Consider the following 65,725-nt stretch of genomic DNA (forward strand, 5'->3'; position numbering starts at 1 on the left):
GCCTGGGAAAATCAGTTGAAGATGGTCCAAGTGTTTGGGCGCTGCCACCCACGTGAGAGATCCAGATGAAGCTCCTGGCTTCTGGCTTCAGCAATGCCCAGCACTGACTATTGTGATCAGCTGGGGAGTGAACCAGCAGATGGAAGATCACAGTCTCTTGTTCTCTCATTCCATCTCTGTTAACTCTGACTTCCAAAATAAATAAAAACTTTTTAAAAATGAGTTACCTACTTGTAAACCATTAATTTCTTGGGTTGTTATCTCCATAAATTTTTCATAAAGCATCAACAAATTCAACATTCTTCCAACTACTCTTCACCATAAATTTGATACTGCTGTACTTTCTTTTTAGCAGAATTCATATTGCTGTGATAGGGGGCTCTTTTCAAACTAATATCTTATCCTTAGTATCTCAGACCAGATCCCATTCCAACATGTTCTCACAATTAGCTTAAGCTTATTTTGATTCAAAACAATTTCAAAATTCATGCATAGTTTTTTCACGAAAAGCATTTTCCATGGACTACTTGAAGAATCCTCACACACAATGAACTCTTGAGATTTACAATGAAACAAAAGAAAGGCAATAAATGCTTACTAACAATTTTATATTTATTCTACACAGAGATGACATTACTTTTCATGGGTGGGTTACACAGGTAGCTCCTATTGTATTTGTATTGAACAGTGTTGGTCTAGAAAGATAAAGCGATCACACTGATTACTCCTAGAGGGTGGGCATGCGGAGAAGGTCTCTTGGCAGGAACAGAGAATGGGGACTTGTAGCTTTACCTTAAACTCCACTGTATTTTTTCTAACAGCATTTCATTTTACATTTTAAAATCGAAAAGCGAGAACATAAATGAAGTATATCATTTAGTTAATCATACTATACCAATATTTTTTACTTCATTTCAACAAATATACTATGGTTATGTACGTCGTTAACACCATATGAGGTGGGGTGAACACGAGAATGCTCTACTATTGTTTAACTTTGCTGTGGATCTCCTGTTTGGGGAGTGAGCCAGTGGATGGAGGGATGGAGGATCTCTTTCTGTCTCTCTGTCTCTCCCTGTCTCTGTGACTGTCTTTCAAATAAATAAAGCTTTCTGAGGGAACAAAAAAGAATTTTTTCTAAAATCTTGTTGTAGTGAACATGAGGATAAATAAATGAAACAAGAAACCTATAATATTGGAACAAAAATATGTGAAATAATTTCACCTATATCTATACAGTTGTTATTCTTTACTTATATGTTTTTCTAAGAAGAAATAAATTCAGTGTGCATTTGAGTCTTAATGGCAAGTACAATTGTAGATAACAAAGTTAAGAAAAAAGATTAGATGGAGATATACGGCTCCCTCAAAACTGACAAAAAGAAATTAACAATGCATTGGCACATAAAGTATTTTTATTTTACTTACACTAAGTTTAAAGTAAAGTGAAAAGGTACAAGTACACAATATAGAAATTACAAGTGAAAACATCACAAAGCAGATTACAAGCATGGGATATAAAACTATAATGAAATATTTCTCAAAGGTGACCCATTCCCAACATCATTGTATTAAAATAATGTGTATATTTAGACAGATGTCCTCCACCACAATCGTACATGAGTGGTTTAAAAAGCCAGTTTTTAAAATCTCACTGCTCTCTTTGGCAAAAGAAAGTCACACCATAAGCAGAAGGAATTAGAATAAGAATTCAAAAAATAAATTCACCACTGTGAGTAAATGAGGGACTTGAAATGACCTTTATTACTGTGGTCAGTGTGGTTGAGAATGAGATTAAGAGGATCCAGAAGCCTGAAACTAACATATCTGACTCATACTGCTCCCTTGTCAGTTTCCCACCAAGCAAAGACCAAAATCTGAGCCTTCCTCAAGCTTGAGAATCTCCCAACTGAACAGCCAGCCATCCCTACCCTCTCCCCTCTTCCCAACTAAGTCCCAGAAAAGCACAAGAGAGAATTTCGAAAATGAATGCCCTAAGACCACCTCCACTTATTTCCAGAACAATCCAGATTTTTTTCCATAGAAATCTGGAGACAAAATTAATTTGTGTTCAGTTTAGTGTTTTAAATCAAGATATCACCTTTGGGAAAAGGAGGCATGAAGAACATTGGACATTCAAAACATATTTTGGGATGGGGAAATGCTTTATATCTTGCTTGGAGTGATTTACATAGGTGCACACATCTGTCAAACTCATATTGTACACTTAAAAAAATGAGTGTTTTTTATTGTATGTAAATGATGACTATTCTGATTAAAAATCAGTAAGATAGTTTCATAAATCCATCCTTTTATGACATTAAAAAAGGGAAAAACTAATTTTTTTCATATAAATTAAGGTTATATGAACCAATTAGAGAGAAACTAAATTGTTTGGAATTTCTGCCTTGAGAATTCCAAATCTATATGAAGCAATAGGCAGATAAAACATAGTAAGACTTCACTTTTCTCAGTCTAAAAAAAAAAAAAATCAGGTACCTTTCCTGTATCTCTGTTCAGAACCTGTGTGTTCTCTGTTGACAAGTCTGGAAGAAAAATCCCAAGGTACTTGGGAGAACAAATCACACATTCACTCCTACCACTGTTTTCGGTTAGGTTACTATTTGCTGTTTCCTGGACCCGTTGTAATAACTTTCCTTTGCTCGGTTTTGTTGTTGCTCATTTTGTTTTGCTTTCTATGCCATCTTCCCCATTCCAAATATTTGATGCAGAGCGGCCCCTACACTGAAAACCAGGGTTCCAGCTCTCATTTGCCACCATGCTCTGCTCTGGACTATGACCCATCCAGGTCTTCATTTCTTATCACGAGCAGGGTGAACAGGAAAACACCACTACAACTCTTCAATTTAATTTTTAATTATAAAAGAAAGTAAAGAATTTAAACTGAAGCAGAGGTATATTAAAGAAAAATATGAAAGTTGGTCTTAACCATTTGTCCCCACGGGGTAACCATGTTAACGTGTGCATACTCAGGGCCAGGGCTGTGCTACAGTGCTGAAAGCCACTGTGGCGGGGATTTTGCCTGCAGCATTGCTGCTACTTTTTCAGAGTCTAGAACAGTATCCAGTACAAAAGAGATGTCAATAAATGTCTGCTGAATGAATGAGTGTACATGAATCCTCCTTCTTGTCAGATCGACTAGAATGTCCATGGAACCAGGGATGTGTCTACTGGGTCCCCTTTGTAGTCCCAGCACCAAAGTGGCTGGCACATGGTAAGCACTTACTAAGTATTTGTTGAATTAGCAAAACAGCTCATTGGCAAAACTTCCTAATTATTTTTAACTACACCAGTGTATTGACATACCATAACACAATCAACTACTGCAACTACTGATGTAAAAAGTCTTAAAACACTACTGCAATGATCATCCTAAAGATTTTTGTAGGATAAGAATCTCCTCCTAGGGAAACCATGGATTTGATCACAATATATTCTGAAGTTCCTCTCAGTTGAACTGCATGACTTCAAAATACTTGAGATTAATTTCTCAGCCTGAATGGAAGCTGATGCCTATAATTAACTTTGGGAAATGATCTCCATTACTTATCCTGCTGTAAAAGCCAGTGTCTTACAAAACTATCCAGATGCAGCTCTGACACTGCCACTCACATAACAAGACAGCAAAAAACCTCCTGGAAACGAACAGGCTGCCTGCGTCCTCCATGACCAACATCTGCTGCAGGCAGCATCATGTGGGGTTGAGCAGTTTTCAGCCAGTGACAGATCCATATTCTTGATTCATTCTTTGTGGGCTGAGGAGGGCTCAGCAGGAACAAGGAAATGGACTCCCAAGGCCCCAAGCTGGGAGATGCTGAGAATCAAAGGCCACTTTGGCATGGATAAGAGCAGAGAGGGGAGCTTCAGTTTATCTGTGAGTTCTCCAAAGAAAGAAGTTACAAAGGCAGGCTATGTCTGAGCTCGCCAGTGAAGAAGTCTTCTCAGAAAGCTACCTTTTTGCTCATCTGATTTTTTTCACTCTGAAGATATTCAGTAAGTTTCCATATGTGTCAAAGCCATGCCAGGCCCTGGGGAGGCAACAACAAGCAGGACAGACTTGTCTGCACCGCGTCAGAATTCAAGTTCAGGGACCACTGTCTCCATCAGTGGTCCTGACACTAGCAATACAAATTGCTAGAGACCTTTGCCTTCCTTCCACCAGGAAACAGAATTTATGTTCCAGTCACTGCTGCTGCTTCTCTGAAAAATACAGCTCCAGTCTTCTCCACAAACGGAGAAGTTGGACAGAGATTGTTGCTCTTCAAGCACACAAAAAAGACTTAGCAACATACAACAAGCACACTTCCCTTTTCTCCAGGTACTCCCGCCGAGCAGTGTCCTTAAGTGAAGCAAAGGAGATCTGTGTGCTGGCACACACTGCTGCAGATGCAACACTCAAAAAGGCATAATTCAGAGGCAATCTTCAAGATCGTGTGGTCCTGTGCCAGTCAACTCTAAACTTTTTAAGGAGCACGAGTCTCTGTGAAAGTCAGTGGCTTCTTCCATCTTTCTGCACACACACACATACACACACACACACAAACACATGCATACATTCCAAAACATAATTTTACCTACATTTTCAGCAGCTTCATGGATAGCTTTTGTGCTTGAATTTCCTCGAACTCCAGGGATTTCGTATCAAGGATTCCTAATCCATGAAAAGCCCATTTGCCCTTTAACATCCATGATTAGCATTCCCGGGGTTGCATAGCTCTGTTGGCTACATACAGAGGTAATGGTTTGCCTGTGTAAGTCCAGTGCAGGTAACACAGTCCCATCTGCACATGAGCTAACGATCTTCAGAAAATGGGATTATTCTGCTCAGACAGATGGCACCTCCAAAATCAGTCAGCTGACGGATCTCATCTTTTTTCAAAAAAACAATGCCAAGATCAAAACTGGAGTGATTAAATGCGATGGAGGTGAAAGGTGACAACCCAGAAGCAGTCAACACTGAACCCCACTGGTGACATAGCAGTAATACTCCTCAGGATCCTCTACTTCATACACGTTCTCCTCAATGCTGTAGATGTTGTCTTCTGCACGCATGCCTTCTGCCACTGCATTTGCTAACCCTGATGGGGGGACGTTGGCCAAGGGGATGGGGCTGTGGAAGTAAATGCTGAGGCTGAGTTAAGTATTTCCCACGTAACACAGAATAGGATTAAGAGGAGAGGTTTTGAAGAGAGAGCAACCAAATGCAGTGCACAAACCATGATCAGTAACTGGCTAAGAGGGAAAGCCGTAAAATGGCTATAACATAACTTGAAAACAATTGAGGAAGTTTTATTTCCTTAGTCTTTAAAATGGCATATCCTTTTTCTTAGGAGTTGCAGGTGAAGTGTCCAAGTGTCTGCAACTTCCTTACAAATGGTTCAGAAAAAAAAATTATATACATAGAGAACTAGAAAATGCAAGTTGCTCCAAATGTCAAATGAGGACTTTAGGTAAAATGTTCTATTGTTCTTTGTTGTTATTTTAATTCTTTTTTTGGCTTGAGAAATTTCAAAAGGAAAAAGACAAAGAAATGGATGTCTCAATCGAATCACACTTGAGTTTTAATTCTCTCTCTCTCTCTCTCTTGTCGCTCCCCCTCTTCGTGGAGGAGCGACACAGGACCCTGCGCTGTTCTTTCTGTCTGCTCGGCCCTCCCCGGGTTTGCTGCTGGTTCTTCCCGGGTTGGCTACTATCCCTTCCACCTCCGTGGAAGGGCAGTTCCCCCTGGCCGCATTCCCCACTTCCGCAGGGGAGCGGCACACCGCCGGCCGGCTCTCTCGGGGGCTGCACGGGTTCCCTTAGATGTTCCCCATAGATGTTCCTGGTGCATGCCGTCTCTCTCCTCCTTTATAGTCCTCCTCCGCCAATCCTAACTCGGCTGCCCACACACCGAGTACGCTGCTCTCCAATCAGGAGCAAGTCCTACAGTTTATTGGTTGAATTGGAGGCAGCTGGGTAGAAGCTGTTTTCTCCTCTCCCAGCGCCATATTGTAGGAGAGCAGATGCATAGAATAAGTCTTAATTCCAGTAACTTAGTCTAGTCCGAGCTGCTCCCCACAGAGGAGAGCAGATGCATAGAATAAGTCTTAATTCCAGTAACTTAGTCTAGTCCGGATTGCTCCCCACACTCTCTCTTTTTTTTTTTTTTTTTAGAGCTTTAATTCTCTGTCATTGGCCAGTCATATGACTTTGGGCAAATCTGTTTTGTTTTCTTTTTTTCCTTCAGTCCATTGAGAAATATTTAGTGTGGTACACACTTTTGTGCATCTAGAGATACAGAAGTGAACAAAACACAAAAACTCCATAGACACAGCGTGTAAACATGTTAAGCTCTCAAACAGGATAGAGAGAGCCCTGCCTAATGGGACTGCTTGGCAAGTTGTTTTTCATTCAACCACCCACACTGATGAAGCACCTGCTAAGTACCAAGAACTGTAGTGGGGATAGTTATTCACATGGCACACCAGTTCTGACATGCTATGGACTCTACAATTTATAGTTAGAGATGAACCTCAGCCATGATTTCATGGATAATGAATGAATGTTTATAAATGTTATTGATGAATGTTATCATAGTTCCAAGTTTCAGTTCTAATAAAGAATACACAGATAATCTAAAAGCATTGATAAATAAATACTTTGAGTTGCCATTTATTTAGTTACAGGGAATGCAGAGACAGGGGGAGGGAGGGGAAGAGACAAGAGAGAGAGAGAGAGAGAGCAAGCAAGCACACTCCCCTGGTTCACTCCCCAAATGCCTGCACCGTCCTCAGGGCCAGGGGCCAAAGCCAGGATATCTCAGAATGCAACCCAGCACTCCCAAGTGGGTGGAAGTAACCCCAGAACTTGAGCCATCATTGGTATTTCCCAAGGTCTGCATTAGCAGGAAGCTGGAGCCAGGAACTAGAGGCAGATACTGAACCCACTTGAGTATCTTATCTGGCAGCTTAACTGTTCAGTTAAACACCACACCTCTGTTTGACTTTTACTTCAGATTACTTTGTCTTCGAATACTTGCATGAACCAAATTTCACAGATGCTGAAGTCCCTTATGTAAATGACATGGTATTTGCATATAATCTATACATATCCTCTCAAACACTTTTAATAATCTCTAGATTAGTGATCACACCTCTTGTAATCTGTATATTCTGTATATATAGATTGCTTAGGGAATAAAGACAAGAAAAGAAGTCTGTGTACTCTACAGACACAATTACTTTTGTTTCTCATGAGCAGTTTGTTGAATTCAAGGATGAAGAACCTACAGATAGAGATGGCTAACTGTATTCCATATTTTATTAGTCTAAAATTATCAGTGGTTTAGATAGAATTTGATGGACAGGATCTTTTTTCCCCCAAAGCTATTATATTTTATTTCTATACCAAATGTCACTAAAACTCTGAAATCTAGTCAAAGTTACATAAGCTATGCTCTTTGAGTCAGGAATAGAGAGTAAGACATTGGTGGTTCTCAGCACTGATTGTCTACTAGAATCACCCAGAGAGCTCTCATGAGCCATACTTACACTCAGGCCTCATGCCCAGAGATGCTGACTGAATAGTTCTAGGGTTGATCCTGCACAGGTACGCTTAAGTGCCCAGGTGATCCTAATAGGCAATCAGAGCTGCAAATAACCCAGGTTGAGCTGTAAAAACCCTGTGAACAGATTCTAGGCTTCTTGTTTACCCTCAAAGTACAGCCCAGCTCCTGGCTACTCAGACAGCTCAGACAGCTGAAAGTTCAGCTCATTGGGAAAAAGCCATTGCAGATTCATAAGCATTTCTTATTAATAGAGAGATAAATTTTATACTTTAACTTGGCTCAGGCCACTAGGGGTATGAAGAAGGAACTGGAGCAGCATGCTGAATTTTTCATTTTGTTATTAGAGCTAGGGCAAAATGCAAGTGTAAGCTTAGGTCCCAAAGCCCCAGAGCAGAACTTTCCAGAGCAAAGCCATATTAGAGTAGGGGCCTTCAAGACTTCCCATCCCCCTTCCCCATTCCATTATTCTTACCTTGAATTCTGTAACTTCTTTTTGCTATGAGAATGCCCTAAGTAAAACAGGGAAGAAAAGTCAATACAAATGCCTTCATGAAGTAAATGAGACAAGAAATAAGACAGACTCACTGGAGGCAAAAGTTGTTTAGGGAACTTGGCTCTCATCTTAGTCTGATTTAAAACAAACTCCCTCGTATGCCTTAGTTGACTATATGGTTGGTGCTTGAAAGTAACAAAGATGGATTTTTCTTATTTAACAACTATTATGGAACATATACATGTTTCTGAAGATTTCTAGGCACGAGGGACACAATGGCAAATTGTGAGCCCTAACTTCATGAAAGCCTTCAGTTGCATTTTACTGAAAGAGACAGAGGGAGGAGAGTGAGAGATAATGAGAATTTTAAAACAGTAAATAAGAAACTCAGATAACTTCTAATGGTGATATATTATGAAGGAAATTTACAAAACACTGAAACAGATCACAGAGACCACAGAGACGGTAGTCAGGCACAACTTCTCAGAGGAGATGGCTTTTGAGCTCAGTTGTGAGAGAAAAGAACTATTGGGAGAGCTCTCCCAATAGGGGCGATCAATAGTAAAGATCCTGATGAATGTCTGACACTGAAAACACTGCTAGAATAAGAGAAAGGCCCCAGAGAAGGTCTGAGGTGTGGACTGGATCAGGATGCTGTAGTACGTTTTTGGCCACAATCAAGAACTAGACAAGGATGTCCACCTCACCACTCTTAGTCACTACAGTACTGGACATCTTAGCCAGAGCAATTAGCCAAGAGAAACGAACATAGAATATCAAATTATCCTTGTTTGTACATAACATGATATTATGTACAGAAAAATCTGAAGATGCTATCAAAAGACTGTTAGTGTTACAGAAATCTGAGGTGGGAAAATTCTCTCCATTCAAACAGGCACCCGAGACAATCCATTTACACCCGTGGGCTCAACTGGAATCATTTCCTGAGAACTGAGCAACAATCCCCAGGTCCTTACAATATTTATAGGTTCATCAGCCTCATACCTTAGCTATTACAGCATTGGTGGGTTTAAATTGCAGATCATGTGACTTAGGACCACACTTCCAAAGGTCAGTGGGCCTGGTATGTTTGTAAAAGAGATACCAGGGCAGATTTATTGGACAGGTTTATGACTGGAGGTTACAGAAGCAGAACTTAGGACATCTTCCCTCCCTAGACAAGAGAACAGTGGGCAGTGCTTCACTAGTTCATTGTGAGCAGCCACTTTTCAAGGTCTGTGTTGGGAGGAGGGGTCCGCTTTTATTTCTTTTTGTCTCTGGTTGCAGCCATATTTTCTCTAAATGAGAATTCAAATAAACCAATTCAATAAAATGGCAGGATACATTATCAAAATACAAAAACTAGCAGCATTTTTATACGACAATAACAAATTGCTCAAAAAGAAATAAAGACAGCAATTCCATTCACAATTGCTACAAAAAATGCATAACAAAGCATTTAACTGAGCAGGTCAATGACCTCTATAATGAAAATTATAAAACACAACTAAAAGAAATTGAACAGGACAGGAAAAAAATGGAAAGACCATCCTTGTTTGTGGAATGAAAGGATTACTACTGCTAAAATGTCCATGGCGTAGATATTTGGCACAGTGGTCAGATTACACTTGGGATGCTACATCCTATGTCAGAGTGTCTAGATTTAAATCCTGGTTCCACTCCCAATTCCAACTTCTGACTAACGTACACCCTAGGAGGCAACGCATCATGGCTCAAGTGGTTGTGAAGTAGGCAGGCATACAGGCTAAAATTGATTAGGTTTGTGAGCTGGAAGACCACACCTTCACCATGCCCCTATGTCACCTAACATCCTACCTGATACCCTCACCACGCCCCCATGTGACATCAGGCTCTACCTGACCATACCTGAGCGCCCACCTGCCCACAAGACACTCCCCTGAAGAAAATGTATAAAAAGGCAAGGAGCATCCCAAAAGGCTCTGTCTCTGCCTTTCTGCTGGTGATAGGCAGTGGAAAGCAGGTCAAGGCACTGGCTGCACATGGCTTCTGGCCTGCTCTCTGCTTGGTATGGACATTACCCTAGTTCCCAGATTTACCCCTCTTCAAACTGAACTAAAGCCCTCACTTTCCTAGGCACCTTTGGCACTTAATAAAAGCCAAAAATGTCCATGCTGCCTCGTTTATCTGTGCCGGTATTTAGAATTCTCTAAATATTAGGCAAGAACCCTCTTGGGCTTATTAATATTGGGGATTTATTAATAAATCGTATGGCACCCCACATTCCAGTTGCATATGTGGCACCCCAGATCGCACTTCTGGGGAACTTTAAGGAGCCACATTTTGATGTAGACTTTAGGGGGTCATCTCCAATTTCAGCTGGGTCCTTTAAACCCATGTGGGTGACGCATATTGAGCTCCTGGCCCAGGTCTGGCTGCTGCAGACATGTGAGAAGCAAAGCAGGAGTTGGGAGATCTTTCTCTGACTGTCTATATCTCACCCTCTGTGTCTCTCTGCCTTTCAAATAAATACCTTTAAATGCCCATATTATAGAAGACAATGTACAGGTTCAATGTAGTTTCCATCAAACGACCAGTGGTACTTACAGTACCTGAAGTCAAAAAACACTGCAGAGTTATAGTAACCAAGAAGTTAAAAAACATTAAAACCCGACCTAAGAACAATGGAACAGAAAAGATATCCCAGAAATAAATCCACACATGTACAGTCAACTGATTTCTGACACAGGGACCAAAAACATATTTTGGAGAAAGGATAGACTCTTTAATAAACAGTGCTGGGGAAACTGGATATTCACAATAGAAGAATGAAACTAGATCCATCTCTCTCACCATATACACAGATCAACTCAAAATAGATCAAAAGACCTAAGAGTAAGACTTGAAACTATGAAACTATTCGAAGAAAACATGGAGAAAACATTTTAAAACATTGTTTTTTTTTTTAAGAATTATTTTATTTGAAAAGCAGAGTTACAGAGAGAAGGAGAGATAGAGAGATCTTCTACACACTGGTTCACTCCCAAAATGGACACAATGGCTGAAACTGGGCCAGACAGAAGCTAGGAGCTTCATCCAGGTCTCCCAAGTGGGTTCAGGGCCCAAGCACTTGGGCCATCCTCTGCTGCTTCTCCAAGCGTATTAGCGGGGAGCTAGAACAATTGTGGAGCAGCCAGACTTGAACAAGTTTCCAAACAGGATGTCAACACCACAGGCAGAAGTCCAATCCGCTACTCCACGGTGCCTGCCTCCTAAAACACTATTATAGACAGTATTTTTTTTTTTTGATAAGTTCCCAAAAACACAGGCAATAAAAGCAAAAAAAAAAAAAAAGACAAGGATTTTAGTAAACTAAGGAGCTTCTATTCAAAAAAGAAAACATTCAACAAACCGAATAAACAATCTATATAGTGGAATAGAATGTTTGAAAACTATTCATCTTATAAAGAATCCAGGTTATATAAGGTAGTAAAAAAAAAGAAAGAAAGAAAGAAAAAAAGAAGAAGCCTAAATAATCCAGTTTAAAATGAGCAAATTATCTGAATGATATATCTCACAAGAAGTGAAAGTGATCACCAAGCAAATGAAAACAAAACTCAGCAGGGAAGTACAAATCAAACCACAGTGAGGCATCGCTTCAGCCCAAATGGCCATTATCAAAAAGTGACAAGCACTGATGAGAATGCAGAGAATGTGTAAGAGAATCTTTATACACTGCTGGTGGAAATGTTAGCACAGCCACCACGGAAAAACATAGGGCTCCTTAAAAAACTAAAAATAAATGTACATTATGATCCAGCTACCCCACTCCTGGGTATATATCCAAAGGAAATGGAAGTCAGCATATTAAAGAGATAACTATACTCTTGTGCTTATTGTATCCACAACAGCCAAGATACAGAATCAATCTAGGTGCCCATCAAGAGATGGATAGGCAAAGACGATGTAGTACAGGCATAATATAGAATATTATTCAGCCACAGAAAACAATGAAATTTGGCCATTTTCAGCAACAATGATGGATCCAGAAGACATTATGTTAAGTGAAATAATTCATACACAGAGACAAATACTGCACGTTTCCTATCATATGTGGAAGTTAAAACTTGATCTCAATATAGAAGAAAGTAGACTAGTAATTATTAGAGGCTACGAAGGCTATAGGGAGGAAGGATAAAAAGTACCAAAATAGAACTGAATGGAGGAGTAAGTTCTCGAGTTCCACATCACAGAGGATCTCACAGTAACTTGTGTATATTTTATGGAAAAGTGGAAGAGAGCAGCTTGAAATGTCCTAACATAAAGACAAGTAAGGAGATAGAAATGCTAATTACTCTGATTTTACCAGTGTACATTATATACATGGAATATCACACCGGACTCTATAAATATTTACAATCATTACATGTTAATTAAAAAGAAAAAGAGGGCCGGCACTGTGGCATAGTGAGCTAAGCCTCCGCCTGCAGCACTGGAATCCCATATACGCACTGGTTCCTTTCCTATCCTGCTCTCTGCTATGGCCTGGGAAAGCAGTGGAAGATGGCCCAAGTGCTTGGACCGCTGCACCCATGTGGGAGCCCCAGAAGAAGCTCCTGGCTCCTGGCTTGGGATGAGCTCAGCTCTGGCCATTGTGGCAATCTGGTGAGTGCACCAGCAGATGGAAGACCTGTCTCTCCATAATTTTACCTATCAAATAAATAAATAAAATCTTTTAAAAAGAAAATTAAAAATAGAAGGAGACAGAAATTAAAGATGACATCTAAATCCATAGGAATATATATTATCTAGAAGGTTTCAAGAGAGGGCTAGGCCCAGCCCTGAGAAACACTGACATCTAAATATCAGGCAGAAGAAGAGGAAACAGAACAATAATTGAAAGGGAATGACCAACCAAGCAGGAGAACAGTGTTCCTAAAGCCAAGAAAGACTTTCTAGAATGAGTGGGACTCAACTTGGGAGAAAAATGAAAGAGTGGCTACCAGGAAGACAACAATGTCTGAGAATTAGCAAAAATGGAAGCCATGAGTGAACTTGAGTAAAACTATGTCCATGGTGCCAAAGGGATAGAAGCCAGATGACAGTGGTCAAAGAGCACAGGGGGCACAGAGGGGTGGGAAGTGGGCACAACCCATTCAAGAAGCATGGCTGAGGAGGACATGGACAGATGGAGCAGCTGCAGAGAAGGGTACAGACCAGGACATATTTTAGGTTAACCAAAGCCACATAACCAGAAAAGGAGGCATGGACGAGTCAGAAGAAAGGCATACAAAGAGTATCAAAGTCTCTAGGGAGACAACAGGCATGGCAAAGGCCTACGTGAGCTCATTAGTAGAGGGAGACACACACATTGGCAGTGAGGTATGGAAGGTCATCTCAGGGAGTGAACTAGAAAGAGACACAACTGCCAGGCATTATCGGGGGACATTCAGGTACTGAGACCATGACTTAAAAACCCATCAGCTTTTTGATAAGATTTTCCAGAGAAGGTTGCAGGGGAAAGGTTGCACACTGAACAGCACTTTCATGTTTGTTCTTTTGAATAGCTAGGTTTGGGGAGTAATACACTGTCATTCCTCAGTATCCATGGGGAACTAGTTCCAGAACTTCAAGAGGACACCAGAACTGGCAGGTAGCTAATGCCTTTTTAAAAAATGACCTAATAGGGCCGGCGCCGCGGCTCACTAGGCTAATCCTCCGCCTAGCGGCGCCGGCACACCGGGTTCTAGTCCCGGTCGGGGCACTGGATTCTGTCCCGGATGCCCCTCTTCCAGGCCAGCTCTCTGCTGTGGCCAGGGAGTGCAGTGGAGGATGGCCCAGGTGCTTGGGCCCTGCACCCCATGGGAGACCAGGAAAAGCACCTGGCTCCTGGCTCCTGCCATCGGATCAGCACGGTGCGCCGGCAGCAGCGCGCCGGCCGCAGCGGCCATTGGAGGGTGAACCAACGGCAAAGGAAGACCTTTCTCTCTGTCTCTCTCTCTCACTGTCCACTCTGCCTGTCAAAAAAATAAATAAATAAATAAATAAAATGACCTAATATTTGCATATAACCCATGTCCATTCTCCTGTACACTTGAAATCACCTCTAGGTTACTTAAAATACCTAATGCAATGTACATGCTCTGTAAATAACTGTCATACTATATCATTTAGGGAATAACAGCCAGTAATCAAAGTCTGCATATGTTAAGTACACATGCTAATTTTTTTCAATTATTTTCCATTTGAGATTAGATGAAACCATAAATGCAGAACTGTCAGGGTTGGCCAGCCACTTCTATGTGTACACAAAGTGTTAGATTTCTCCCACACCTCTTATCCATTATACAAACTAGGGTGGTCCCTTAGATGAAGAACTTCACAGATTTCAGAAAATTATTATTGCACCTTAACAGCCCTTAAACTGCATATTTGGGGCCAGTGCTGTGGTGTAGTGGGCTAAGCCTCCACCTATAGTTCCAGTATCCCATGTAGGCACCGGTTCGAGTTCCAGCTCCTGCACTTCCGATCCATGTCTCTGCTATGGCCTGGGAAGGCAGTAGAAGATGGCTCAAGTCTTTGGGCCCCTGCAACCACATGGGAGACCCCAAAGAAGCCCCTGGCTCCTGGCTTCAGATCAGCCTGGCTCTGGCCATTGCGACCATTTGGGGATTGAACCAGTGAACAGATCAAAGACTTTTCTCTGTCTGTAACACTACCTCTCAAAAAAAAAAAAACATTCATATGACCAATCCACAAACTCCACTAGCTTCTGTGGACAGAAAACATAGTGGTGAGAAACAGCATAGCCCTTGTTTCAAATCCTACACCCAATCAATCAACTGTGTAAAGTTGGGCAAGGCACTTCACTTTTCACATGTTGGTTCTCCATGGGAATAATTTCTGTACCTATCTCATGTGGTGAATGCAAGACTCAATGCATATATAGAATTTGGCAGGTTCAAGCCAAGATAAATCAAGCAGCCTAACTCATCCCACTTTTCCCTGGAATGCCCCACTTTCAGCACTGGGAGTCTCATATATTAGAAATCCATTGCAGTCCTAGGTAAATCGGGGATGGTGGGTACATCTACATTCACAGTCATTGCTTTGCTTTCTGCTTTTTATTAGCTAGAAAAGCTGGTATAAGACCTCAGCCTCGGCTGGCACCGCGGCTCACTAGGCTAATCCTCCACCTTGTGGCGCTGGCACACCGGGTTGTAGTCCCAGTCGGGGCGCCGGATTCTGTCCCAGTTGACCCTCTTCCAGGCCAGTTCTCTGCTGTGGCCCAGGAAGGCAGTGGAGGATGGCCCAAGTGCTTGGGCCCTGCACCCCATGGGAGACCAGGAGAAGCACCTGGCTCCTGCCATCGGATGAGTGCAGTGCGCCGGCCGCAGCGGGCTAGCCGCAGCAGCCATTGGAGGGTGAACCAACGGCAAAGGAAGACCTTTCTCTCTGTCTCTCTCTCTATCCACTCTGCCTGTCAAAATAAATAAATAAATAAATATTTAAAAAAAAAGACCTCAGCCTCTGCCCTGATAGAAAAGAGCATATGTCATGACTGTCAATGGGTGTAAGTGGAAATATTTTGCTCTTGGTTGTGGTGTTCTCAGTGTAATCACCCATCAAAATTCATACATTAAACACACTTTAAAAGTACGGTTTATCATCTGTAAACTACACTTTTAAAAGGTCTTTCCAATGTAAATAAGAGGCTTGGAACAAGCTGTCTGTGAAGAGTGCCATGATGGAGAAAAACAAATTCTGTAACCCTGGTCATGACCCAGTGTTCAAGGGGCTTGGGATCCCTCCGTAAAGAACTCTGCCTAAGAAACAATCACAGTCCCATGCCCAGAACTGAGCGGGTGCTATTACTGTTATTATTTCCAAACACACCTAGACATGGTCATGAGTGGAAAACAGTTTTCTTAACCAAATAAAAGAAAGTGGGATCTGGAAGCACACCCTGAATGTGAACTCCAGCTTTTGCACCTACTGATTCCGGAACCTTAGTGAAGCGGCTTACTGCCTCAAAGCCTTATTTTCCTCTGCTGTAAAACAGGCATAACAATACTGTCTCATGAGGATAAAATGTATGTAAAACATTCTTACACAATGCCTGACTGGCACATGGTAAGAAAGAAATAAAAACTGGCTATTATTACTCCTAGGGTTTAGAGGATGAACAGGTGTTCAGCCTGATCATCCTCCGATATCCCTATAAACTTGTATTTCTATCTAAGTTTGTATTGGTTCCCAATCAAGGGAGAGAGAAGGAACATCAAATGACTTACATTTAAGAATGCAAGCACCAACAACAAGAATGACAGCCACCCCAGCAGAGACTCCTACTCCAACGTAGACATGGATCCTGGTGGTTGCTGTGGAACCTTGGAATTCACTAGCCAGTGTGAATCCTTGCTGTTAAGACATAAACAGAACTTAAGTAGCAAACAGCCAGGAATTGGTTGTATACTCAGTCAATCTCATGATTTAGGAATTAAGCCACCATCATCACAGTATCACATAATTGCAGGGACCTTAAAACCATCCTTGATCTCTTCTCTTGTAGAGAGGCCTCAAAGTACCACCCTAAGAAAAGGGCTACTCTAATATTTGGAGTCAGCAGGGAAAAATGCGTGCCCTTCTGTGCACCAGACAGAGGTGGAGCATTTAGTCAATAGACTGCTCCTTCCCAAGCACAGGTGGGCGCTGGAGCACAGTCTTGTTCTTTCAGGAGGTCCTGGCGCTCCACAGAGAGTTTTGGAGTGTCCTATTCTCTAAACATCGAAATCTCCATTTTCACACAAAAGCAGTGACTTAAGACCTAACACTCTGAAGCCAGAAAGTCCTTGGCTGAACTTCCTATTCTATCAGCATGAGCCCAGGAACCTTGTAGAATTACTGATAGGATTAATGACAAAAAGTACAACATGCTTAGCACAGGGCATAGTACATGATGAAGTAAATGATAGTTACTATGGCTACTATTCAGTTTGATTTTTTTCCTTAAAAAAGATTTATTTTATTTATTTGAAAGACAGATTCACAGAAAGAGGTCGAGACAGAGAGGCCTTCCATCCTCTGGTTCACTCCCCAAAAGACCGCAACAGCCGAAGCTGAGCCAATCTGAAGCCAGAAGCCAGGAGCTTCATCTAGGTCTCCCACATGGGTGCAGGGGCCAAAGCACTTGGACCATCTTCCACTGTTTTTCCAGGCGCATCAGCAGGGATCTGAATCTGAAGTGGAGCAGCTAGAACTCCCATCAGTGCCCATATGGAATGCCGGCACTGCAGGCCTGGGCTTTAACCCGCTGTGCCACAGTGCTGGCCCCTCAGTTTGATATTCTGATAATTCAAAGTCACACACAAAATTTTATTTCTGAGGTGGGCGCTGTGGCATAGTGGGTAAAGCGCCATCTGCAGTGCTGGCATCCCATATGGGTGCCGGTTCGAGTCCCAGCTGCTCCACTTTCGATCCGGCTCTCTGCTATGGCCTAGGAAAGCAGTAGAAGATGGCCCAAGTCCTTGGGCCGCTACACCCATGTGAGAGACCCAGAGGAAGCTCCTGGCTCCTAGCTTTAGATCGGCACAGCTCCGGCCGTTGCGTCCATCTGGGGAATGAATCAACAGATGGAGGACTCTCTCTCTCTCTCTCTCTCTCTGCCTCTCTGCCTCTCTGTAACTCTGCCTTTCAAATTAATAAATAAACCTTTAAAAAATTCTATATCTAAAATTTTAGTTCATTTTCTCTCTTTGAAAACAATAATAGCAAACATCTATAGGACGAAGGCATTTAGCATAGCAGTTACGATGTCTGTGTGCTACACTAGAGTATTTGGGCCCAATTTCCGGCTACAGCTTCTCACTCCAGCTGCTTTGAACATAGACCCTGGAAAGCAATGGTGAAGGCTCAAGTATTCACGTCTCTGCTGCCCACGCGGGAGATCTGGGTGAGGTTCCCAGCCCCCAGCTTTTACCCAACTGAGGGCATCTGGGGGAATGGACGGCTGGATGGGAGTTTCCTCTCTCATTTGTCTTTCTCTGCTGCTCTATCTCCCAAATATTATTTTCAAAAAATTTTAAACCAAAAAAGTCAAGGTAGTTTAATCTTCCACTTATTCAAAACGCATTTGCACATTTATTCCACAGATATACTACCCCTGCAGTAGCAGAAGTCCTGTATGCAAGGTTTTGTGCATTAAGCACTGGGGGCACTCAGAGGCACTTAAAAAGCAGCCTTTGATCACAAAGAGAGGAGGGACAAGAAAAAGATACAGATCATGGGTTGTGAATACCCAAGCAGGTGAGAGAATCCAGTGAATACGGCTTCCTGGATAATTCTGCAAAGAATTTTTTAAGTCACCGATACAAGCTTGCTGTCTACTGATTTTCCTCTTATTCTGAGAGGGTAGGGGTCACTAAAATCATGATTAATTGATGTACTGTTTTCTTTACGGTTAAAGACATAAATTCTTGGCTTTTAACATCCCTGATTGGTGTTGAGCATATGAAAGTAAACAACTTTAAACAGTCTTTCTTACTGAATTGCAATGGAAGCAAAAAGAAGTGTATTTTACAGAGAAGCAGTCTTTGAATCCTCCACAATGGCACACAGTTTTGTGAAAGTGGAGAACAGGGACAAAGTTCTACTGCTTCCTGTTTCTGGCTTTCCAGCACTCACTGTGGAACAAGAACTTTCCACACATAACCTTGCTCCATCCTTGCGATGGGCCCATGCAGTTAGGACTGTCAGCATCCACCTTTACAGCCCAGCAACCTGAGGCTAAGGGAGGTTCAGACTCTGCCCCTAGCAGACGGCAAGCATGAAGACAGTCTAAAACCAGATTTTTTTTTTAATTGAGCATTATATTGGCTCACAGGCAAAAGAGTTACTTACTATTTGATTTCTATCATGGACAGTCAACAGTGTCTGTGTCTCTGCAACAAGAGAGAGAGAGCAGCAGTAAATAATAGCTAAGAATATTTTCTTATATCTGAAAAATTTTGAAGATGTCTATAACTCATTTAGAACTCATTTTACTCCATACTGTCTGTAATACATGGGAGACCAACAAAATTGACTTGACTTTAGTCTGATCACATTTTTTCACTTAGATAATGATCCCTGTTCCATGTTTGATGAAATGGAGACTTTCGTCAGGAAGTCCTATGTTGAAGATGTAAACTGCTTTGCCCACGGGACCAGTGTGAGTTCTACAAAAACCCAATGATGTAGATAATACTCAGGCATTAATTCAACTTAGACTTTGAAGACAACAGAAAATTATTTTCTTGAAAATTTTTACCAGTTACTTATCAGAAGAGAGTATTCAGTTGCCTGCAAATGGAAATAATATCTAATAACTCTAACTGTAATTTACCAGGAGTCAAGCATTATGCTAAACATTTTAATGAAGTATCTCATTTAGCATTCAAAACAACTACCCTGCAGTATCCTTACTCCGTTTATATAGATGAACTGGAAAGTTGGGAAGTGACTTACCCAAGGTCACACAGCTTGGTGAGCGACAGAAATAGCCTTCCAACTGAGCATATGTGCCTTTAAACATGTACTCTAAACGAAACTGCCTTCAACAATGTTCCCCTCGCATTGTCACACTATGCAGAGGTTCGCCATGCTCAGGTGCCTGCTCATCTTTCCTTTGGGTTCATTTATTTCTCCCTCTGCTTAGTCATTCAAAGGCTATGCAGTACCTCTCTACCCTACGCCAGGCGCAGGGAACAGAAAAGCAAACTAGATGGACACAGGCCCTGACCTTGTGGATACTGCCTTCTAAAAATAAATAGACTGTCATCTCTGGGAAAACTAAACATGGTTACACATTTTTCTGGCTAAGTCAGAGAATTTGTAACTCCTTAAATGTAAGGATCATCTTTTGAAAGCTTTAAAATCTAAATTATTTTAATGTGTGTAAAGTGTTCAACCAAATGCTCAGTTAGCATACTATAATTTACATATAAAGGCACAGTCTCAAACTTAAAACTATTCAAAAAAAAAAAAAAAAAAAGGCAGAGGTAATGATTCAGTTACCTTTGCTCTTATTACCCAGAAGAAATTTAAAGCATGGGAACCATGTAGACAGAACTTCTAAGTAAACATGAATCTTAACCACAAGTAAGAATTTCAAAGGGAATTTCAGTTCTTACTTCCCAATAATCATTTCTCTTAGTTTAAATGGGAAGGCTTTTTTTTTTTTTTTACTTAACTTTGTTATGAAACTGATCAGTAATACACAGCGCTGTTGTGTTACAACAGTTACTTTCATACACATTTGGCCATCAGCCACACTGAATGGGGCAGTGAGAGGAAGAGCAATGTCTTTCTTAGAGAATGCAAGACTTGGCTAGGGTAAGGCAGTGGCTATGGGATGCGACACTCATAAAATTACTGCAAAAACTTAGTAGTTGCCACCCATTCAAAACTAATTACATGATAGACACTTCGCTTAGCAATATAAAAGCACAATGTAACTTTACGCTCACCACAATAAGGACCTACTACTATTTCACACATTTCTCAGATGAAGAAACTGAGTCTCAGAGAGCTTCTTTGCCCCAGATCATACAACTACTCATTGGAAAATTGGGGTTCAGAACAGTTCTGTCCCAGAGGTGGAGATGCACCTGCGACCCAGTCCTGCCTTCTTCAGGCAAAACAGAGAATGCCTGTGTTTGTTCTGTGTTCAAGGTGGGTTTAGGAGATTCCACAGCTCTTGGAACTCTAAAGATTCCACTGCATTTATACCAAACCTATCAGATGCACCCACATCCCACATTTTAAAAAAAATTATATTTAACTACCTAAGAGTTGAGTTGCTGGTGACTAGTTGACATAATGTTACATGTTACAGACAAGCCATTAAATATTCATTCATTTCCGGTTTTTATCTATTTTTGAATCATTACTTATTTAAATATTTTTTTAACCACATCCTTGAAAAGTTCAGACTCTATGTACTAAGCCAATATTCTCGTATGCAATAGATAGCCTGATTTTTGTTGCCCTGAAGTGAAGGAACTACAGAGAAGGAGACTTGTGTTTGTGGTATGCTTAAGTACAAGGCAAGGTACTGTCCCATGAGGAAGTGAACTCCCATCCCTATATGCCTGTATGTATGAGATTATGTAGTATTTACCAATTCACTGCTGATGTTGCAAAGTTCATTGAAGCCCAGGATAGGAAATTGGAACTAAACAACTCCTCAAGTCCCTTCTATGCCTGTGAATTTAAGTTCTTTAAAATATAACAATGACATACTATAAATATGATATGACTTGATTAGCCCAAAACCTGAGTGATCATCTGTTCCCACCATAATTAACTTCATCAACTGTGTAAGATGTGCTGGCTCCCCATCACTGGGGTGGTGAGGCAGGAGATAGTACTGAACCCTTGTAAATTAAAAATTAAGGGGCCAGCACTGTTTCACAGTAGGTTAATCCATTGCCTGCAGCACCTGTATTCCATATGGGTGCCTGTTTGAGCCCCAGCTGCTCCACTCCAATCCAGCTCCCTGCTAATGTGCCTGGAAAAGCAGTGGGTCCCTGAACCCACGTGGCAGACCAGGAAGAAGCTCCTGGCTCCTAGTTTCCACCTGGCCCAGCCCTGGCTATTACAGCTACCTGGGGAGTATACCAGCAGATGGAAAATTCTCTCTCTCTCTCTCTCCCTCTCTCTGCCTCTCCCCTTCTCTGTAACTCTGCTTTCCAAATAAATAAATCTTTCTTAAAAATAAAAGTAAAGTGTTATTATTATAACAATAACTAATATTTGAGTGCTTCCCTATGGGCAAGGTACTCTGCTGAGCACTTCACCTCCATTCTCATGTTGAATTTTTACAGCACCTTAGAAAGTATGGATGGAAAACCCTTTAAGGTAGAGATAAAGGAACTGATGTCAGAGTGTTTAAAAAAACCTTACTAAGTTCACAGAGCTCATGAGAAGAGCTGAACTGAGAACCTGCTCACTTATTACAGAAGTACTTAACCACAATCTCATTCTGCCTCATCATCTTACTGATGGCACTAATGACGATAGTTATTGAGTGTACACTGTACTCATACCCTGAGCTAAGCAATTTTGACTTTCAACTTTGCATTTAAATCTTATCGTATGAGATTGGTTTTAATAGACTCACCAATTATCATCTCATTTTGTAGGGGAAAAAAAAAGAGCTCCAAAGAGTCAGAGAGACCAGGGCTCTGACCAGAAATAACTCAAGATTAACCTCCTTGATCAGTGAGTGAGTCTGAGGTCTGTCCTTTCTGCTCTCCCTTCTCTTCCCTGGGAATGTTCTTAAAGAATTACATGAAGCACTCAGCTGCTCCTTCTAAGGTGGGAATGCAAAAAAGCTGATGAGCTTTATCCCAGTTAGAAGAAGTGAGAATCAAAAAGTTCATGAAAATGTGTATTGTGAGAAATCCATGTGTGGATTTCAAAATTTTTTGCACCAAAATAAATATATCTTTTAATTCTACTTTCCAAGAACTTCCTAAAATACTGTCATTTTGGAGACAGCATTGTGGCATAATGGTTAAAGCTACTGCCTGAGATGCCAGCATCCCATATGAGCAATGGTTCGAGTAATGGCTGCTCCATTTCTGATCCTGCTCCCTGCTAAGGTGCCTGGGAAACCAGCCAAAGACAACCCAAATGCTTGGTCCCCTGCATCCATGTGGGAGACCCGGAAGAAGCCCCTGACTTCTGGCTTTGGTCTGCCCCTACCCTGGCTGTTGTGACCATTTGGGGAGTAAACCAGCAAATGTAAGATCTCTCTCTCTCTGAATATGTATGTGTGTGTGTGTGTCCCTCTCTCTGTAACTCTGCCATTCAAATAATTAAAATAAATCTTTTGGGGGAAAAGAAAATATAGAAAAAAATACTCATATTAGTCTCCAGACACAGACTAGGGCCAATCCATGATAAAACATCACCAGTCCAGGAGAAAATGAGACATTGATAACGGCAATGTTAGCAGTTTTTTCACTAAATCAAATGTATTTAATATTTAAGAAAAAGACTTGTTTTTTAATTTAGGGTTTTTTTTGTTTTGTTTTTTTTTTTTTTTTTTTTTTTTTTGACAAGCAGAGTTAGACAGTGAGAGAGACAGAAAGGTCTTCCTTTTCCGTTGGTTCACCCCCCAAGTGCCCACTATGGCCAGCATGCTGCGCCGATCCGAAGCCAGGAGCCAGGTGCCTCCTGGTCTCCCATGCGGGTGCAGAGCCCAAGGAATTGGGCCATTCTCCACTGCACTCCTGGGCCACAGCAGAGAGCTGGCCTGGAAGAGGAGCAACCGGGACAGAATCCGGCGCCCCAACAGGGACTAGAACCCGGAGTACCGGCGCCACAGGTGGAGGATTAGCCAAGTGAGCTGTGGCGCCGGCTTTTTGATTTAGTTTTAAGTTAAAACATAAATAATGACTAAAAGAGTGTCCATTTTAGCACAAGGATGGCTTCATGAAAAGAAGACTTGTTTTTCCCTTATTTGGCAAAACATGTAGATTACCAAAACTTTTTCTTGGGAAGTGGGGAATTTTACTGGGGCATGAAATTTAAAACTCTCTGAACCCACTCCTTAGACAGAAGAGGAAGCTGTATTCCAGAGAAGTGAAAGACCTTGGCCCAGGTCACATGGCTGGCTAACTCTGAATGCTAACCCACGGAGCCTTTTCCCCAACACAGGTGCGTCTCCACCATCTCCCTCCCCTCAAACACTATGCCATACCTCAGGTACAGAGAACATTCACATTTGGACTCCTAGACTGTTTTCCCAACCCTTTCCTATGTTTAGAACCCTCTGAACTGAGAAACCAGCTAAAAGCTTCCTCCCATGTCCCGTGCGTTATTACCTGAGCCTTGTTCCTTGGTGGTGAGCATCCTCGGAAAGGCTGCAGTCCGGTCTGTCTGTGCAGTCGGAGCAGGGGTGACCTTGGCTAATGACAGAAGCCAACATAAAGGTGAGGCTTCCTCTGAGAGCACAGAGCTTGTTTCAGGGAATTAAAGGAGAGGCAGGAAAACCAGGGAAGACAACAAATAAAGAGAAACATATCCTCAACTCCCAAACCTACCCAGACACCTTCACCTAGCGGGCGTCACTCATTTCCACTGTTTGGCAGAGGTGAGATGCAGTCCTCACTATTACAGTTTCCTTGTTAACAGAACTAACAACCACACACCTGGCTACGCTAAAACACCTGAATACAAATTATCTCAAAATCTTTCTGGTGGCTTCAATGGTAAATTTTATTTTATATTTTATAAGGAGGAGAACAGAGTTTAAATACTTGCCCAAGATTACATGGCTTGGAAGAGGTACACCAGAATTTGAATTTTGCCTTACCTGGGCACAAAATAGGTACTCTGTAAATCTTGAAACATACAATCACATGCACTCCCCCACCCACATGCACAATCCAGTGGTTCACAATCCAGGTGGCGTCTGGCACAGACTTTGTATAACACTAATTCTCAGACTCAGCCTGCAGAGAAGCTGATTTCTCTGGATTGAGGGTGGGGCCCGGGCATCTGCAGTTGTTTAAAAAAACACTCTACATGTGATTCCATAGAAGAATTGGGGTTCTGAACCATAGGTATAGGCCTTTCTTCCATAGATCTTGGCTGTGAGCAGCAAAACGGATGCAAGGTATGAAACAGCACTGGGCATCCCTGGTGGGCCCTGTCAAATATTCAGTCTTGAAAGCCAACCCCCAGGGCCATAATTAAAGAGGCCAGAGGTGAAAATAATCAGTATATTTAATAGGATCCATAGGTAAATCTTATGCATAAAGAAGGCTGCAAAGTCCCACTCACCTGGTATGATGACCAACTCCAGGGTTAATTTGCCATCATTCATTGGGCCTGGGTACTGTATTCGGCAGCAGTAGGTTCCGCTGTCTGCTGGGGTCACATTCTCTATGAGCAGGGACACGTCTCCTTTGCGGAAATCTCCCTTTAGGTGGTATCGGCTGGACTTCCGATAGTTCACACTCCTCTCACCAATGCCGAGCACCATGTCGTGGCATTGAAACACAGGGCAGACCCCCCTGCCCCAGCACACAGGCACGAGATCCCCTGAGGAGGCTGGAGTGTATCTGCAGGGCAGAAGGGCGTTCTGACCCACCTCGAATATGTTTGTCAACTCCAAAGACCCTGAAGGGAGAGGGAAAGAAATTAAGTCCCTTGCAACGTGTGAAGTGGGCCCATCTCGGGGAAATGGCAGGTAATGCTTTACAGAATGAAGATGAAACCACTGCCACTGGTGAGTTTGGAGGATGACTAATTGTGGCAATGATCTGCAAGAGATCAGAAGCACTGGGGAGCCTTGTTAAGATGCAGATTCCGCATCTACCCAGTTGGTCTAGGGTGGAGCCTGAGAACTTGCATTTCTAACAGCTCCCAGGTGTTGCTGATATGGCTGGTCATGAAATATCATTTTCAGAACCATTGTCCTAGGAGAGAACTGTGTCCTAGGAGCTCGCTCTGTGAACATGAGAGGACAAGGCTATGGAAAAAGAAAATCAGACAGTGGGTCATTGTTAGCCAGGAAAAAGGCCCACCTGTCTGGGCTTGTCTGTTCATCAACCAACGGTGCTTTCACTAACATAAATTGCTCTCTTATTTTAAAAACCTGTTTATTTACTTACTTACTTCAAAGGCAGAATAAGAGAGAGAGAGAGAGAGAGAGAGAGATGGGGGGTGGAGAGAGAGATCTTCCATACACTGGTTCACTTTCCACATGGCTCCAATAGCCAGGTCAGCCCAGGCTGAAGCTGCCAGGAACTCCATCCAGGTCTCCTACATGAGTGGTGGAGGTCCAAGTTCTTGGGCCATCATTACTGCCTCCCAGGTACATGAGCAAGGAGCTGGATTTGAAAGCAGAGTATCCAGGACTCGAACTGGCACTCTAATACTTGGGAATCCCAAGCAACGGCTTAACCCACTATCCCTCAACAGCCGCCCCTCTCTCTTACTTTTTTCTTTAAAGCACCAGGTAAAAACATTTGCCCAAATAAGCTTATACATTTGAAACCACTCACAAGTTGCCTGGAATTTTAAAATCAATTTCTTTAAAAGTATAACATGTATACATCTATATGCAGGAAACCATTCAAGTAGCATAAAAAGGGTGATCCCCTCTCCCACCTCTTTCCTATTTCCCAGCTGCTCTTCCTGGAACCTACACATTAGGAAACGTCCACATATTCCTGCTCCCCTGTGATGTAAATACACACACACACACATACACATGCACACACACACTCAGAAACCTAAAACAAACATCAGTCTGTCCTTTGCTTCTTTCAGTAACAATACGACTTGGAGACATTCTATACCATTAAGTTTTGTCAACTTCATTGCCCCATCATACGTATATCACATGTATTTCCTCACTCTACCACTTACAGATATTTATGCTGCTTTAAAACTTTTGTTATCACAAACAGTGTTTCTATGGCCATGCTTATATCCCTCTCTCGTGCACTCCATACAACACCATTCTCCCGTTGTAAATATCCACACCCATACTTACTTGTAGGTAGCAGCAGCAGCAGCAGCAAGGCACAGTCAAAGCAAAGATGTGAAAACATGGGTTCTGCAGAAGAAACACCAAAGGATGGCTCTAGTTAGGCACTGTTTGAACTGAGTGCTTCCTCTGCCTGTGTCTCCACTCCACAATCGTATGAGCAGTAGTCACCCTTGAGGATCACCACAAGCACACCAATGATTCCTGTACTGATGCTGCCACGTCTACTGTCACAAAAAAGGGAAGCCCCAGTTTTATGTCACGCCACACCACACACATCCTGTATGCACTCTGATATTTATTCTCAGATGTCTACAAAGAGGAAGCAGTACTGGAGGGGAAGAAATGTATTAGTGAGGGCAAGTAGAAAGAGCCTTCTAAAATCTCAGATGAAATAGGCCTGAAATGGACCAGCCCACCCGCCTAAGGGGTAACACAGAGTATGACTGTATCATTCATGCATCGATCCAGTCAAGCCAGTCCACCAGGCAGATTGTGGGCTAATGTCTAGGAAGCACCTGCTTGCTGCCAGACCCTGGACCAGGAGCCCGAAAGTGCAGCAATGACCGCTATGCACCTCATCCCTACATTTATTGACCGTCTACACCCAGTCATGAGCCTGATAACACAGGTAAGGTTGTGTTCTATAACCTTGCAAGATCTGTGTTCCTCATTTATAACATGTATAATATGGGGATATTGTGTTAGGTGAAGATGGACACCTCTCAGCTCTCATTTTCTGACTTTGACATTTACACCCTCAAACTTTCCATCTAAAGAAAGATGTATTCCTTCTGCACTGCTTCTTTCCCTCTGCCCTGGATGCAGCTGGGGGGACCTCAATGTCCATCTTCCTCTCATGCACACAGGTGGCCATTTTCCCCCATCCTGGAAGGTTTCAGGTATGAAATTCAGAAAACGCTGATTTCCAGCCATGTATCCATTATACTGAGGTAAAATTTCTAACTCAAGGAGGGTGACTTTTATCTGGATACCTTAAGAGCCAAAGCTTCTTGACAAAAGGAAGTGAGTCCACAGACAGTGGCTTCGGAAAATCCTGTGGCCTTTCTCAATGTCTGGGTTTGCTGAGTTTCCTTGTCAGTCACCTTTATGCTATTAAATGCATTTACTATGAATATGGAACTTGCTCCAAGTGCATACTTTTATAGTGTCATAGAATGGCAGGTATTCAAGAGGTCTTAGTTAATTGCCCCATTTTATAGAATGCAAGTCCCCAAGCTCCAAATTTTCTGACTATAAACTGTTGCAAAACTTAATTTTGTCCTCAATTTGTCTGCTCACATAACTAATAACAACCATCACATGCCCATATTGAAGTATGAGGTAGTGTGGATTAAACAGGGGTTGGGTTGACATTTACGAGCTGCACGGCCTTGGGCAGGGGTCTTGAGAGCATCAGTCCTCAGTTTCTATGTTTGTTCTGGCTTTATGACTCTCTTGTCTGTGCATCTCTGGAATTGCTGCTGAGAGCTGCATTCTAACACATTAATGATTTCCTGATCCTTAACTTGTAGATATGAAGGAGCCTAGAGATCTGCTCTAATCCTTTCTTTTTTCTGTGTGTGTGGTGGGGGAGGGATGGTTAATTTCTATTTCTTACATGTTTTTGAAAATTGTGTAGGTTAATCCATAAGCTGTACTTTGGAAATTTATATTCGTTAAATAAAAGTTAAAAAAAATTAAACCATAAAAAAAGAAAAAGAAAAAGAAAATTGTGCAGGTAATGTACTAGCCCACTTTCCGTTATTGTAACAAAATGCCTGCACCTGAAAAACTCACAGAGAGGTTTAGGGGCCACGCTGTGGCATAGTGGGTAAAGCTGCCCTGCAGTGTCAGCATCCCGAATGGACACTGGTTCAAGACCCGGTGGCTCCACTTCCAATCCAGCTCTCTGCTATGGCCTGGGAATGCAGTAGAAGATGACTCAAGGCCTTGGGCCTCTGCACCCATGTGGGAGACCTGGGAGAAGCTCCTGGCTCCTGGCTTCGGATCTGCACAGCTCCGGCTGTTGTGGCCATCTGGGGAGTGAACCAGCAGATGGCAGACATGTCTGTCTGTCTGTCTCTCTGTCTGTCTCTCTCTCTCTCTCCCTCCGCCTCTCTTCTCTCTGTGTGTGTAACTGTGACTTTCAAGTAAAATAAATAATAAAATAAAAAAGAGGTTTATTTAGCTCCTTGTTCAAGGGCATTGCACTAGCATTAGCTTGACTCTGGTGATGATCTCACCATGGATAACACCATAGGGAAGGAAGTCTACATGAGAGGGAGAGACCTCATGGTAGGGCAGGAAGACTAAGGAAGGAAAGAGTTCAGGCCTCCCTTCTTTATAACCAGCCTCTCTTGAGAACTAACTCTGAGACCCATGAGAATTATCTTCACCCATTCTAGGAGTGATGTCCCCTCTGGCCTAATCAACTCCTACTAGGCTCACAAACTACATCACCACCTGGAGACTATGCTTCTAGAAGAAGAATTTTTGGCAGACAAACTACGACCAAATCATAGCACTCATCCCTGGGCCTCACAGCACATGTCTCCACAATACAAAAGGCATTCTTTCTGTGTCAACAGTCCCAAAGTCGAAACTTGTTCCAGCACCACTCGAAAGTCCAATTTTTAAATCTCCTCTGACAGTCAAGGAAAACTCTTTCAGCTATGAGTTCCTATATAATTGAAAAACAAGTTATCTATTTCTAAGATACAATGGCAGCCCACAGATAAGATACACATTCGTATTCCAAGAGGAAAATACAGGTAACTAGAAAGGAGGAATCAGCACAGAGCAAGACCAAAACCCAGCAAGGTAGACATTGAATATGAAAGTCCCAGGTCTGGCATCCTGTACAGACTGCAGCAGTGGGGTGGCCCCCAAGGCCTCAGGCAGCCCTGCTTCTGTGGCTTTGCAGGTTGGAGGCCACACAGCTCCTCTGTGACTGGTGCTTGCAAGAGGCGGACACGGCCCGGTGCTGATGGCTCTGCCTTGCTGTCGTGTCTGCTGTTGCTCTGCTCCCAGAGCTTCCCGAAGGCACTCTCCCAGTGGGGAATCTCGCAGGGATGCTGTCCCTGGAGCCAGTTTCTGCCTGGCTTCCCATGGTGGCTTTGGAATTGTGGTAGAAAATGCCATCTCCCTACAACTCTTGGATTCTGTCTTCAACCAGCACAACACAGACAGCACAAAGTTCTGCCACCTGAATTAAGTGGCACCTGGGCCTGTTATATCACATATCCAAAGCCCAGAGCACTTCAATCAAAAGAAGAGAGGTAAATCCCAAGGCAGCCGGGGCAGCAAGCCTGAGCAGGACACTCAGGGCACTTTCGTAAAATTATCCTGCTCCGAGAGCTTTCACGGTCTGTGATGGGAAAGGCAATCTCACAGATTCCCAAGATGCTCCCTGAGCCTCTCTCTCACTGTCCTGATGCAAAGCAACCGAGTCCTTCCTATCTGCACTATTCTCTTCAGCAACAGGTCACTCAGCCATATCCATTAACCCTTTTCCTTTTCCCTCATCACAGACCTGCCTGCAAATTTCCCAAGTCTTTCTGTTCTGTTTCCTTTTGATCTCAAGTCTCACTGTGCATCTGATTAAAAGCACCCATGTTACCATTGCCACTGCCTGGATGATTTGCTGTTTAGAAATTCCTCCATGGGGCCGGCGCTGTGGCGTAGCGGGTTAACGCCCTGGCCTGAAGCGCAGGCATTCCATATGGGCGCTGGTTCGAGACCGGGCTGCTCCACTTCCGATCCAGCTCTCTGCTAAGGCCTGGGAAAGCAATAGAAGATGGCCCAAATCCTTGGGCCCCTGCACCCGTGTGGGAGACCCAGAAGAAGCTCCTGGCTCCTGGCTTCGGATCAGCACAGCTCCGGCCGTTGCTGCCAATTGGGGAATGAACCATTGGATGGAAGACCTCTCTCTCTCTCTCTCTCTTTTTCTCTCTGCCTCTCTTCTCTCTGTAACTCTGACTTTCAAATAAAGAAATCTTCAAAAAAAAAAAAAAAAAAGAAAGAAAGAAATTCCTCCACCAGATAAACTAGTTCATCATTGTTAAATTTAGCTTCCCATAAAGCTCAAGCATGTGGACACAGTTCTGTCAAGTTCTTGGCAATGATGTAAGAAGGATGACCTTTACCAATTTCCAATGGACCCTCATTTCTACGTGAGAGTAGCTTCCTTGTCCTCATCTCCTGAGCTCTCAGCAGAATCATCCATAATGCTCTATCTATAGCATTTTCTATCTTGTTCCCCCAAACTCTTCCACCCTCTGCTCATTAACCAGTTCCAAACCCACTCGCACATTTTCTGGAACAGTTGTAGTAACAATCTTACACCTTGGTATCAATTCTCTGTATTAGTCCCTTTTTCTATTGCTTTAATGAAATACCTAGGAGTTGGTACCTAACAAAGAAGTTTGCTTTGTTTACAGTTTCAGAGCTTGAAAGACAGCCCCATTGATTTAGCCTCTGATGAGTTTCCAATGGCAGATGGCATCACAGTGAAAACATGTGCGAGATAGAGAGAGAGAGAGATCCCATGGTGAGACGGGAAACCAGAGTGTGGGAGAGGCCAGGATTTCTCCAAATAACCCCCTCTGGAAAACAAACTCTGGATCCCAGGAGAACTAGCTTCATCCCTTCCAAGGGCAACGCTTTCTATGGCCTAATCAGTTACTACTTGGCCTCACCTTTTAAAGTTCCCACTCCTCTGAATATTTCCACACTGATATCAAGCTCCCAACACATGAATCTTTGGAAGACAAACCACCTCCAAAGCATAGCAGGTAATATGCTCAAATGACTAAAAAAAACAGAGCAATATAAAAAGCTAATATTAAGAAGCCCTGCTCTCACCCCTCCCTATTTCTCCCACCTGCCCTTGAGGCTTCTGTTTTCATAAGTCTCTTGTGTCTACTCCTAATACAAAAATAAGAAAGTGAAATATGTATTTGTATTAACTCTTTTATTAGACAAAATAGTATACCACATACACTTTTTGTACCTTGTGTTTTATTTTGCTATTGTATTTGCTGATGTGTTTTTTAAAAACCCCAGACAGGTTATTTCAGTCTTAGAAACTTTAGTGTGCATCTTCTTTTTTAAAAGTGGAATTCTGCTGCATAATACCAGTATCACATAACAGAGTTAATAAAGATGCCCTCACAACACCTCATATTGCAGCCCATAATCAAATTGCCCAGATTATCCTTTTTCAATTGGTTTGTTTAAATCCAGACCCAAACAAGCTCCACACATGGCATTTGTTGTGTCTCTAGAGTCTCTTTTAATCTAAGCCAGTCTTCCCGCCACCCACCAGCCACAGGTGGTTATGCTCACACAAACCAGCTGTCCTGTGGAATGTTCTACATCCTGGGTTTGTCTGTTCTTGTGGTGTCATTGGCCTTGTTATTCTTTTCTTTGTATTTCCTGCAAATGAAATTTGTCACTCGAGGTTTAGGTTTAACTTTTCAGGTTTAAATTTTTGGCAAAAATACTCAGAGCTGTAACCTGTGCTTCATATTTCATCATAATAGTCCTATTGCCCCACATGTTCAGAGGTCAAGGTTGACCAACTTGCAACTTTCTTTTTAAACTTAACATTATAATCTTAAATTCTTTATATTTTAGCTCACATAGAATATCCTCATCCTTTATTACACCTACAAAAATCCCAGTGGAGGAAAACACTGGGAGAAAATAGCAAAGCTTTAATTCCCTTTCATATGAACTCTTCCTGCTTCAATTTTTTGTAAAGGTGATCCTGAAAGATCCACCAAAGTCTACAGTTTTTTAATTACACATAGTGGGAGTTTTCTTTTTGAAAGGAGCCTTTGAGGGCAGACGTTTGGTGCAGAGGTTAAACTTGGGGTTGCTGCAAACCGTATCAGAACGCCTGGTTCAAATTCTGGCTACTTCACTTCTAATCCAGCTTCCTGAGAATATGCACCCTGAGAGACAGCAGACCGTGGCTCAAATACTTTAGTCCATGCCATCCAGAGATCTGGGATCCTGGATTTGGCCTAGTCCAGCTCCAGCTATTGCAGACATTTGAGTAATGAACCAGGAGATGGTAGATCTCTCTCTCTCTCTCTCTCTCTCTCTCTCGGCCTTTCAAATAAAATGAAAATAAATAAATAAAAGTTTTTTTAAAAAAGGAAAGTATGGATGTTTCTGACAAAGTCTTTTCTATTATGATTAATTAGCTTCTGAACTATGTTTAGAAACTTGAATCACAAAATTTTTGAATGGCCACTTGTTACATGTTGGCTTTAATTACTTAAAAGGATATTTGGTAGAGGTTAATTTTTTTCCACCCTTTAGGCATCAAGAAAAGTGGAGGAAATCTCAGACTCCTTAAATATAGCCTCCATGCTCTGAATGAAAATATGAGAATTATGCCTAATTAGAACTGCACAATAATAGATAATTAAGGGACCACTTGACAAAATTCATCAGGTCAAAGGTAAAGAATTTTACCTTGGTCAGGAGACAGAAAAACATGGTTGACATAAATGAGACTACCTGGGAAAGCTCAGTCCAGTTGGAATCTATGCTATGTGATGGAGAAGGGCAGTAGAGTGGGTACTGGGGAGTAACCACAATGATCACTGAGGTATATGTACTTGATTGGAGTTGATAATCCATTATTAGTTAAAGTACAATATATCAGTATTCTACATGGACTAGCAGACCCAGAATTTTATAGAGGGAAATGCTGAGGTTAGTTATCAAGGGTAAGAGGTTAAGTTAAGCAACTCTGAGAGAGCTTCTGACTTCAAGATTGCAGTGAGTTTTGTTACTTCCCTTTAAAAGCACTTATCACCTGGTGTGTTTCTACAGTATTTTTAAAAATTCATCATGTAAGTAACAGATACTGTAGAACATTCTGAAATATATGAAAAAATGCAATAAAACAAAGATTATAATGCCAGTACCATGAGATAACCACTTTCAACATAACAGGTCCACTGTTTTTCTACAGGCCTCCAAATGTTCACAAATGTTTCATTCCTTGTTAATGTCAGTATGTCCCAAGGGTATATTATCAGAAAAAGCTGCAGACAACTGTGACCATCATGAACACACAGGCATCCAAGACAAGGTACAAAACAATTTTTGTATTCCCTATTAAGTCTCTGTCAGTTTGTAGACACTACATCAGATGGAAATAATTTTATTTTTGTGGTCTCGATCCTCTCATTTGTGGTGTGTTACTTTCGACACCTTTGTCCTCCCCACAAGGTAAAGGGTGTTTCAGACCATGAGATCCTGAACATACCTGGAAGGAAATCTCAGGGCCTTCAGAACGTTTACAAAGACAAATACATTTCTCCTTTGCTACTGACTCTCTCTCACAGTAAGACTCTGGGTGTTCTTACCAGGATATTAGCGTGTGTGTTTGCCAGTAAACTGTCTCAACAAAGACCCAATGATTTATTTATGCTGAAAATAACAGAAAGCCCAGTGGCAAGCAGCTTAAACTCTATAAAATGTATTGAGTGGCTGAAAATATTGAAAAATCCAGATTCCATCATGGTTTGATTCACTGGCCCCAGTGAAGTTACCGAGGACCTAGATTCTAGCTGAAATAGGCACGCGATTGTCTAATGCTGGCTACTTTCTCAGATTCCATGAGGACCCCTCTTGCACACCTACAGCATTCACATGCACACATCTAGAACAACTCTTGGCTATTCTCGCACAGGTTCAGGGGTTCATGCATCCTCAAAGGCTCAACTTGACTCGTTCCTGGACAGTCACTGCACCAAAAGGTTGAAAAAGCATAGGCCTGGATCATCTGCCCCAACCTCATGTCCTGAAAGTGAAAGAAGGGTACAGTGCATTGCAGGAAGAGAACTGGATGCTGGGCAGCAAAAATAATCGACCACTAGAGACTCCCTCCAAGAAAAGGATGAGATGAGGAGATAGGGAAAGAAACCTGCCCCTCCAGACAGGTTTTCTTTTTCTTACTAACAAAATGGCATTTTACTAATGCAATGGTTTTAAGCTTACCAGGATATGTTCTTCACAAGCCTGACAAGAGATAAAGAGCTTGTGTGTTTGTAGAGTTTTTGTATTAGTAACCATGAGCGATAGCCAGATGGATGAGGGTCAAGGTCACCCTCGACACAGTGCCAGAGCCAGCTTAGAGCCTCTCCTGGGCTCTTTGCCCCACAGCACCAAGGGTGCGGCCCAGCAAGGACAAGTCAGTGCTCTGAGACATCACAACAGTTCCCCAGCAAGTGGCTTTCACAGGAAGGCAGTGCCACCACTGCGTGAGGAACCAAACCTCTTCCAGCTAGGGGAAAGAGTGACGCTGTGGAAACAACACCCTTAATGGTCCAAATGGACCCTCAGTGAGCAAAACTGAAAGGGAGAAAAGGAGTCCACCAGCAAGGAAACTCTGCAGAGGGGTGAGTCAGTGTGCCAAGTCCCTCGGCAGGCTCCTCTTTTTATTTATTTTTTTTAAAGCTGCTCTGCAGATAAGGCTGTTCTTTTCTTTTTTTAAGCTTTATTTATTCAGTTGAAAGGTAGAGGTGCAGAAAGAGAGAGAGAAAGGGAGGGGAAGAGATCCTTCATCTGCTGGTTCACTCCCCAAATAACCACAAGGGCCCGGGCTGTAGCCAGGAGCTTCCTCCAGGTCTCCCACAAGGGTGCAGAAGCCCAAGCACTTGGGCCATCTTCCACTGCCCTACCATGCACACCCGCAGGGAGCCGGATTGGAAGTGGGGCAGGCGGGACCAAACTGGCACCCACATGGGATGCCTGTGCTGTAGATAAAGACTCAACCTTTTGTGCCACAGCGCTGACCCCTGCAGGCTTCTCTTGATAGAACAGGCCCTGTGCACCCTGCAAGAGCCCTGCTGGTGGAGGGGCACATGAATGGCCTCCCTCCTTCAGAGTACCTTCCCCTGCATGCTATCTCTTCTTTCTTTCTGTTTTCTGGTCTTTTGTTGTTGTTGTTTTAAATATTTGTTTGTTTATTTAAAAGCCAGAGTTACAGGGGTGGGGGAGATCTTAGATGCACTGGTTCACTCACTAAATGGCCGCAACAGCCAGAGCTGGGCCATGCTGAAGCCAGAGCTAGGAGCTTCTTCCAGGTCTTCTACATGGGTGCAGGAGCCCAGGTACTTGGGCCATCTGCAGTAAGGAGCTGGATTGGAAGTGAGGTAGCTGGGACTCAAACGGGCACCCACATGGAATGCTGGCACTGTAGGTGGTGGCTTAAGCCTCTGCACCACAGTGCCAGCCCCTTCTTGTTCATCTTTTACTCTGGGTTCACATAGCTCAGCTGATCGTCCTCTTTAGTTCACATGCTCACCATCAGTCCCAAGGAGGTCCCTTTCTTGTTTTATATCATTTTACTATTTTTCCCTCTAGCTCTGACCTGCATTCTCATTTTTCTGTTTTTTCATCGGCATCCCCTTCAAAGGGTAATGTTAAGCCTCTGTCTAAAACGCTTATTCCAGCTTCTACTTCCATTGGCAGTTAGGAGCTTCTGAGGCTCCAAGTCTTTGACAATACTCATTTTTAGTGAGACATTTTAACTGTTCCCAATACAACAGAATATGATGATGTCATAATATAGCATTAAGGTTAAACTTTTAATAGAAATACAAGACATACCAAACATCGCAGTAACATAAATTTAGAGCTTACATATACTTTTGAAACAAACTCTCAAGTAACCAGTCCTCAAACAAAACATAAAACGATGCCAGCTTCCTAAAGTTGTGCTGACAACTCCACCCCAAGAATGGGTACCTCTTGCTAATCACACAGTCTCCCTTCCCCTTGTCGTATAGGCATTTGTTATACAGCATTAATAATAAAAGACAGATGTAAGTTCATCTATAGAGTATAATTTCATCATCCATGTTTACTTCTCAAAATTGTATCTAAAGTTCTGCTTGTTTTTTTTAATTAATTAATTTATTTTTGACAGATAGAGTGGACAGTGAGAGAGAGAGACAGAGACAGAGAGAAAGGTCTTCCATTGCCGTTGGTTCACCCTCCACCACGCTGATCCGATGGCAGGAGCCAGGTGCTTCTCCTGGTCTCCCATGGGGTGCAGGGCCCAAGGACCCGGGCCATCCTCCACTGCACTCCTGGCCATAGCAGAGAGCTGGCCTGGAAGAGGAGCAACCGGGACAGAATCCGGCGCCCCAACCGGGACTAGAACCCGGTGTGCTGGCGCCACTAGGTGGAGGATTAGCCTGTTGAGCCGCGGCGCCGGTCTGCTTGGTTTTTACACTGCATGAATTAAAACGTGCTGCACTTGACAGTGAGCTTGTGAGATCTATCTACGCTCCAGTGTGTTTCTGTAGGTTGCTTATTTACATGATAAAATAATTTTCCTGAGAATAGATTTATTTCAAATTCTTTGTTAAGTCTATCCTAAATGGACATGTCATTTTCCATTTCAATTACCATAAACAATGCCATTCTGGACTTTCTCATAGACGATCCTAGCACATGTGTATGAGTTTCACAGGGATATATTTCTGAGTAGAATTACTGAGTCAGAGGGTATAACTAACTTGGACCTTCTTAAATAACACTGATTAGTTTCCTAGACTCCTACCAGCAGCATGTAAGAATTTCTTATCTACATCTTCAACACTTGGCGTTGCCAGAGATGACTTTGTTAACTGTTTCATTTTTTGCAGTTCATTTTTGCTAAAGTGGTAAAGATATGGTAGCATCTCACTCTGACTTTAATTTGCATTGCCCTGGTTATAACAGGCTAAGCACTTTTTCTTTTGTTTATGAATCATTTGGATTTTTTTTAAAGGTTTATTTTATTATTTATCAGAAAGGCAGAGTTAGAGAGAGAGAAAGGGAGATACAGAGAGAGATCTCCCATTCACTGGTTCACTTCCCAAATGGCAGCAACAGCCAGGGCTGGGTCTCCCATGTGGATGTACAGGCCCACGCACTTGGGACATTCTCTGCTGGTTTTCCAGGTGCACTAGCAGGAAGTTGGATCAGAAGAGGAGCAGGCAGGACTCAAACCTGTGCCTACATGGGATGCTGGCATCACAGGCAATGGCTTTACCCAGTATACCACAATGCCAGCCCCTAGAATTTTTTTTTTTCCTTGGGTAAATGCTTGTTTAATTTCTTGGCCTATTTTTTTTTTTTTTTTGCTGGGTTGATATTTTTCTTATTGATTTATACAAATAATTATGTATCCTGGGTTATACTACCCTGCTGGTTTCATCTGTTGCAAATAGTTCCTCTCACACTTTTGCTTTTCACTTTGTTTATGGAATGTTTTCTTGAACACAGTTTCTTGATTTCAATGTAGTGAAATTGACCAATCTTTTCTAAGTAGTGCATTTTGTATTTTACCTAAGAAAATTTTCTCTTATTCAAGGATTGTGAAATTATTACCCACATTAGCCTGAAAAGCTTCGTACTTCTATCTTTCAGTTAGGTTTTAATCCTCCTGAAATGGATTTCTCATGTTGTATCCTAGCCCCTTTCATTGAAAGTTCCAGCATTTATTGTATTTTCATTTGAGAGTCAGAGAGAGACAGAGAGAATCTCCTGGTTCATTCCTCAAATGTTTGCAATGGCCAGGGCTGGGGCTGAGGCAAGGAGTGTTCCAGTTACATGAGACATCACCACTGCCTCCCAGGGTCTATATTAGCAAGAATGCTGGAACCAGGAGCCAGAGTTGGAACAGAATTCAGGCACTCCAGTGTAGGATGCCAGTTTCCTAACTACTAGGCTCGATGTCCTCTCCTAGAAAATCCCAGCATTTCCCCACTACCGTGTAACATCATCTCTGTTGTATTTCAAAAATCATCTAAGCATGGATCTGATTCCTGTCCTTCTATTCTACTCAAATTCTCTAAACGTGCTCACTGTCTTAATCACAGCAGCATTATAATAGAGGTTGATGTCATGTAGGGAAAATCCTTCCCCTCTGTCCTTTTTTGAGGTTATCTGTGTAGGTTCTTTGTAACTCCAACAATTTTGGAATCATCTTATCAAATTAAAAAAACAACTTGGCAGAAATGATTAGATTATGTTGAATCCATAGATTAGTCTGGACAAAATCTGACCTCTTTCAATGTTAAGTATTTCAACCCATAAACATTTTGTCTTCCTTTCTATTGAGGTTTATCATCTCTTAAAAACATTTAAAAATGTTCTCCACAAAAAGTCTTCATTTTTTTATTTATTCCTGGGCACTATATATATTCCTGATACTATTTCAAATGGTATCTTATTTTAAAATTTTTATTTTCTGTTTCTGCTGTATACTGAAATTTATTTTTTGAATATTCGTTTTTTTTCTCAGCAACCCATAAACTCTAATAAGTCATCAGAGATTGTATTGAATTTTCTATGTTGACAATTATTTTCTACAACTAATAACTTAGTTTCTTCCTTTTCATACTTCTCATTTTTCTCCTTGTGCTATGCTGCTTAGAAACTCTAGTATACATTCTTTCCCAGAGTTCAAAGGCAAGGTTTCACATTCTAATTTGGGTATAATACATGCTACAAATTGTATAGAATAATTTATTATACTAAGGACCTTCTCTTCTATACTCAATGTTCTAGGAGTTTTTTCTTTTTAATGAGTGGATGCTAAATTTTATAAATGCCTTTTGCACATTTGTTGAATTGGTTGTCTTCTTTAGTATAGTGATAGAATACATTAATTTTCTATTCTGCACTGTGAGATAAACCATGAAACATTCAAGTTTTTTTATATTTTCGGACTTAACTTGCTAATTTACACAATCCCCATAAAGGAATGGGGTAATGTTTACTGTTTTTCTCTTCTGTAAGAGAGATTGTATAGATTAGAATTGTTTAAGTGTGTGTTTTCTGGCAATGTTTGGTCTGCATTATAAGAAAAATTTGAGTACTGATCTTTTTTTCTAAGTTGTTAGAAAACTACTCAGCTTCCTATTGAATTAGTTTTAGTAATTTTGTAAGAATTTATTTTGTCTAAGTTTTCAAATTTATTGGGATAAAGCTATTTATAATATTCTTTTATTCTGCTGTCTGCAATATCTATAGTAGCAACCCCCTCCCTTAATTTCTGCTATTGATTTTCCTTTGTCCCTCCCTCCTGCAAAGGTGATTAGAGAGTCTTGAGACCTGAGCATGTGGCTTGGAGGCAAAAGAGCTTCAGAAAGAATTAGTGGGAGTCTCTTCTTTCATTCTCAACATTAGATGCTACCTACACTAGACATGGGTACTGTGATTACCAAAGCTAAAGAAATTAAGTATCAATTGGTGTATCAATTTGGTGTATCAATAATACACCAAACCAAGGCTACACAGTTAATAACTGGTGGAGCCCAAATTTCAACATTCTGACATGTTTTCCAACACCAACCCATTCTGACACAACAGGTACCAATGAGGATCTAATGACTCAATCTAATGCTTTACACAAAGTACTCGGAATTAGGGTGTCACAAGTTTGAGTACCCTAGGAGGTAACTCCAGGTTTCTTCATTTTCATCCTCTCCGCTGCTATAGCCCCTTAAACTTGAGGTAAGAGTGCCACTTACTGGTAGCCTGCTCACATTGCAATTTTTAAATTTTATTTTCACTTTATTTGAAAGGCAAAGATCTCCCATCCATTGATTCACTCTTCAAAAGGTCACAATTTCCAGAGTTGGGTCAAGACTGAAGCCAGGGGCCAGGAATACAATCCAGGTCTCCCACATGAGTGTCGGGAACCCAAGTACTTGAGCCATCAGTTTCCTCCCATGGCATACATAAGCAGGAAGCTAGAACAGGAAGTAGAACCAGTACTTGAATACACGCATTCTAATACGGGATGCAGGCATCTCAAAAAGAGTATTAACTGCCTCACACCGCAAACCAGCCCTTAGATTTAATTCTAAATCTCGGTGGTAGTCAAAAGACAGAAGACCCCATAGGAAGGATATTAGCTGAACTTTGATAGCTTAGCAAGTACTAGGAATTTTCTTAAGTATATTATACCCAGTCTGTCATTTAAACCTTAGAAAAATCCTATGAAGAAACTTCTAAAATTTTTTTACTGTGTGTAGTTATCGGTAGCTTTGTGAAAACACTACAGGGTTAGATTTCAACTACCTAGATCACATGGTATCAGTTAAATCCAGTCTGCTGCTGTCTGATGTTGTATTCCCATAGCTAAGAATGTTACATGTTCAAAGAGTCAAACAAAGCCATAAGGCTACTTCATGTGTGAACATTACTGAAATTCAAATGTCAGCATGCATATATAAGGCTATATGAGAACACAACATTATAACTTGCATACATATTATCTATAGGAAGAGAAAACCATTCCACTGGGCTTTGAAGCCATGCAGTTGAATAATTTCAACATAAACTGTGTGGCTCTCAAGGCCTAACATATTCACCAACTGAATATTTACAAAAGTTGTCAGTTCTCGATCTAAATTTCAACCTGAGCAAACTACAAATCCTAAGCCCCAGTTTTCATTACTAATAAACTTGGGATACCGACTAAGAAGAGTTTTTCTTAGAGATCTATTTATTTACTTATTTGAAAGGAACAGGAAGCCAGGGGCCGGAGGGACTATTCTATCCACTGCTTCATTCTCTATTTGGCCACAATGCCTTGGTCTGGGCCAAGATAAGCCAGGAACCAGAAACTCCATCCAGGTCTCCCATGTGGGTGGCAGGGGTCCAAGCACTTGGGCCATCTTCCACTACCTTCCCTGACACATTAGCAGGGAGCTGGATCAGAAGTAGCACAGCCAGGACTCTAACCAGCACTCACATGGGATGCCAGCATCACAGACAGCAGCTGAATGCACTGAGCCACACCAAAATCCAAAAGGGTTTTTAAGTTTAGAGCTATATGGATAGCATTTCCTATGGGCACAGGTTCGATTCCCAGCTGCTCTGCTTCCAATCCAGCTCCCTGCTAATGTGCCTGGGAAAGCAGTGCAAGATGGCCCAAGTGGTTGGGCCCCTGCACTCACATAGAAGGCCTGGCTCCTGGCTTCAGTGTGGCCCACCTTTGGCCACTGCAGCCATTTGTGTGGTGAACCAGCAGATGGAAGATCTGTCTCTCACTCGCTCTCTGTAACTCTGCCTTTCAAATAAAATAAATCTTTAAAAAATAATTTTAAAAAAGATGCTCATAGAAGTCTAAACTAAGATGTGGGTGTCTTAACATGTTCAAAGGAAACTCGTGATTTCGACCTTTCAACCTGTTCCTCCTTCAGTCCAGTATCAATGTAGTAAGTGCAAGCATAGCCTTCAGGGTCAGAATACTGTCTACTTTACTGTGTGTTCACCTCTATGACTTGTCGGTAACACGATGGAACAGAAGTGTGATGGAGTATGGAGACCAAGTGCTAAGCTTTGAAACTAAAATCTGGGCTGCCACTCACTAGTTGCATGGCCCCAGGAATCTTATGTAACTTCTCTGCACTCCAGTTCCTCATCTGTAATAGGACTATAAACCTAAGAGTGATTTCCTTGGGATGTTGTGAGGATAAAATGACTCTTGTGTAGTAGTGATGAGAACAATGCTAGCAACATCCTATGCATGTGTCTGCAAGTGACTTCCCATCAGATTCAGGACTAAAAGTTCCTTCCCATGGCCACCTAAATCCACCTGCTTCTCTATCTCCAACTTCCTCCCTCACCATACGGCAGTCATGATACCTTTTCTCATTCAAATTATACCAACTTTAGGTCTTTCTCAGAAAATCTGCTATTTCCACTGACCTCAGAGCCTGGCACAGGCATCTTCTCTACAACACAGCACGTGAGTTGAAGTTGCCTTCCAAAGCCCTAAACAAACATGAACATGCAAATATATCTTAAAATGAAGATAATGTGGACAAGTTGTTTTGAATAGGTAAAACAGGAACATAAATAGCAGCACGGTTCTTCTGAGGGTACTGTGATGGTGGGGTAATTAATACAAAAACTGCTTTCAAATTTTAATTTATCTTACATTTTCCTTCTCCCTCCCCACACATCCAAAACCTAAATCACTGTTAGGCAGAGAGAACCACAATAAACATCCATTAAATGAATAGAGTGAAGAAACAGGGGGAAGCTATCCTCCCCAAGAACATGATTGTGACAATCTGTTTAATTTGGCTATTTATATCAAACTTTGCATGTGCTTAATTTGCCATGTACAGCTACAGTTTGTCAGCTCAGCACCACTTCCTTTCTCTGAAAAATGGATGGTTTTCTCCATACATGGACATAGTGAGGACTGTTCATTTTTACAGGATCCAGGCCCCAGCTGATTGGTCCAGTTGGAATCAGGTATGCAAACCCCAATTCCTCAAACTTAGCTAACAAGAAAGACAGAAAAAGACCTAACACTTGGGACCTGTTAGCAGCCATGTTCTCCACCCGTATCATTAAAGAAGTTGGTCTGTCCAGAGAATGGAGCTAATCAGGAGGGTCTCTAGGGCAACTAACTCAATTCCATCCATATCCTCTTCAGTTTGTTCAGTCATGTAACATATCCCATTATCCTTCCAACAAATTCATCTTCTTGCATAACATTTTGTCACCAATTAACAGAACACTGATTAATAAAACTCTTGAACCACTGTGCAGAACCACCTGCAGATTTCTTTAAATCAACATCAGGCGATGGACTCAGTGGCACAGTGCGTTGAGCCACCACCGGGGACACTGGCAGCCCACAGCTCACTGTTAATGTGCCTAGGAAACAGCAGATGATGGCTTAAGGACTTAAGTCCCTGCCAACTACATGGGAGACCCAAATGGAGCTCCTGGCTTCTGGCTTCAGCCTGGTCCAGCCCAGCTGTTGCAACCATTTGGAAAATAAACTAGCAGATGAAAGATCTTTCTCTCTCTCCTCCATATTACTCCTCTTTCAAATGAATACATGTATCTAAAAAAATTTCTAGCATTCATTTAAAAACAAAATGCCAGGGCCTTCAATTCAATAAAATGAAGTTAAATGTCTCCGCAGTTTGAGCATCAGGCATTTCAAGAACAACTTGCGTTGATTCTTGCAGACATTTTACTTTGTTCCATCAATTTTTTAAAATTATTTTACTTGAAAGGCTGTTAGAGACAGCATGCACACTTCCATCCACTGGTTCACTCCCTAAAGGGCCTCAACAGCTAGGACCACACCAATGCCAGGAGCTTCGAACTCCATCTGGATTTCCCACATGGTTTGCAGGGGCCCAAGTACTTGGGTTATCTTTCTCTGCTTTCCCAGGCGCATTTGCAGGGAACTGGATTGCAAGCAGAGCAGCTGCACTTGAACTGGTATTTGTATGGGATGCCAGTGTTACAGGCGGCAGCTTAACCCACTCTACAACACTGGCCCTGGCAAATCAATCTTTCAGGAATATTCAGCATAAACAGACATCCAGAGATGTGTTTTAATCCTCACAAGAGTAAAAGTCCATGTATGGTAAGCTTTTAAAATTGCAGCAACTATCAGAACATTAACGTTTCATTCCACTATAATATCAAGAGTTACATCAGGTGCAACTGCACAGAACTCCTTGATTAGCTCTGGGCTAAAGTGAAGCTAACCTATGGCATTGCAATCCATCAATACCTCTCCCCTCAATGCGCACACACACACACACACACACACAAATTTACAAGTAACTGTTGTGACTCTTAACAATGTTAAATGATTTCATTTCTTACATGCAAGGATTTTCAAAGTGGTCCCAAATTGGTTTTGTACCTCAGCCCAACACTCCTCTCACAGCAATGTATTTTTTAAAAAGTCAAAAGAGAAACGGTTGTTGAGTTGTTCAAGAGCCATTTCCATCTTGCTCACTGACCAAGGTATGAGGGAGGAGGTGTGGAACAAATTTAATTTAATTAAGGGAAACCAGAATGTCCTTTGGGGGTCTCTGGTCCCAAGGTCTACACCAAGCATATTCCAGTTGGTAAAAAAAAAAAAACCTTAAATTTGAGACTTGTTAATTAGTTCTTGTCTGCTAGAAGTGTTAATTGGAAACAGCCTCTGTCTGAATGCAAAGAATGCATATTTCACACAGGGAAATTGGCCTGTAACCATTTTACAGTGAGTTGGTGAGACCTTAATGCAGCAAATCCCTATGCTAGTAAACAGGAAATGAGGGAGAAATCAAAAGCACATCACCCAGGAAAAGGCCCATCTCTACAGATGGTAATCTTGAGCATGCATCAGAATTGGAGGAAGGCTTAACACCAAGCTTGCCACGCCCTGTGCACCAGCAAGTTTCTGGTTCAGAAGGTCCAGGGTGGAGCCAGAGGAGCTTGATTTCTAACAAATCCCCAAGTGATGCTAATGCTGCTGGTCCAAAAGGACAATGGAGAACCACTGGCTTCTGTCAGAGAGTAGCAGGCAAAGATCCTGATATGAGGCCAATGGGCGGGAGGGGGAAGGAGGGAGGAGAAAAGAAAGTACAGAAATAAAATCTCAGTACCCAAGACAGTTTATTTCTTGTTCACATTAAGTTAGCTGTAGAAGGAAGAATGGAGTTAAAAGAGGACCTAATCTTCACATTCTAGAACCAAATTACTATAAACTGTTGTCACCAGGCTTGCATGGGTGTGGGCACACACCTAGCCGACTGGGGAACAGAATGGAAGATCGTGCAAGAAATCTTAGGGCACAGACTCCATTTCCCAGAACTTAGTCACATGGCCTCACACAGATATAGGGCAGTAGGGAAATGTGGTCACTGGCTGAACAGTGATATCTCAGCAAGAAGAAGCGCGAATCACTGGTGGACATCGAGCAGTTGCTCCCACCAAACCCTTCTCCCACTGCAGTCTACCAGCCTTGATCATGTCTGAGCTTAGCTTTAAAAATGTGTAATTTCAAAGAATTACAAATATTTTTAAAAATCTGTAATTTCAATCCTCTTAATTACTAAAATCTGTAATCTAAAATTTCTAACTAAGCTGACCAAAGACTTTCTACCCAAGTGACTGAGAAAAACCAATTTATGGGACCTACCAAGGTTCAAGATAAGGAAAAAGAGTCTACTGAGGTAGTAGAGTTACAAGAATCACAAGGAAAAATAAAGTTTTTGTTTCATAACAAATGGGTCTCTTTTAAAATGCTATACTACCTTATGCAGATTAGGTAAATTTTTAAATATTACATAATTTCACATTTTAGAGTATCTATCCCTCATTCTTAAAGCAAATGACAAATTTACTTTTTAAGGATGAAAGTTTGCTATTACCAAGGACACTGTCAAACTTTTACTCCAACTCCAAAAAAAAGAATGCCCCACACATCTGCAGCAAACATTTTCTTTTTCAGGTCACTATTCTTAATTTACGGGTCCCTGTTTGCCTACACTTGTTATATACTGAAATTGCTGCCTATGGCATTACGTAAGTGAAAAAGCTGGAGAGTCAAGAAAAAGGCCATTTAAACTTTTAGTTATTCATTTTAAGACTGCCCAAAAGAAAATAAACCAGTAATATTATACTATTTACCAAAAGGGAAAAAAGAAAACTAACATGAGTCACGGTCTTTCATTCATTTCATCAATTAGGACACACAAGGCAGCATCTTTTTCTATAATCTGGTCCCTTCGATGACCTGAATTTTCTCTTTGCTGCTCACTCTGTCCAGTACAATTGTTGCTATCATCAGCATCCATTGGTTCAGTTTTTACTTTTATTCCTGCTTCTGAGTGGGGTAAATCATCAGGCAAAGAGGCCAAGCAATTCTGAATCATCTCAATCACTCGCTCCAGATGCTTCTGAAACCTCTCGGCTGTTTCAAGCCTCTGTCGTTTCTGGACTTCCATCATAACTCTCAAGGTCTCTCTTGCTTGGTGGGGTCTGTATTCATTTATGAGATGATGCACATGGACAAAAAGCAGCTTAAGATCTTCCAGCTTCTCTTCTCGTTTTATACTCCCAGGGCTCCTTATCAAGATATCTAAAAGGTCCAAGAAATTAATAAGGATAGACATATTGAGTTTCCTCAGTTCTTTCTTGTGATCAAATTGCATAGGATGAAGCCTTTCGATGCCCTGACTTTCCAAAGGGCGGATAATAAGATCATCACATTGGAACTGGTTGCCAAACATCATATAACTGTCTTTGATTGGAGGGGGTGGCTTGGGAGCTAGACCTTCCTGAATATTTTCATCAGTGTATTCCTTGATGTACTGCATAGGAGGTGGAGGAAGTGCACTCACTTGCTGTGGCTCACCCATTGTGGAAGATCAAGCACCTACAAAAACAAACCAAAGATTCACAGAAGAACTACAAAACAAACCTGTCACATTTAGTGTTTACAGACAGAGCACTCCCCTTTTCTTCCGGTAGTTTCAAAGCTAACACTTACAACTCAGAATGGATGCCACCCTTTTCTAATTAAGCACTATATTCTCAACAACCCACATTATTTTTCCTTCCCTGTTAATACTTCTCTCCCAATATCTTGGAGTACCTTTTCATTTATAAAGAAAAGTCTTCTGGATTCTACACCACTTACCTTTTATGTCCCATTTCTCCACATCTCTTTATAGCAAAACTACACATGCTGTCGCCCAAACACATATCACAATCACTTTTTTTTTTAGAAGGTAGATGATTTTAAGATTTACTTTATTGATTTGAAAGGCAGAGTTACAGAGAGAGAAGGAGAAACAGAGATATCTTCCATCTGCCTTTTCATTCCCCAAATAGCTGCTAAGGACTGGGGCTGGGCCGGGGCCATGTAGAATCCAGGAACTTCATCCGGATCTCCTTTGTGAGTGATATGGGTCCAGGCACTTGGGCCATCTTCCACTGCCTTCTCAGGCATATGAGAGGAAGCCAGATAAAATTGGAACAACCAGGACTTAAACCAGTGCCCATATGGGATACTGGTGTTGCAGGGAGCCATTTAACCTGCTGCGCCACAATGCCAGCCCCTACAATCACTTTTACTATTACGAAGTGATTTCCCAAAGTAAATACTTATAACTCAAACATTTTGACAAAATTAACATTACTAAAATCTAGATACCCAGTATCATCCAAGGCTCCTAGATGAAATGATTATCCAAGTCTGTATCTTTTTTCTACATTTTATGCTACAATTTACTAACCTTTCTGTATCTACTATAGAAACTTGAAACCCAAATTCAAACCCACAGCTTCTATGGCCACAATCACTTCTACTTACTCCTTTTTAAACATAGGTATTATCATCCAATCTGAAGATTCTCAAGTGCTCTTTTAAACCGATCTGAACAGTTTTAAGACACACCCCTCCGACGTCAGGAGGCGGCAAGTACCCGTGTGCCTCTGCGGATGCGCACCCCTCGACTTCAGCTGGCATCTTTCCAGGGTCAACTCCCTAAGAGGCATCACTGTCTCACATCCTCTCCACATCATCTTCCTGCCAAAGCTATGACCTAAGTACACGATCAATTCTATTCTTCGGATGAGGATCCCAAGTCTTAAGGGCAGGTGTCTGCAGATCGCATAACTACTAACGGCACAACAGCAATTCCTACCCCACGTCCTTTCAGCTCCAACCCGCGAAATCTCTTCAATCACAAATCCTTAAGCCACGAACCGTCTAAGAGTACAAGAAACACTTGGGACTCTAACACCATTATGTTTATGTTTATTCCGTATCACCTCTCTAGACAGAACTTTTCTAAAGTAATGGAGGTTTGTTTTATTTGTTTTCAGGAAGATCAGCGCGGAGCGTCGAAACCGGTTCTCTGGCTGAAAAGCCACCTTCTAGAATGTGCTGGGGGGGGGGTCCCTGGGGGCGGGGAGATTGCACATCACCAAAGCAAGGAAGCTATTCTAGGGTCCCATCCTCAGGGATTTGGTTCTCTTCTCTCTACCGTGAATGGGACTCCCGAGTTTCTAGAACCTCTCGAGGCGGATGTGACGATTCTGAGGCTTGGGACCCGCCGCCCTCGCTCTCCCCTCATTAACTCGGCAGATTTCAGAGACGGGAACAGGCGCACTCTCACTGTACAAGTGGCCAGCGATAACCGCCTCTCCGGGGGCCCCTACCTTGGAAAACCAGCTGCGCCGGGGCCAGAACCCACGCCTCCCAACCTGCAGTCCCGCGCCGACCCCACACTGAGGAAACCCGGAGCCCGCCGCCCCGGGGCACCTTCCGCGGCAGCCAGGCCACGGCCCTGGAAGACCGCAGAAAAGGAAAACCAGCGAGCGCCCTCGTAGGCCGACCCTACGGCCTCCCGAACTCCCAATCCGGCCGAGAGGAAGCAGCGGGGTCCGGAAGGAAAAACCAAGAACGCGGGGCCCCAAGCCCACGCCGCCCACTCACCTCTGCACTTGGTTGACGCTAGAATCTACCTTCGCCACCGCAACCGAAATCTGACTTCCGTTCTCCCTCCCCAGGAAGCAGCCACCGACGCTGCCCTTGATTGGCTGCTCGAGCTGTCGTTTCACCTGGGCTCTAGTCCCGCCCCAGAGCTAGAGCTCGGTACTGCGCTTGCGTATGTCCCACCCCCACAACCCGCCCACCATTAGTGGCCTGCGGGCTGGGGTTGGATCTCTGTACTTTTTATCAGTAAAAGTAGCAGCTGGTTTCTCCGTTTACTTATTTTTATTTCTAAAATGTAATGCTTGAAATCGAACAGGGCATCTGTATGTCTTAAGTAAAAGTTGGAAAGCACAGGCAAGCTGATGTTTCTAAACGTTCCAACTCCAAACCCACTGTCGGAAATACGATTTTAAAAATGATATTGGACGCTGCTATTTAGATATGCCTTTAAATCTGGAAGTGTTGTGAACATGAGAATCAGCAATATATTCTGAATCTCCATTTCTTCACCATCTGTTCACTTTTATTTTCACTTGGGAATTCAGGGATATTTATTATCTATTCTGCAGCAGTTATCTCTTATCTGTTATGCAACAAGTTACCAAGTTGAGAAAAATGTTTCTTTGGAGGGCTATTTTCACAAGAAGTGTCACAAATTTCTAAAGTCGTAGGAGTCTTACAAAAGCACGTTGCAAATAAAATGCACGATAATTTTGCTGATAAAAATTCAGACTTCTTTAAAAATAGTTATTTGACTTTACTATTTAAAAACTTATTATGGAAAATTCAATCATATAAGAAATTGCAGAAACCAGTTTACTTACCACACAATTTCAAAAATGGTGTCTATATCAGCACGTGCATTTCTAAAAGATTAAGGACCCTTTTAGTATAACCATTCGCTCATTTAAAGATAAATTGATTATTTAACAATATCAAATATCAGGCCAGTAATTGAATTCTGAGTGCCTCAGGTTCCAAGTAAGCCTCTTCTTTTTCTACTGGCCAATGTGTCCTTTATGTATGTATTTTAGATTTATTTATTTATTTGAAAGGCTGTGTTGAGAGACAGAAAGATCTTCCATCTGCTGATTTTACTCCTCAAAAGGCTGCAATATCTGGGGATGATCCAGGCGGAAACTAGGGGCCCAGAGCTCCATCCAGATGTCCCACGAGAATAGCAGGGATCCAAGCACTTCAGCTGTTTTCCCTTGCTTTCCCAGGCACATAAGCAAGGAGATGGATGAGTAGAGCAGCGGGACTCAAACCAGTGCTCCGAAATGGTTTGCCAGCATCGCAAGCAGCAGCTTAATGCCCACAATGCCTGCTGTGGCCAATGTGGCCTTGAATTTTTTTTTTTTTTTAGTCTATAGTTGACTTCTTCCATCGTGATTCCCTCTACCTTACTGCCACACACACATCAATTTATTTCATGAAGAAATCCACCCATTTTTGACCCTACCCCAATCAAGACTTTTTCCCCACTACTCACTGCAGTATGTCCCAAACCAGTGACACCCAGTGGCCATTCTCAGTTCTCACTGTACTCCAGTTGTCTGCACAGTTCAGCACCTTTGATCATTTGGATTGCCCGAGAGCTTAGTTCTAGAACGACTTCTCAGTCAGGTTTCATCCGGGTCATAACTTCTAGGGAATTTCAATCACCTGGGCCCTGGAATACCCTCTTCTCTGTGTTTCAGACCTTGAATCCAACAGGATTAGCTATCTTTACTCAACTGCCTTTCACCCAGATTGCAAAGGCTCAAATCTAAGGAAATGTGTTTGTACTTCAAAAAGTTTGTGGAAAATGAAATTAAAAGCTAAGTTTATTTTGGTGCAAAAGAAATTTGAAATCCAGGTATGGTTTTTTCATTAAAAATTGGTGTGTATTGTATAAACACTATGCATGGATTTAAAAAAAAACTTTTTGCACCAAAATAAATTTATCTTTTAATTCCATTTTCCCACAAACTTTTTGAAGCGCCCTCATACTTAACATAAAGTCTCAAATATGACTAATTTTCGCCATCCCCACTGCTGTGCTCCTGGTCTATGCCATGATTCTCGTCTGGACTTCGAAAATAGCCTGCTCGCTGCTTTCCTTGCTACCAGCTTGTCATGCCTTAGTTTGATTACCACAGTGTCTTAAAATATAAATCCAGTCAGATCCTCTATTCAAAATTCTTTGAGCCTTTCTATCACATTAAGAATCAAGTCCAGTGTCCTCGACATGACCTTCATAAGGTTCTGCACATTCTAGGGATTGTCTACTTCTTAGATGTTGTTTCCCACATTTTTTCCCGTGCTCCCACGTCTCCAGCTACACTGAATTTCTTTATTTCCCTCACAATTATCAAACACCCTCTTGCCTCCCAGCATTTGCTTTTGGGAGCTCTTCCATAGCTGTCCCCATGCCTCACTTCCTCACTTCACTCAGGTTTCTGGGCAGATTTGACTTGAGAGAATTCTTCCTTGGCCGCTCCACATAGAGTAGCACAATGCCAATTACTCACTTGGGAGGTATCCCATACTTACTTCTATTTTTGACCCTTCATTCATAGAACTTGCCATCTGAAATCAGCCTATTAAGTATATTTATCTGATTTTTTGTTGTCTTCCTTCTCCATTAAAACACAAGGTTTATTAGCATAGGGCATCAATTTCACTCACTGCTGTATGTGCAGCACCCACAACAGTATTGACAGTGACAAGTATTCAATGCACGTTTACTGAATAAAGAACAAAATGTACTCATCATTTTCAAATGAACTTACAGTGTGACTTTGGTAGTTATACCACAGACTATTTAGCCAAATTCCTGCCGTTTGAAATTATTTCCCCCCAATTTTTTCTATTATAAGTACACTGGGCAATGAATATCCTAGTGCATATATGGTTGTATTTGAGCCCAGTTTACCCCTTAAGACAAATGTCTAGAGATGGAACTACTGGCTTGCAAAGTACAGTGTCTTATAGTTACTGATAGGGTGAGGGTTAGAATCTAGAACTCCTGATTCTCACGGTAGTGTTCTTTCCAATTAACTACAAATGATGCAATACATATCATGAGAAGGGCTAGAGAAAATATACTGTATAGTAAACATTGATTTATGTGGCAGTGCTTACAGAATCTAAGTGGAAAGTCTGTTTCTTAAAGATGCCTGCCAAAGGGGCTGACATTATGGCAAAGCAGGTAAAGCTGCTGCCTGCTAGCTGGCGTCCCATGTGGGTGCCATTTAGAGACCCAGCTGCTCCACTTCCGATCCAGCTCTCTGCTAATGTGCCTCGGAAAACAGTGAAAGATGGCCCAATTGCTTGGGCCCCCACACCCATGTAGGAGAAGGGAAGGAGCTCTGGGCTTCTGGCCTGGCACAGCCCTGGTCTTTTCACCCATTTGTATAGTGAATCAGTGGATGGAAGATCTATCTCTCTCAGTAACTCTGCCTTTCAAATAAATAAAAATAAATATTTTTTAAAATACCTACTATAGTTTAACAAAATAGTTTATATTGTGTCTGCTGTGCCAGGCACATTTCTAGAAGGTTAAAAAGATAGACAAGAGTCCTACCCTCTAGTGGGGAGACAGATAAGCAAATAAGGCTATAAGGAAAAAGAAAATACAGAATGATGTGATAGCACAGTGGGTTGGAGGAAGCTAATTTATAAGTGGGTGGCTAGGACAGCCTGGCACAAGAAGGTAGATTTGGAAAAATGACATGAATGCTGAAGACTGAATTGGGCAAGAGATCCCAGAGATAATAAGTGCAAGGAGCCTGAGACCATCACAATCTTCCTGAGTTAGAGACAGGAAAAGAATCCATATGCTTTGTAAGTATTCAGCAAAGGATGAGTAGGGGAAGATAAGTGGGCACAAACAGGTAGGGGTTAACTTGTTAGTTAAAGACAGCATGCCTTGGTTAGGTTCTTGGCGCTTTATAATGATGATCACTTGAACCTAAGTGCCAATAAGAAATATACATAGTTTTCATCCACCCTGTTAATTTTTAAATTTAGGTTTATTGGGGCATAATTTACATAGAGTAAAATAAATTTCAGATATCTAATTAGATGAGTTTTGATGACTATAGATTGGTATAAAACCAATTTGATTACTATACCAATTTTATTTATATATTTATATGTATATATAAATAAATATATATTTATAATTTATAAATATATAAAATATATAAATTTTATATATTCTATTTAAGATATCGAATATTTTCATCAACCCAAATAATTCCTTTTGTGCTATTTTGTATTCAATCATTTCCCTTCACATCCAGCCCCTAGTAATCACTGATTGATTTCTGTTCATGTAGTCTTGTCCTTTCCAGAATGTCATCCAAATGGAATTAACTTATAGACTTTGTATGGCTTGTTTCACTTCATATAATACTTGTGAGGTCCATCGGTGCTGTTTATTGTCAATATATTGTTCCTTTTTATAGGTGCCTAGTATCCCATTGCATGCATGTACCATGATCCATTCACCAGTTAATAGACTTTGGGTTATTTCACTTTGGGGTAATTATGAATAAAGTTGTTATAAACATTTACATACAGATCACTGTATAGGCACATGGTTTCATTTCCTTTGGTTTATTACATAGGAATAGAATCACAATCCTCCGCCTGCGGCGCTGGCGCGCCAGATTCTGTCCCGGTTGCCCCTCTTCCAGGCCAGCTCTCTGCTGTGGCCTGGGAGTGCAGTGGAGGATGGCCCAAGTCCTTGGGCCCTGCACCCGCATAGGAGACCAGGAAAAGCACCTGGCTCCTGGCTTCGGATCAGCGCAGTGCGCCGGCTGCAGCACACCGGCTATAGCGGCCATTGGGGGTGAACCAACGGAATAAGGAAGACCTTTCTCTCTGTCTCTCTTACTGTGCACTCTGCCTGTCAAAAAAAATTATATTTTTTGACCATATAATAAACCGCCTCATAGTTTTCTAAAGAGACTATTATATTTTTCATTTCTACCAGGCATCTATGAGACTTATCTTTGCTCTGCATCCTCATACTGAACTTGTTATTGTCCTTTTTATTCTTACTTGTGTCTTCTAATTGCTGGGTAATTGCTTCAATCTGTATTTCCCTAATGTTATGATCTTTTCATGGATTTATTTGCTAAATGTACTTTTCTTGGGTAACAGCTCAAATACACAATGTTTAATTTGCTCATTTTCTTACTTTGGAGGTGTCAGAGTCTACACACACATATACACCTTGATATAAGTCCTTTATTTGATATATATTCTGTAAACATTTTTCTCCCAATCTGTGGATAATCTTTACATTTTCATAAAAGTGAAATCTCCACTTCTGTCACCCACAAAGGAGACCTGGATGAGGTTCTTGGCTCCTGATATGGCTACTATAATCATTTGGTGAGTGAACCAGAGAAGACAACATCTCTCTCTCTCTCTCTCTCTCTCTGACTCTCCCTGTCACTCTGCCTTTAAATAAACAAGCCTTTTTAAAAGTTGTTTAAGAAGATATAGTTTAAGTTATCACTAATGCATTTTCATCAAAGTTCTGGAGTATAGTTTCGATTTTTAATCAGTGTCTTTCTGTTGTTAATATTGCTTGATCAATACAGATAACCTTCTCACTAAGAGTAATCTAAGCAATGCAGACCTGAGTGCAGCAGATAGGCAAGAAAGATGGGTTAAGCCACAGCCTGTGACACCTGCATCCCATATGGGCACTGGTTCAAGCCCCAGTTGTGCCATTTCCAATCCAGCTCCCTTCTGATGTGCCTGGGAAGGCAATGTATGATGGCCCGAGTTCTTGGCCACAGCCACCATCGTGAGAGATGCAAATGGAGTTAGTGGCTCCCGGCTTTGGCCTGGCTGAGACCTGGCTATTGTGGCCATTTGGGGAGTGAACCAGCCGATGAAAAATTTCTCTCTCTCTCTCTCTCTCTCTCCCCCCACCTCTATTTTCCCCTCCATCTCTGTAATTCTGTCTTTCAAATAAACAAATAAATCTTAAAAAAAAAAAAAAAAAAAAAAAAAAAAGCCTGTTTGCTGTACCTGCTATATTTTTTCATACCAGCAGGGGGCAAAAGTATCCCTGGCATACTTGAGGATTACTGTATCCCTAGTTTAAATTTTCCTAACAGAAGGATGTGTGTCTCACTTATGGGATCCCACAGCCTTCAGTGTCAGCTATATCTGGCAGACTCAAGAACTTAAAATGGATTTAGAATCCTACAAAAAGAGAGGTAGCCATTTTGAATTATTTATTGTTACGGTTATTGTTAAAGTCTGCTTTTGCATTATTGTGTGGAATTAAACCAAAGAAAAAATAGTCATGCTATTGTCATACCCATTCTTTGGATCATCACAAAATCTACCCATTTCAGTGATTGGTTGGTTAACTGATTGATTTCCTATGCAGTTTCAAAAGGTTCTGGGCCATATCTAAGCCATTTTTAGTCCCTACTTTAAGTTCCATCTTTACTTCTTACAGCATTTCTCTACCATAAATTGAAATCATGCTCCTACTTTACTACTATGACTGTAGTTAACTTGCTGATTTTTCAGGGTGTCAACTATGACAATCCCCAGCATTCCTTCTCGCATAACTAATACTGACTATATTTCCGTTGAAAGATGGGTAGTGAAAAAAAGCAAGAGAAAGAAGAAAAACCTACTCATGTGTCCCGAATTATGAGTATGTACAAAGATTGGCCTTCTGTTTTTTTTTTTTTTAAGATTTATTTATTTGAAATTCGGAGTTGGCCGGCGCCGCGGCTCACTAGGCTAATCCTCTGCCTAGCGGCACCGGCACACCGGGTTCTAGTCCCGGTCGGGGCGCCGGATTCTGTCCCGGTTGCCCCTCTTCCAGGCCGGCCCTCTGCTGTGGCCAGGGAGTGCAGTGGAGGATGGCCCAGGTGCTTGGGCCCTGCACCCCATGGGAGACCAGGAAAAGCACCTGGCTCCTGGCTCCTGCCATCGGATCAGCGCGGTGCGCCGGCCGCAGCGCGCTGGCCGCGGCGGCCATTGGAGGGTGAACCAGCGGCAAAGGAAGACCTTTCTCTCTGTCTCTCTCTCTCACTGTCCACTCTGCCTGTCAAAAAAAAAAAAAAAGAAATTCGGAGTTATACAAAGAGGCAGAGAGAGAAAGAGAGAGGTCTCCCATTTGCTGATTCACTCCCCAGTTGGCCAGAGCAGCTGGAGCTGCACCAATCAGAAGCCAGGAGCTTCTTCCAGGTCTCCTATGGGGATGCAGGGCCCCAAGGACTTGGGCCATCTTCCACTGCTTTCCCAGGCCATAGCAGAGGTAGATTGGAAGTGGAGCAGCTGGGACACCAACCAGTGCCCACATGGGATGCCGGCACTGCAGGCGGCAGCTTTACCCGCTACACCACAGTGCTGGTCCCAGCCTTCTGTTTTCAATATCATTTCACATAAGGACCAAGACTCAGGTGAAGCATGTGAGATTTGTGCCTCAGGTAGAAAATTAAGGGAGCAAAACTCAGCAGTCAAATAATATTTTAATTCCATATTTTAAAATTAAAAGTAAGGTAGAAAATCCATGCTGGGTAAGATGATACCTTTTAAAATAAAGGGAGAGGATCAGTACTTCACATCCCATTATTTAAAGAGGTGAGATATTTCCATACAACATTCAAAGGCCAGAATTACTTTCTGGAAGGCATGGGGGGCATTGCCTCTTTAGACAGCTTTTTAGAGTGTAATGATGCATTCATTGTCTAATAAAGTCGTTCATTTCCCTCAGTGTTTACTGCACACCTGTGAAATGTCAGCTCCTGTCCTAGATGCTGCCTAACCCATTACAAGTCCAGGTGCTACTCCTTTGCCATTATCTGCAAAAGTCTTTTCTCGCTTGGTTAAGATTCATGATGAATCTCTCTTAGATCCTTGGACCTCCAAAGAATAGAAACACATTTGATGATTTCACACCTTTATGGGTTCCTTTACCCCAGACTCCAGTCTGTGACTTACACAGGATTTGGCTCTTCTTCCCAATCTACTTTCCCTTGTCTGACTGTTGTCTTCCTCTGACTCCGAGTCCATTTTGTTCTCTAACTCCTGTTAACCTGGCCTGAGGACCCTTCCAAATAAATCAAGATGGAACAGAATAGAGAAAGCTCTGGCCTGAGATTAAAAAAACTTGAGCTCAACCAGCCTGTTGGCTAACCTGAGGCAAGCCACATCTCTCAGGAAAATAAGAATATTGGGCAAAATCAGTAACCTCCAAGTCATGAAAATGTTTTCCAGGTATCCACTGAAGCAGAGGGGGAACCAAGCTGATGGGACTTCAGACTTACCACCCCAACTCCATTTTAATCTCAACTTCATCTCTTTGGTTTGCTAGGTTCCATTTCACATTTCAGATTTTTAAAATGCTTTAAAAAATAGTCTGTACTAAAAGCTTGAAAACCGCCGGGTCTATTATTTCTGAATTTCCTTGAGATTTGACCTTTACTGGTTACATCAGTATCTCCCTTTTTATATATCATTGATGATTTACAAATTAGCAACAGTATTTTCACAGATTTCAAAGAGTATTTGAACAGTCATGTCAATGAGAAAAAAAGCTTTCCTCCCAAGAGAGTTAAAGAAAAAGTTCTGTGATCCTATAATCAGTTCTTTTAGAATAGTTTTAAGTTAATAGTAAAATTGAGTGGACAATGCAAAGGGAGTTCGCATACACACCCTTCCCCTTCAAATTCACAGGCTCCCCTACCATCAGCATCCTGCACCAGAGAGGTGTATTTGCTGTCAACAAAATATTGAAATATCATTGGCACCTAACAGCCATAGTTCATGTTGGGGTTCACTCTTGGTGCTGTCCATTCTATGAGCTTTGACATGTACTCACTACTGTAGTATCATACAAAATATTTTCACAGCCCTAAAAATCCTCCAGGTTCCACCAGGTCCCCTTAAGGCCTTGGAGATCACTGATCCTTTTTATTTTCTCCATAGTCTTGCCTCTTCGAGAATGTCACAGTCACAATCGTATAACCTATAGCTCTTCCAGAATTTTTTTTTTTTTTACTTCGTAATAAGCACTAAGGTCCCTCATTTCTTTGTGTGTTTGGTAGCTCCTTTTATCTTTTCATTTCATTATATTCTGCTGGCAATATTACTGCAGTTAATTCACCTATTTACCAATGGAATAACATGTTAATTGCTTCCAAGTTTTGGCGATTGTGACTAAAGATGCTGTAAATATCCATGTGTAAGGGTTTTGGGGGACACAAGTTTTCATCTCATTTGAGTAAATTCCAAGGAGTATGATTGCTGGATCAAATGGTAAGAGGAGGTTTAGCTTTAGAAGAAACTGCCAAATTGTCTTCCAAGGAGATGGTACAATTTTACAGTTTCATCAGCAGTGAATGAAAGTGTTGCTCCAATCCTTGAAAAGCACATGTTGTTGTCAGTAGTTTAGCCGTTCTAATAGGCATGTAGTGGCATCTCATTGCTGCTCTACCATGTTAATGACACAGGATGCCGAATATATTTTTGTGTGCTTGGTTCCCAGCTATACATCTTCTTTGCTGAGGTGTCTGTTCAAACATTTGGCCTGTTTTTTAATCATGTTGCTTGCTTTCTTAGTGTTGAATTTTTAGAATATTTATTTATTTGAAAGGTAAAATCACACACACAGAGTGAGAGCGAGAGAGAGAGACAGACAGTAGTCTTCCATCTGCTGGTTGACTACCCAAATGGCCCCAGCAGCCAGGGCTGTGCCAGGCCAGACCAAAGGCAGGCACCTGCAACTCCATCCAGGTCTCCCATATGGATAGCAGGGGCCCAAGCATTTGAGTCTTCTGCTGCTTTCGCAGGCACGTAGGCAGGGAGCTGGATCAGAAGTGGAGCAGCCAGGACTCCAATTGGAGCTCGTGTGATGCTGGCAGCAGCTTAACCCACTGCACCACAACACTGGTCTCTATTGTTGACTTTTAAAAGGTTGGGGTGTGTCTCTGTGTGTATTTTAGATAACAGACTTTTATTAGATTTGTTTTCTGTAAATATTTCTCTCAGTCTGCTTGTCTTATCATTCTCTTGAATGTTTCTTTCTCAGAGTAAATGCTTTCAATTTTAATGAAGCCCTGCTTATCTGTCATTTCTCTTAGTGTTCTATCTGAAAACTCATTGCCAAACTGAAGGTCATCGAGATTTTCTCCTATGCTGTCCTCTAGGACTTGGATAATATTGAACTTTATACGTAGGTCTGTGATCTGTTTTGTACTACTTTCTGTGATAGGTATAAGGTCTGTATGAAGACCTGCTTTTTTGGGTGGTTGATGTTTGATTTTTCTAGCACTGACTGTTAGAAAGACCATCCTTTACCCATCGAATGGCCTTTGCTCCCTTGTCAAAGATCACTTGAGTATATCTGTGTGAGCCTATTCTGCACTCTCTAGTCTCCTTCACTGATCTGTTTTCCATCCTTTTATCAATATCACACTGTCTCGATGACTGTAGCTTTTGCAGCAACTCTTGATGTCTGATAGTTTCAGTTCTCTGATTTTGTTCTTCTCTTCCAGTATTGAGTTGGCTGTCCCAGATCTTGTGCCTCTCCATATAAACTTTGGAATCAGTTTGTCAGTACCCGCAAAATAGGTTACTAGGCTAATTAAAGTTTTAAAATTTGAGATAATTGTGAGTTCACATGTAATTATAAGAAAGAGTACAAAGAAATATCTTATATACTTTGGTCAATTCATCCCAGTAGTAACAGGCTGCAAAACAATGAAACAGTACTAACATTGATAGAGTCAAGTTCCAGATCCATCATGAGGACCCTCAGTTAGGTCCATTATGCCCTTTCATGTCACATACACTGCCCTCTTGTCCCATCCCCTTCTCAACCCATGGCAACCACTAACCTGTTGTCCATTACTAGATTTTTTTTTTTATTTCAAGAACATTATATAAATGGGAACCATCAGTCTCCTTTGGGCGCTGGCTCTTTCTTTTTTTTTTCAATTTTTATTTGACAGGTAGAGTTATAGACAGTGAAAGAGAGACAGATAAAGGTCTTCCTTCCATTGGTTCACTCCCCTAATGGCCTCTATGGCCGACGCTGCACTGATCCAAAGCCAGGAGCCGGGTACTTCCTCCTGGTCTCCCATGCGGGTGCAGGGACCCAAGCACTTGGGCCATCCTCTGCTGCCCTCCTGGGCCACAGCAGAGAGCTGGACTGGAAGAGGAGCCACCAGGACTAATACCCAGCACCCCAACCGGGACTAGAACCCGGGGTGCCGGCACCACAGGCAGAGGGTTAGGCAATTGAGCCATGGTGCAGGCCAACAATGGCTCTTTTTAATTGGCATAATTATCTGGAGAGTCGTCTACATTTCTGAATAGATAAATAAGGCACTCTCTCTCTCTCTCCCCTAGTATTCCTTGGTATGGATGTATTAGGGCTTTGGTGGAGGAGGAAAGTTAACCACTGAAGGACATTTGTGTTGTTTCCTGTGTGCAACTATTATGAACACAGATACTATAAACATTTGTGTGCAGGTTTTTATATAAAAATTAGTCTTCATTTCTCTGGATAAATGCCCAGAGGTATTGCTGGGTCATTTGGTAGTTGCTTGCTTTGTTTTCAAGAAACTACAAACTTTTTGCCAGAGTAGCTGTGCCCCTTTACCTGCCCTCTGGCAATGTCTGACTGATACAGCAACCTGGCTTCACATAAGCATTTGTTGTTGTTCTGTTCCTACTTATTGTTTTTATTTTAAAACATATTATTTAATAGGTTCTAGTATTATCTCATTCTGGTTTTAAATGGCATTTCCCTGATGGCTAATGGTGTTGAACATCTTCTCATGGGCTTATTTACTCTCTACTTAGTCTTTGGTGAAATGTCTCTTTATTTCTTTTTCTCATTTTCTAATTGGATTGTTTGTCACTTTAATGTTGCATTTTGAGTGTTGTTTGTATATTTTAAATACTAGTCTACAAGGATACATGGTTTGCAAATATTTTCTCCACGTTTTAGTTTTTCTTCATTCTCTTACAAGAATCCTTCAAAATGCAGAAGTTTTAATTTTGATGAATTCCAATTGATCAATTTTCCCTTTATGGATTACGCTTTTAGTGTTAAATCCAATAACTCTTTTCCTAATCCTAAATCCCAAGGATTATCTTCTGTGTTTTCTTGTATAAGTGTTACATTTTAAGTCCTAAATAGGTTTTTAATCCATTTGAGCTCACTTTTTTATTCAAGTGTGAGACTAGCTCAGAGCTCATCATTTTGACGATGCTATCCAATGGTTCCAGGTACATATGCTGGAAAACCATTTTTCTCCCATTGAATTTCTTTCCCATCTTCTTAAGAATTTACTAGTAGCTGTCAGGATGAAATCCAGGCTCCTTTCTTGATCTTCTCTAATACCTCCCCCATGAGGGATATTGGAGGTTTTCTTAACAGCATCCTCAGACCCTAGTCTCTCCACTCAGGCTTTGCTGCCGTGATGTGATGGGTCCACATGTCTCTTTTCTGTGATATTTGACGGCAATAGAGTAATTACTGTCATAAAAGTGTTTTTTTCTTTTCTTGAGTGCCCCTTTCTGGATCCTTTAGTTACAGAATTCAGATTTTTGTTGTGATTTTTTTTTCTGGATTGCTAGCTTATCTGGCTCTAGTCTGGTATAGTACAAGAGTAATTCAAAAAGTTCATGGGAAGTGGAATTAATATTTTGGTGCAAAAAAGTTTCACATCCTTGCACAGTTTTTTTTTCTTTTTTTTTGTAATACACATCTCCATGAACTTTTTGAAGACCTCTTCATGTCAGGCAGAAGAAAAGCCCATGGGATTTGCCATCATATTGTCTCTTAGTTTCTGAGGGTTCCAATTGGTCTGCCCTCTCTCTGCTTCTCAAAGTCTTCTGATGTTTGTTTCTTATATAATATCCATGGTCTTTCAATTGTACTGAGAGGGAGGGACAGAGGAAAACATAGGAGCATAGGTATAACTAGTTCATTTTTAAGTAAGCACTGATCATCAAGGCAATAAATAGGATGCTTGCTTCCTTATTTTATACCGTCTACGTGCCTTAAATTTTCTAAAATAAACACTATTTTGTAATAAGAAAATGTACTTTATTTTTAAATTATTTAAATTCAAGTTCATATATGTTGCATTATACTTTGGCTTTCACCCACTCTTTTCACCAGGTTAGTGGAGTCAGAAGGAAGTTACTTCAGCATATTCCATTATCACAATGTCATAGGTTATGTTCTAGAAGAAGATTTTGAGGTCTGTTTTTGTGATCTGGAAGTGCCCTTAGGACCAGCACCTGTAGAAGACAGGGGCTGGACGTATGAGAACACAGATGGAAAAGTCAGTTCTGACGCAGCCACCTCCCCACCCCCACACAGCTCTGGAACAAGAATAGTCCCTTCAGTGTTGCTCTATCTGAGGCGGACATGCCTGTCATCATTCTCTGTGCTGTTCAGCCCTTGCTGTGGGCTCTAGAAAGAGTATCCTCTTGAGTGAGGGCGTTCTCTGCAGCTGAGTCAGTTTTCAAACTCACTGAGAGCTGAAGACTGTCCACGAGTGGTGCCTGTGACAACTGAGGTCACAGGTCCTTCAGGTCCTTCCCTGAAGCATGACTGGGCGGTGCCTTACCATTCCCCCCCCCCCCAATATCGACTATTCTAATGGGGAAGTGTCTCTCAGAGCATCCCTTCTGATCTCATTTCATAGATCCTGTGGCAAAAGACAGGAAGTGACATATGAGCACATGTTAAAACTTTCTTCCCAAATACTTCTCACAACAACCACAGTGACCTTTACAAAGGGAAAATCTGATCAAGTCGCCCCTCAGAGTAAAGTATTTCAGTGGCTTCTTGTTACACCAAGGATGGAAGTAAAAATCCCTAACAAGGACCTCAAACTTTACCTCCTTCTGCTTCTCCAGCATCCCCCTTAGCCATTGTCACCATGCCAGCCGTCGCGGTAGCTTACTCCTTCCCACCACGGCACACGTCCTCCCCTTGAACAGCCCCATTCCAACACGACAGTCTCATGAATGATCTTATGTTGCTGCTGGCAGAAGATCCCTTCATCATTTTTGTTATGTGTGTTTGCCACTCATTTCCTCCTTGCACCTATGACAGTAAAATCATTACTGTGATGAAAATGTTGCTGTTAAAAAATACTGGCCTCTATTCCATAGGATATTGACTCAATACCTAAATCAATATTTCCTGCTAGAAGAAGAGGATTGTTGCTTTGAAACATGTAGATATTGAAGTATATGTTTCTTAATGAAGTATCAAGATAAAAAAGGAAATGTAGAGAAAGTGCTTGGCACATCACACTGCCGTGGGCAAGCCCCCACCTCCACTCTCCTTCAGTGATGTGTGTAAATAATGAGTCTGCTCAGCTAACACACTGCAAGGTGGATAAGTTATGTTCACGGTAAAGAAGCCTTCAGGAGAGAAGATATATCAAACAAGAGTAGAAGGACATGTGAGAATGTCGCAATCCACAGGATTATGAGATTGGGCTATTTGTAACTAAAATAATCTAGCCTCTGGCACTGATGTAAATTTGGAACTCTGGGTCAAAGACCTTGAAAAGCAGCCTCTTTTTCTCTGCACATCACCAGGAAGCTTCCCCGAAGCCTGTTTCACATCTCTGAATACATACCTGTCCGTCTTTGTCTCCTGCATCTATTTGCCTTTGTGTATAGAAAATCATAAGGTAGGATTTTCCAGACATCCGCTGAAGCAACTGAGAAGAGCTCATACTACGTAGATACTGTTCTTCCTGGTTCTTCCAAACCTCCATACACATATTTGCTCTTCAGGAAGGTGCCCAAGTTTTTTTTGTTTTGTTTTTGTTTTAAGATTTATTTATTTATTTGAAAGTCGGAGTTACACAGAGAGAGGAGGAGAGGCAGAGAGAAAGAGAGGTCTTCCATCTGCTGGTTCACTCCCAAATTGGATTTAATGACCAGAGCTGCACCAATCCAAAGCTGGGAGCCAGGAGCCAGGAGCTTCCTCCAGATCTTCCCATGCAGTTCCAGGGGCCCAAGGGTTTGGGCCATCTACCACTGCTTTCCCAGGCTACAGCAGAGAGCTGGATCAGAAGTGGAGCAACTGGGTCTCAAACGAATGCCCATATAGGATGCCGGCACTGCAGGCGGCGGCTTTACCCACTATGCCACAGCCCCAGCCCCTATATATGATTTTTTTAAAGATTTGATTCATTTATTTGAAAGGCAGAGTTACAGAGAGGCAGAGGCAAGAGAGAGAGAGAGAGAGAGACAGAGACAGAGGAAGAGAGAGAGGTCTTCTATCTGCTGGTTCGCTCTCCAGATGGCTGCAATAGCCAGAGCTGTGTGGATCGGAAGGAAGAAGCCAGGAGCTTCTTCCCGGTCTCCCAACAGGTGCAGGAGCCCAAGGAGTTGGGCCATCCTTTACTGCTTTCCAAGACCATAGCAAGAGCTGGATCAGAAGTGGAACAGCCAGGATTCGAACCTGTGCCCATATGGGATGCCAGCACTGCAAGCAGTAGCTTTACCTGCTATACCACAGCACCAGCACCAGTGCTGGGAACCTAGCTTCTATCCTGGTAGACACTTTTGTCACAGAGTAGAAACGAGCACTAAATTACAAGGCTATGCAGGTGACCCCTACCACCAATGCTCATATGAACACACGAGATTCCTTGAATAATTTTCTCAAATGCAACTTTTATTGCTGGTTCAGAAAAATTTCATGATTTTCCTAGACTTAAAGATTTATAAATGTTTTTGAACTTAAAAGAATGTCAAACAGGGGTTTAGCTTAGTGGTTAAGACACCCTCATCCCAAATCAGTTTGTCTCACCCCCAGCTCCTGGCTCTGGCTTTCTGCTAATGCAGACCCTGGGAACAGAGACGGCTCAAGTAACTATGTTCCTACCACCGTGTGTGTTAGGAAACTGGCACAGTTATAGCCAGGTGGCCACATGACCCAGCTACCTGAGCCAGGCTCCACCCCCATCCCAATGGGATTCGCTGCTCCTGCTTCCCTGCCCGCCCTCAGGCAAAGTTTTAAAAGGGCCTGTTCCTGCACACGTGCTCTCTTGGCCTTTCTCCCCTGCTCTCTCTTGCCCCTTCTCTCCTGCTCTCTCTCGGTCCTTCTCTCCTGCATTCTCTTGGCTCTTGGCCCTTCTCTCCTGCTCTCTTTCGGTTCCTCTCTCTAGCCTCCTCCTCTGGGCTCTTGGCTCTGCTCTCCTCTCTCCTCTTCTCTGCTCTATCTTCTCTCCTTGCTAGCTCCTCTCCTCTCTGTTTCTCTTATATTCTCCTTCTCTCTTTTTTCCTTCGCCAACCCTTCACTCCGGTCTGTAGGGTGTTCCCCAATAAACCCTTTCTCTTACTCCGGTGTCCGGTGTGCTTTGTGACTGCTAACATTAAGAAAAAACAGTGTGGGAGACCCAGATTGTGTTCCTAGCTCCTAGTTTCTGACCTCTGGCTTCAGCCTGGTCCAACCCCAGCTGTTGTGGGCATTTGCTGAGTGAATCAATGGAAAAGAACACTGTGTGTGTGTGCGTGTGTGTGTGTGCGTGCGCCTGTCAAATGAGTAAATAAATATAAGACAATCTATTTTGTATAACAGAGGTTTTCAAAATGTACAGTCTGATTTCTAACATGATTTTTTTATTTGGGAAATAATTTTCCATGTGTACACATAATTTATGCAGTGAGTTAGTACATAGCACCTGGGTTATCCTATTTTTTAACAACAGATCTAAACATTTTCCACACTCTGCATCTATGTCATTTAGAATGCATATTCTACACTTGTTGAAAAATTCCTTTCAGACATAGATATTTGTCATAAATCTTTCTCATGCACATATA

At 41.9% G+C, this 65,725-nt stretch overlaps 3 protein-coding genes across 9 annotated transcripts in view; all 3 read right to left on the reverse strand.

The window, feature by feature from the left end:
- Positions 1 to 1,397: 1,397 nt before the first annotated feature.
- On the reverse strand, positions 1,398 to 48,929 carry HAVCR2 (hepatitis A virus cellular receptor 2). Of its 4 annotated transcripts, none has more exons than XM_089336165.1 (9): positions 48,878 to 48,929; positions 46,087 to 46,810; positions 26,593 to 26,655; positions 24,873 to 25,211; positions 23,912 to 23,995; positions 18,939 to 18,979; positions 16,334 to 16,460; positions 8,040 to 8,076; positions 1,398 to 5,131 (listed from the first exon to the last, which is right to left on the reverse strand). In XM_089336165.1, exons 3-9 carry the CDS (start codon positions 26,648 to 26,650, stop codon positions 4,972 to 4,974), a joined length of 846 nt encoding a protein of 281 aa, XP_089192291.1. In that variant the 5' UTR covers positions 26,651 to 26,655; positions 46,087 to 46,810; positions 48,878 to 48,929; the 3' UTR covers positions 1,398 to 4,971. The 4 variants fall into 4 exon arrangements, with proteins under 4 accessions (XP_089192291.1, XP_008253542.3, XP_089192293.1 ...); XM_008255320.5 differs by lacking the exon at positions 48,878 to 48,929 and adding an exon at positions 42,331 to 42,396 and having other exon boundaries at positions 46,087 to 46,158; XM_089336166.1 differs by lacking the exon at positions 1,398 to 5,131 and adding an exon at positions 42,331 to 42,396 and having other exon boundaries at positions 6,156 to 8,076.
- Positions 40,159 to 48,929, reverse strand: MED7 (mediator complex subunit 7). 4 transcript variants are annotated; one of them, XR_007918516.3, is made up of 4 exons: positions 48,878 to 48,929; positions 46,087 to 46,810; positions 42,331 to 42,396; positions 40,159 to 40,364 (listed from the first exon to the last, which is right to left on the reverse strand). XR_007918516.3 is itself a non-coding variant. In XM_051843559.3 (3 exons), exon 2 carries the CDS (start codon positions 46,791 to 46,793, stop codon positions 46,092 to 46,094), a length of 702 nt encoding a protein of 233 aa, XP_051699519.1. In that variant the 5' UTR covers positions 46,794 to 46,810; positions 48,878 to 48,929; the 3' UTR covers positions 40,159 to 40,364; positions 46,087 to 46,091. The 4 variants fall into 4 exon arrangements, 3 of the variants coding, with proteins under 3 accessions (XP_051699519.1, XP_089192294.1, XP_089192295.1); XM_051843559.3 differs by lacking the exon at positions 42,331 to 42,396; XM_089336168.1 differs by lacking the exons at positions 40,159 to 40,364; positions 42,331 to 42,396 and having other exon boundaries at positions 45,027 to 46,810.
- Positions 48,930 to 65,504: 16,575 nt separating this feature from the next.
- Positions 65,505 to 65,725, reverse strand: part of GARIN3 (golgi associated RAB2 interactor family member 3) — a 4,683-nt gene continuing 4,462 nt past the window's right edge. Inside the window, exon 2 of the mRNA XM_002710337.6 lies at positions 65,505 to 65,725. This exon is cut by the window's right edge and continues 2,483 nt beyond it. The gene's annotated coding sequence lies outside the window, so the exon portion shown is untranslated.

This window comes from Oryctolagus cuniculus, chromosome 6, assembly GCF_051225735.1.
Source record: "Oryctolagus cuniculus isolate XC-2025 breed Fujian yellow rabbit chromosome 6, ASM5122573v1, whole genome shotgun sequence".
NCBI classification, from domain to species: Eukaryota; Metazoa; Chordata; class Mammalia; order Lagomorpha; family Leporidae; genus Oryctolagus; species Oryctolagus cuniculus.

What these genes read in the sequence shown, in the direction of transcription:
- MED7 (XM_051843559.3), bottom strand. Translation starts at nt 46,793, where the DNA reads ATGGGTGAGCCACAGCAAGTGAGTGCACTTCCTCCACCTCCTATGCAG.
- HAVCR2 (XM_089336165.1), bottom strand. Translation starts at nt 26,650, where the DNA reads ATGTTTTCACATCTTTGCTTTGACTGTGCCTTGCTGCTGCTGCTGCTG. An exon ending in GCTGCTGCTGCTACCTACAA is followed by an intron (nt 25,212 to 26,592) that starts GTAAGTATGGGT and finishes CTCTCCCTTCAG; the next exon opens with GGTCTTTGGAGTTGACAAAC. An exon ending in TCCATGATAGAAATCAAATA is followed by an intron (nt 16,461 to 18,938) that starts GTAAGTAACTCT and finishes ATGTCTTAACAG; the next exon opens with CAAGGATTCACACTGGCTAG.